At 47.3% G+C, this 72,089-nt stretch overlaps 2 protein-coding genes and 1 pseudogene across 7 annotated transcripts in view; 2 read left to right on the top strand and 1 right to left on the bottom strand.

Annotated features, from left to right (window-relative positions):
* Positions 1-19,435: 19,435 nt before the first annotated feature.
* Positions 19,436-20,725, top strand: LOC119524828 (annotated as a pseudogene).
* A 6,562-nt stretch (positions 20,726-27,287) lies between these two features.
* UPB1 (beta-ureidopropionase 1) lies at positions 27,288-55,908 on the top strand. The gene is made up of 12 exons (XM_037823461.1): positions 27,288-27,298; positions 28,849-29,092; positions 29,271-29,377; positions 35,229-35,400; positions 37,042-37,129; positions 45,300-45,394; positions 46,833-46,994; positions 48,827-48,996; positions 52,028-52,109; positions 52,914-52,956; positions 53,983-54,137; positions 55,489-55,908. The coding sequence occupies exons 1-12, from the start codon at positions 27,288-27,290 to the stop codon at positions 55,570-55,572; spliced, it is 1,413 nt and encodes a 470-aa protein (XP_037679389.1). The 3' UTR covers positions 55,573-55,908.
* Positions 55,909-70,886: 14,978 nt separating this feature from the next.
* Positions 70,887-72,089, bottom strand: part of GUCD1 (guanylyl cyclase domain containing 1) — a 10,129-nt gene continuing 8,926 nt past the window's right edge. For all 6 annotated transcript variants that reach the window (XM_037823525.1, XM_037823530.1, XM_037823526.1 and 3 more), the window contains one exon: positions 70,887-71,883. In XM_037823525.1, coding sequence (XP_037679453.1) covers positions 71,792-71,883 — 92 coding nt within the window. In that variant the 3' untranslated portion in view covers positions 70,887-71,791. The remainder of the gene's footprint in view (positions 71,884-72,089) is intronic.

A 72,089-nucleotide genomic window follows, 5' to 3' on the forward strand; every position in this document is an offset into this window, starting at 1 on the left:
TGTAAATTTTACGTTTCTCCCTCTGTTATTGATTTCTAGCTTTATTCCATTGTGGTTGGAAAGGATACATTGTATGACTTCAGTATTTTTTTAATTTATTTAGATTTGATTTTTTTTACCTAAGTTATGGTCTATCCTGGAGAATGATGCATGTGTACTCAAGAAGAATATATTCTGTTGTTGTTGGGTGTAGTGTTCTATGTCTGTTAGATCTAGTTGGTTTAGAGTATCGTTCAAGCCTTGTATTTCCTTATGGATCTTCTGACCAGATGTTCTATCCATTGTTGAAAGTGGTATATTAAAGTCTCCTACTATTAATGAAGAACCATCAACGTCTCCCTTCAAATCTGTCAGTCTTTGCTTCACATATTTTGTGGCTTTGCTGTTAGGTGCATATATATTTACTACTGTTATGTCTTCCTGTTGAATTACCCCTTTATCAGTATACAATGACTTTCTTTGTTCATCATAACAGTTTTTGCCTTGAAGCCTATTTAATCTGATACTAGTATAGTTAACCCAGCTTTCTTTTGGTTACTATTTGCATGGTATATATATATTTTTCCATCTGTTCACTTTCTACTACTTATGTCTTTGAATTTAAGGTGAGTCTCTTGTAGATGACGTATGGTTGGGGAACTGGCGGTTTGGTATGCTGAGTTCTCTATCACGGAACTTGCCCCTATGAAGCTTGTTACTGCAAAGAAGAGGCTAAACCTGCTTATAATTGTGCCTAAGAGTCTCCCCCTGAGTGCCTCTTTGTTGCTCAGATGTGGCCTCTCTCTCTCTCTCTCTCTCTCTCTAGCTTAGCCAACTTGGCAGGTGAACTCACTGCCCTCCCCTTAAGTGGGACCTGACACCCAGGGGAGTAAATCTCCCTGGCAACACAGGATATGACTCCCAGGGATGAATCTGGACCCAGCATCATGGGACTGAGAACATCTTCTTGACCAAAAGGGGGATGTGAAATGAAACGAAATAAAGCTTCAGTGGCTGAGAGATTTCAAGTGGAGTCGAGAGGTCACTCTGGTGGGCATTCTTACGCACTGTATAGATAACACCTTTTAGGTTTTAATGTATTGGCATAGTTAGAAGTAAATACCTGAAACTACCAAACTCCTACCCAGTAGCCTTGACTCTTGAAGACGATTGTATAACCATGTAGCTTACAAGGGGTGACAGTGTGATTGTGAAAACCTTGTGGATTGGACTCCTTTTATCCAGTGTATGGATGGATGAGCAGAAAAATAGGGACAAAAACTAAATGAAAAATAGGGTGGAATAGGGGATGATTTGGGTGTCCTTTTTTACTTTTATTTTTTATTGTTATTCTGATTCTTTCTGATATAAGGAATATGTTCAAAAATATATTGGGGTGATGAATGCACAACTATATGATGGTACTGTGAACAGTTGATTGTACACCACGGACAATTGTATGGCGTGTGAATATATCTCAATAAAACTGAATTTAATTAAAAAAAGAAAAGTTGGGGAGAAAGGAGGCTGCCTAGAATAGGAGTGTGATAAATGTTCAAGTGCTGGAAAAATACAAACACTATCACAAGCCTTGGGATACATACACATCCATACTCTTTTTTTTTTAATTGTAGAATATAACATATATACATAGACATGATAACTTTCCGAGTGCAATTTAACAAGTAGTTAGAGAGCAAATTTCAAAGAATATTATGGGTTACAGTTCCACAGTTTCAGTTATTTCCTTATTATGAAAGACAACATATTTACAAAAAGGTAATATCTTTCAAAATATGATTTGACAAGTAGATATATAGGAAATTTCCAAAGTTGTTATGAGTTACAGTGCCATAGTTTCAATTATTCCCTTACTGTGAAATATAACATATATACAAAAAAGTGATAGCTTTCCAATAACAATTTAACAAGTAGCCATAGAACAAATTTCAAAGGATGCTAAGTGGATCAAAGACCTCAATAAAACTCCTAGAAGATAATATAGGGAAACATCTTCAAGTCCTAGTAAAAGGAGGTAACTTCTTAGAACTTACATCCAAAGCATAAGCAGTGAAAGAAAAAATAGATAAATGAGAACTCCTCAAAATCAAAAACTTATGTGCCTCAAAAAAAATTTGTCCAAAAGGTAAAGAGGCAGCCAACTCAATGGGAGAAAATATTTGGACCCCATATATCAGATAAGAGACTGCTATCCTGCATATATAAAGAAATCCTACAACTCAACAACAATAGTACAAACAGCCCAATTATAAAATGGGCAAAAGATATGAAAAGGTATTTTTCTGAAGAGGAAATACAAATGGCTAAAAAACACATGAAAAAATGTTCATCCATACTTTTTTAATACAGCAGTCCTTTGAGATAATTATTATCCCCATTTTCCAGAAGAGGAAATCAAGGCACAGAGTCATTAAATTACGTGCTCAGTTCTCGTTGCTATGTGTGAGCCCCTGTACTAAGCATTTAGATAGTTCATGATTTCAAAGATCTCAAAATCCAGCCAAAGAGATGGGGACACAAATGTCTGCCTCATAAACAATGATCTGTTCATCAATGGGTTAAGTAGTGTAACAAATATACACACAAGATGGGAGTGTCATTTGCAGACAATCAGTCCCAAAGTATTAATATGCAAAGTCTCGATCAGAAGACAAAAATACTGAAATTTGGAGGAAAAGTGCTGGCAAGAGGTAATAAGGGTGTCGAAGGGGCAGCCAGGAAGTTTGGATTGGAGGCAGAGTAGAGGGCGTTTCTCAAGTTGGAATGACAATAATGGGTTTAACATAAGAAAAAATAATTAGAGGACATTACATTTTTAAGTCTGGGAAATTCAAAGAAGGATATTTGTAAGAGGAAGGTGAGTTCATTTTTTTTAATGAAATTCAGTTTTATTGAAATATATTCACATACCATATGCAATCATCCATGGTGTACAGTCAGCTGTTCACCGTATCATCATATAATTTGCATTCATCACCCTAATCTATTTTGAACGTTTTCCTTACACCAGAAAGAATCAGAATAACAATAAAAAATAAACGTAAAACGGGACACCCAAATCATCCTCCCCATCCCACCCTATTTTTCATTTAGTTTTTGTCCCCATTTTTCTACTCATCCGTCCATACACTGGATAAAGGGAGTGCGATCCACAAGGTTTTCACAATCACACTGGATGAGTTTTTTAACGTATATTGAGTTCCTGGCAAACTACAACAACTCTGCTCGGGAGAAAATAATAAGCCATAATAGAGTACTATGAGATACTTGAAATAATTAGCAACCAGGCTTCGGTTGTATATAACGAAAGAATTTTAAAATATTTCAATTAGGCTCCGTGCCAGTAGGACAGCTTCTGTGCATTTGCTGTGATTTTATTTTCTCCTCCCTCCCTGCCAGCCCCAGGTTATCGATTCCGTCTGGCATCGTTATTTCCACGGAAATGAGGTGTGGTTATAAAGCCACCAAGCTGATGCTTCAACATACCAGGATTTATCTATCCAAAACAGATTTTTTTAAAAGGCTGTTTCTACTCAATAAGTGCCTGGAACTTCTTTGGTGAAGGTGTGTCCGTGGACAATCTATAATCCAAACAAGAAAACCAGTTTCTTTGCAATGACACTTTCTCCGTAAACATCTCCGTCTGATCACCCACCCATCCAGGTAGCTCTGAGTTAACTTTTCTTGTTGTTTTTTCATAAGTCGAATATACTCTTGAAAAATTTTTTTTCCCAAGTAAGAACACTAAGAGTGTCCCAGAGGATGTGCCACAGACTGTGGGAGACTTGGAGAGAGGCTTTCCAAGATTCCGAGGCGTGGCAACATCACTTTGGGAAGGGGTGGATGGGAGTTAAAGTTACTGAGCCCCAACTCAGCAAATAAATTCATTAACCTCCCCCCCATGAGGGACATGACTGAAATATATATATATACACATATTTTTGGATGCTGGGGTGTTGGAAGGGCTGGAAGGAGGAAAATGACATGGTGGATCTGCAGCCTATAACAGCCCTTGGGATTTGCTCTAAGCTGCTCGTTGAATTGTGCTTTGAAAGTCTTCAGCTTTCTGTATATACCATATGTTGCATTACAAGGAAAGATCTGAAACTGTGGACCTGCAACCCATAACAATTTTTGAAATTACCTATATAACTGCTTGTTGAGCTTTACATCGAGAGTTGACACCTTTCTGTACGTATGCCATATTTTACAAAAATGGAAATGAAATTGTGGAACTCTGACCCATGATATTCTTTGAAATTTGCTCTCTAACTACTTGTTGAATCATACTTTGAAAGTTGTCACTGTTACGTATACATGTTAAAGTTCACAATTTAAAAATGCATTAAAAAAACAAGTTACTGGGGAGGCGGGGCAAGATGGCAGACTGGTGAGCTGTATGTTTTAGTTACTCCTCCAGGAAAGTAGGTAAAAAGCCAGGAACTGCGTGGACTGGACACCACAGAGCAATCTGTCTTTGGGCATACTTCATACAACACTCATGAAAACGTGGAACTGCTGAGATCAGCGAAATCTGTAAGTTTTTGCGGCCAGGGGACCCGCGCCCCTCCCTGCCAGGCTCAGTCTCGGGGGAGGAGGGGCTGTCAGCTCCAGGAAGGAGAAGGGAGAATTGCAGTGGCTGCCCTCATCGGAAACTCATTCTACTGATTCAAACTCCAACCATAGATAGACTGAGGCCAGACACCAGAGACTATGAGAGCAGCCAGCCCAGCAGAGAGGAGACGGGCATAGAAGGAAAACAACACGAGAAGCTCCAAAGTAAAAGCAGAGGATTTTTGGAGTTCTGGTGAACACAGAAAGGGGAAGGGCGGAGATCAGGCCTTGAGGCGCATATGCAAATCCCGAAGCAAGGCTGATCTCTCTGCCCAGGGCACCTTTCCTTAATGGCCCTGGTTGCTTTGTCTATTAGCATTTCAATAACCCATTAGATCTCTGAGGAGGGCCGTTTTTTTTTGTTTGTTTGTTTGTTTTTTTTTTTTTTTTAAATCCTTTTTGCTTTTTCTAAAACAATTACTCTAAGAAGCTCAATACAGAAAGCTTCAAAGAATTGAAATTTGGGCACGTCAAGTCAAGAGCAGAACTAAGAGAGCTCTGAGACAAAAGGCAATAATCCAGTGGCTGAGAAAATTCACTAAACAACACAACTTCCCAAGAAAAGGGGGGTGTCCACTCACAGCCACCATCCTGGTGGACAGGAAACACTCCTGCCCATCGCCAGCCCCATAGCCCAGAGCTGCCCCAGACAACCCAGTGTGATGGAAGTGCTTCAAATAACAGGCACACACCACAAAACTGGGCGTGGACATTAGCCTTCCCTGCAACCTCAGCTGAATGTCCCAGAGCTGGGAAGGGGGAACAGTGTGAATTAACAGAGCCCCATTCAGCCATCATTTGAGCAGACTGGGAGCCTCCCAACACAGCCCAGCAGCCCAGAACTGCCCTGGGGGGACGGCACTCACCTGTGACATAGCACAGTCATCCCTCAACAGAGGACCCGGGGTGCACAGCATGGAAGAGGGGCCCACTTGCAAGTCTCAGGAGCCATACGCCAATACCAAAGACTTGTGGGTCAGTGGCAGAGACAAACTGTGGCAGGACTGAACTGAAGGATTAGACTATTGCAGTAGCTTTAAAACTCTAGGATCATCAGGGAGATTTGATTGTTAGGGCCACCCCCCCTCCCCGACTGCCCAGAAACACGCCCCACATACAGGGCAGGCAACACCAACTACACACGCAAGCTTGGGACACCAATTGGGCCCCACAAGACTCACTCCCCCACTCACCAAAAAGGCTAAGCAGGGGAGATCTGGCTTGTGGAGAACAGGTGGCTCGTGGACGCCACCTGCTGGTTAGTTAGAGAAAGTGTACTCCACGAAGCTGTAGATCTGATAAATTAGAGATAAGGACTTCAACTGGTCTACAAACCCTAAAAGAACCCTATCAAGGACAGCAAATGCCACGAGGCCAAAAACAACAGAAAATTATAAAGCATATGAAAAAACCAGACGATATGGATAACCCAAGCCCAAGCACCCAAATCAAAAGACCAGAAGAGACACACCTAGAGCAGCTACTCAAAGAACTAAAGATGAACAATGAGACCCTAGTACGGGATATGAAGGAAATCAAGAAGACCCTAGAAGAGCATAAAGAAGACATTGCAAGACTAAATAAAAAAATGGATGATCTTATGGAAATTAAAGAAACTGTTGACCAAATTAAAAAGATTCTGGACACTCATAGTACAAGACTAGAGGAAGTTGAACAACGAATCAGTGACCTGGAAGATGACAGAATGGAAAATGAAAGCATAAAAGAAAGAATGGGGAAAAAAAATTGAAAAACTCGAAATGGATCTCAGGGATATGATAGATAATATGAAACGTCCGAATATAAGACTCATTGGTGTCCCAGAAGGGGAAGAAAAGGGTAAAGGTCTAGGAAGAGTATTCAAAGAAATTGTTGGGGAAAACTTCCCAAATCTTCTAAACAACATAAATACACAAATCATAAATGCTCAGCGAACTCCAAATAGAATAAATCCAAAAAAACCCACTCCGAGACATATACTGATCACACTGTCAAACATAGAAGAGAAGGAGCAAGTTCTGAAAGCAGCAAGAGAAAAGCAATTCACCACATACAAAGGAAACAGCATAAGACTAAGTAGTGACTACTCAGCAGCCACCATGGAGGCGAGAAGGCAATGGCACGATATATTTAAAATTCTGAGAGAGAGGAATTTCCAGCCAAGAATACTTTATCCAGCAAAGCTCTCCTTCAAATTTGAGGGAGAGCTTAAATTTTTCACAGACAAAGAAATGCTGAGAGAATTTGCTAACAAGAGACCTGCCCTACTGGAGATACTAAAGGGAGCCCTACAGACAGAGAAACAAAGACAGGACAGAGAGACTTGGAGAAAGGTTCAGTACTAAAGAGATTCGGTATGGGTACAATAAAGGATATTAATAGAGAGAGGGAAAAATATGGCAAACATAATCCAAAGGATAAGATGGCCGATTCAAGAAATGCCTTCACGGTTTTAACGTTGAATGTAAATGGATTAAACTCCCCAATTAAAAGATATAGATTCGCAGAATGGATCAAAAAAAATGAACCATCAATATGTTGCATACAAGAGACTCATCTTAGACACAGGGACACAAAGAAATTGAAAGTGAAAGGATGGAAAAAAATATTTCATGCAAGCTACAGCCAAAAGAAAGCAGGTGTAGCAATATTAATCTCAGATAAAATAGACTTCAAATGCAGGGATGTTTTGAGAGACAAAGAAGGCCACTACATACTAATAAAAGGGGCAATTCAGCAAGAAGAAATAACAATCGTAAATGTCTATGCACCCAATCAAGGTGCCACAAAATACATGAGAGAAACATTGGCAAAACTAAAGGAAGCAATTGATGTTTCCACAATAATTGTGGGAGACTTCAACACATCACTCTCTCCTATAGATAGATCAACCAGACAGAAGACCAATAAGGAAATTGAAAACCTAAACAATCTGATAAATGAATTAGATTTAACAGACATCTACAGGACATTACATCCCAAATCACCAGGATACACATACTTTTCTAGTGCTCACGGAACTTTCTCCAGAATAGATCATATGCTGGGACATAAAACAAGCCTCAATAAATTTAAAAAGATTGAAATTATTCAAAGCACATTCTCTGACCACAATGGAATACAATTAGAAGTCAATAACCATCAGAGACTTAGAAAATTCACAAATACCTGGAGGTTAAACAACACACTCCTAAACAATCAGTGGGTTAAAGAAGAAATAGCAAGAGAAATTGCTAAATATATAGAGACGAATGAAAATGAGAACACAACATACCAAAACCTATGGGATGCAGCAAAAGCAGTGCTAAGGGGGAAATTTATAGCACTAAACGCATATATTAAAAAGGAAGAAAGAGCCAAAATCAAAGAACTAATGGATCAACTGAAGAAGCTAGAAAATGAACAGCAAACCAATCCTAAACCAAGTAGAAGAAAAGAAATAACAAGGATTAAAGCAGAAATAAATGACATAGAGAACAAAAAAACAATAGAAAGGATAAATATCACCAAAAGTTGGTTCTTTGAGAAGATCAACAAGATTGACAAGCCCCTAGCTAGACTGACAAAATCAAAAAGAGAGAAGACCCATATAAACAAAATAATGAATGAAAAAGGTGACATAACTGCAGATCCTGAAGAAATTAAAAAAATTATAAGAGGATATTATGAACAACTGTATGGCAACAAACTGGATAATGTAGAAGAAATGGACAATTTCCTGGAAACATATGAACAACCTAGACTGACCAGAGAAGAAATAGAAGACCTCTACCAACCCATCACAAGCAAAGAGATCCAATCAGTCATCAAAAATCTTCCCACAAATAAATGCCCAGGGCCAGATGGCTTCACAGGGGAATTCTACCAAACTTTCCAGAAAGAACTGACACCAATCTTACTCAAACTCTTTCAAAACATTGAAAAAAATGGAACACTACCTAACTCATTTTATGAAGCTAACATCAATCTAATACCAAAACCAGGCAAAGATGCTACAAAAAAGGAAAACTACCGGCCAATCTCCCTAATGAATATAGATGCAAAAATCCTCAACAAAATACTTGCAAATCGAATCCAAAGACACATTAAAAAAATCATACACCATGACCAAGTGGGGTTCATTCCAGGCATGCAAGGATGGTTCAACATCAGAAAAACAATCAATGTATTACAACACATTAAAAACTCGAAAGGGAAAAATCAATTGATCATCTCAATAGATGCTGAAAAAGCATTTGACAAAATCCAACATCCCTTTTTGATAAAAACACTTCAAAAGGTAGGAATTGAAGGAAACTTCCTCAACATGATAAAGAGCATATATGAAAAAACCCACAGCCAGCATAGTACTCAATGGTGAGAGACTGAAAGCCTTCCCTCTAAGATCAGGAACAAGACAAGGATGCCCGCTGTCACCACTGTTATTCAACATTGTGCTGGAAGTGCTAGCCAGGGCAATCCGGCAAGACAAAGAAATAAAAGGCATCCAAATTGGAAAAGAAGAAGTAAAACTGTCATTGTTTGCAGATGATATGATCTTATATCTAGAAAACCCTGAGAAATCAACGATACACCTACTAGAGCTAATAAACAAATTTAGCAAAGTAGCGGGATACAAGATTAATGCACATAAGTCAGTAATGTTTCTATATGCTAGAAATGAACAAACTGAAGAGACACTCAAGAAAAAGATACCATTTTCAATAGCAACTAAAAAAATCAAGTACCTAGGAATCAACTTAACCAAAGATGTAAAAGACCTATACAAAGAAAACTACATAACTCTACTAAAAGAAATAGAAGGGGACCTTAAAAGATGGAAAAATATTCCATGTTCATGGATAGGAAGGCTAAATGTCATTAAGATGTCAATTCTACCCAAACTCATCTACAGATTCAATGCAATCCCAATCAAAATTCCAACAACCTACTTTGCAGACTTGGAAAAGCTAGTTATCAAATTTATTTGGAAAGGGAAGATGTCTCGAATTGCTAAAGACACTCTAAAAAAGAAAAACGAAGTGGGAGGACTTACACTCCCTGACTTTGAAGCTTATTATAAAGCCACAGTTGCCAAGACAGCATGGTACTGGCACAAAGATAGACATATAGATCAATGGAATCAAATTGAGAATTCAGAGATAGACCCTCAGATCTATGGCCGACTGATCTTTGATAAGGCCCCCAAAGTCACCGAACTGAGCCATAATGGTCTTTTCAACAAATGGGGCTGGGAGAGTTGGATATCCATATCCAAAAGAATGAAAGAGGACCCCTACCCACCCCCTACACAAAAATTAACTCAAAATGGACCAAAGATCTCAATATAAAAGAAAGTACCATAAAACTCCTAGAAGATAATGTAGGAAAACATCTTCAAGACCTTGTATTAGGAGGCCACTTCCTAGACTTTACACCCAAAGCACAAGCAACAAAAGAGAAAATAGATAACTGGGAACTCCTCAAGCTTAGAAGTTTCTGCACCTCAAAGGAATTTCTCAAAAAGGTAAAGAGGCAGCCAACTCAATGGGAAAAAATTTTTGGAAACCATGTATCTGACAAAAGACTGATATCTTGCATATACAAAGAAATCCTACAACTCAATGACAATAGTACAGACAGCCCAATTATAAAATGGGCAAAAGATATGAAAAGACAGTTCTCTGAAGAGGAAATACAAATGACCAAGAAACACATGAAAAAATGTTCAGCTTCACTAGCTATTAGAGAGATGCAAATTAAGACCACAATGAGATACCATCTAACACCGGTTAGAATGGCTGCCATTAAACAAACAGGAAACTACAAATGCTGGAGGGGATGTGGAGAAATTGGAACTCTTATTCATTGTTGGTGGGACTGTATAATGGTTCAGCCACTCTGGAAGTCAGTCTGGCAGTTCCTTAGAAAACTAGATATAGAGCTACCATTCGATCCAGCGATTGCACTCCTCGGTATATACCCGGAAGATCGGAAAGCAGTGACACGAACAGATATCTGCACGCCAATGTTCATAGCAGCATTATTCACAATTGCCAAGAGATGGAAACAACCCAAATGTCCTTCAACAGATGAGTGGATAAATAAAATGTGGTATATACACACGATGGAATACTACGCGGCAGTAAGAAGGAACGATCTGGTGAAACATATGACAACATGGATGAACCTTGAAGACATAATGCTGAGCGAAATAAGCCAGGCACAAAAAGAGAAATATTATATGCTACCACTAATGTGAACTTTGAAAAATGTAAAACAAATGGTTTATAATGTAGAATGTAGGGGAACTAGCAGTAGAGAGCAATTAAGGAAGGGGGAACAATAATCCAGGAAGAACAGATAAGCTATTTAATGTTCTGGGGATGCCCAGAAATGACTATGGTCTGTTAATTTCTGATGGTTGTAGTAGGAACAAGTTCACTGAAATGTTGCTATATTATGTAACTTTCTTGGGGTAAAGTAGGAACATGTTGGAAGTTAAGCAGTTATCTTAGGTTAGTTGTCTTTTTCTTACTCCCTTGCTATGGTCTCTTTGAAATGCTCTTTTATTGTATGTTTGTTTTCTTTTTAACTTTTTTTTCATACAGGTGATTTTAAAAAAGAAGGGAAAGTTAAAAAAAAAAAAAAAAAAAAAAAAAAAAGAAAAAAGACAAACAAGGGAAAAAAAAAAAAAAAAGATGTAGTGCCCCCTTGAGGAGCCTGTGGAGAATGCAGGGGTATTCGCCTACCCCACCTCCATGGTTGCTAACATGACCACAGACATAGGGGACTGGTGGTTTGATGGGTTGAGCCCTCTACCATAAGTTTTACCCTTGGGAAGACGGTTGCTGCAAAGGAGAGGCTAGGCCTCCCTGTATTTGTGCCTAAGAGTCTCCTCCTGAATGCCTCTTTGTTGCTCAGATGTGGCCCTCTCTCTCTGGCTAAGCCAACTTGAAAGGTGAAATCACTGCCCTCCCCCCTACGTGGGATCAGACACCCAGGGAAGTGAATCTCCCTGGCAACGTGGAATATGACTCCCAGGGAGGAATGTAGACCTGGCACCGTGGGACGGAGAACATCTTCTTGACCAAAAGGGGGATGTGAAAGGAAATGAAATAAGCTTCAGCGGCAGAGAGATTCCAAAAGGAGCCGAGAGGTCACTCTGGTGGGCACTCTTATGCACACTTTAGACAACCCTTTTTAGGTTCTAAAGAATTGGGGTAGCTGGTGGTGGATACCTGAAACTATCAAACTACAACCCAGAACCCATGAATCTCGAAGACAGTTGTATAAAAATGTAGCTTATGAGGGGTGACAATGGGATTGGGAAAGCCATAAGGACCAAACACCACTTTGTCTAGTTTATGGATGGATGTATAGAAAAGTAGGGGAAGGAAACAAACAGACAAAGGTACCCAGTGTTCTTTTTTACTTCAATTGCTCTTTTTCACTCTAATTATTATTCTTGTTATTTTTGTGTGTGTGCTAATGAAGGTGTCAGGGATTGATTTAGGTGATGAATGTACAACTATGTAATGGTACTGTAAACAATCGAAAGTACAATTTGTTTTGTATGACTGCGTGGTATGTGAATATATCTCAATAAAATGATGATTAAAAAAAAAAAAAAAAAAAAAAAAAAGTTACTGGGCCTTACTAAGAGCCAGGTTTTATACTGCTCGTTATTTCACAGATCTGGTTTGTGTTTAATCCTTGAAGCAAACACATCAGAAAGTACTATCATCTTATGAGACAGAAAAGTAAAATAAGGTCCACAAAGTTGAGGAATTGGTTGGGGTTATAAAACTAATACATAGCAGAGCTGGGCTTTAAAAATGTATGTCATACTTCACAATAAGGAAATAACTGAAACGGTAGAACTGTAACCCATAACATTCTTTGAAATTTGCTCTCTAACTACTTGTTAAATTGTACTTTGAAAATTACCACTTTTCTGTATATATGTTATATTTCATAATAAAAAATGCAGAAGAAAAAACTTATGATGTTTCTCTTTACCAGACTGCTTCTGATAAAATCAGAATATTGCTTCCCAGTGGAGGGAAAATTATTAAACATTATCATTACTACATAATCCTATCTCATACAGCCATAACTTTAATACTCACAGTTTCATTTGTTTCACTACATATGTAATGAATAATTCAGGAAAACATTTGTTAGATGCCTAATCTAAGCAGCCAGCCATGAACATTTGTCATTGATCTTGAATTGTCTACTTATAGAAAAAACAAACTGTTAGAAATAGAAATGTCTTTAGATCATCAGATTTGACTCTGTTTGCAATAGCATAATATGGTTGAAGTATAATAATCCCAGTCCACAAGCAAATAGTATTTCCTTCCCCTTATACAACAGGTTCAACTCAAGGTTCTTGGGCATTTATCCTTCAGTGGACTTGTCCACTTAATCTCAATCGAATGCAGCCAGTAAGGCTTACTTATTTCTCCTTTAAATTCTGCCCATTCTCCGCCATACGCATTTTTATATAGCAGGCTCTTATACTATCTTAAACAGGGTTGGGAGGCTGCAGGCTTGAATTATTCAGAAGAAAAACATCTCCACTTGTCCTGCCAAGCCCCTTGACCAAGGTTCGCTTCAGTGATGTCATAATCATCCCCCCATTTGGTAAGGGCTGAGCCCCCTTTTAGGTGACTAAGCAGTCAGCAACCTTCCTTCCTTTAATTGAATAATATTCAGTCTTCTGCATTGTCCTTCTGCTTTTTACGAATGGCGTGCAATCATTTTCTCTGGCGAATGTGGCGAAGGGCTTTGTGACTCACCTCTCTTGAGCGCACATCTCTAGAAAGGTTCTCACACACCCTTCCAAGGACAATCCTGTGGCTATTCTTAAGATCCAGACAGAATGTCTACTCTGCAGTGATCACCGTTTTCTGCTTTCAGCCTTGGCTTTTCCTCCTTCTTGGACTGAACTTTCTGCACACTCCACACCTCCTTCTGGCTCATTCTTCCACCTCTGGACCTACGTGGCATTTTTGGTAATGTTGTCACCCAATGTCGTAAACACGGCAACTGTTTATTAAGCACTAGCCACGTGCTTTATCTGGAGACTTACATGTGTAATACAGGCCCCCGCAGCTTTCCCTCCACCCACCCCCTCAAATGCACCTCCTGTTCCCCATGAAATACGTTGGTCACGGATCTAGCCTGGTGTCCGGCACACAGTAGATGCTCAAGAAATAGAAGCGATTCTGGTTCCAATTATGATTATGAGGACAAGCACCATATGATCTGTTCACGTTTGACACCAATGCACGGCAATGTCTGGCTTACTCAATGTATGATTACAAATCTAACTAATGAATAGAACAAATGTTGCATGCTGTAAGATCCTTGTGGGGCAAGCTGTGCAGCTTGAGGCAGATTGCTGAAACTAACTCTGCAGAGTGTAGACAGGAAACTCACAAGGAGTTGGAGGCCTTGTGAAGTGAACAGAGGAGCCCAGAAGTCCAGCAGACTGCACAGAGCCAGACTCAGGAAGCTCTTGGTGGCGAGTGGACTGCAGGAATGGATTGCTCCAGGCGCAGGCCAGTACCAGCTTGGCTCACTGGGCCCAGATGACATGGTCAAACCAACCCCCTTGGATCAGGGAGATAAACTTGGACTGGTGAGAAAGGCTCTTGAGCATGGAGGGGTTCCTGATTCTTGGAAAGATCCAAGGCTTCTATTTGCAGCACTCACAGAGCCCCAGAGGTGAGGCTCTGACACCCTGGCATTTAGTGGTGACCATCCGGGAACAGTCTGTGTTGCCAGGGAAGTCTGGCAAGGGGTAGCAGGACTCAGCCTCCAGGGTTGACACTCAAAATCAAGACTCAAGTTTTTGCCAGTGCTAAGATTAAAAGGGGGGTCTGGGCTCTGGGATGCCAGACGCAGACTTCAGTTTAAAGAAACAAAACAGAGATTCAGGTACTGAACTGGGATGCAAGAAGGCATCAGGTCCCAAACGTGGCAGATGAGTTGTGAGATGTGGGGCATGAATTCAGGGCAGAGCTAGCTGCAAGGCTGAGATCTGAGCTCAGACTCAGTTTCTGGGATTGACGGGCTTAGTGTTTAGGGTGGGGCTGAACTTGCCAAGAAAAAAGTTTGTCGGTGGGGCTGAGAATCTGGTAAGTTATTACTCTTCTGAAAGCCCTCCACAATGGATCATTAGCTCCCAGTACAGCATCTCAGAAAGCAAAACTTGCTTTGCTTCAGCGGGAAGGACTTCAACATGCCAGCTATCTACAGTGGTGAAGTACAGATCACGAGTCTGTTTGGCCTGATTTAAACATCTTTCTATACACCTGTGTTTCACCCCCAGGCAGTGTAAGCTACGTACACACTTGGCCTTTTAACCCCCACACGGTTTTCTTGAAGCTACTTGAATCCCAGATACAACCACTTCCAAGTTGAAATTGCTTTCTACAACCAAGAGGTCTAGTTAAATCATCTCTTAATTGTGGAACCAGATCTCCTACGGCCATTCATTCCCAGAATCTAAGATCCACACACTCTTGCAATAAGTGACATCTGTTTCCTTTAAAACCAACCAAACCAAACTAACTAACAAACTACAACAAAAACACCTTCCCATCACCTGTTTCTACGGTAAGATCACAATCCTTGACTTTCGCTTCTTCAGATGCCAAATTGTCTTACGTTGTTTCCTGGACTGCTTATGGGGCTGTGGATTCTACGTTCCTAAGTTGTGCGGTTTGTCATTGTTGTTCATAATAAAGCAAGACACAGGAATCATGAGCTATCTAGTTCAGCTCCTCATCTGATGACTTTTCTGCAATACTCCCACCAAGTGGTCATCTGGAACATACTGGAGCACCTTGGATGAGTGCCTGTTTCTTCTTTTGGCATCACCTGTTGGAAATAACTGAATCGGACCTGGATGTGCCTCCTTTAGTTTCCTTCCATGGAGTATGAAATAAATACAAACCTCTTGTGCACACAGCCCCCCTTCAGAAACCTGAATAAAATGACATCTCTCTGGAATCCGTGTGCTTTGTTTCTTTGGATAAAAGTTCCCAGGGCCTTCGATATCTGTTTGCTGCGTAGATGTTCTCACCAACATCATTTTCTCCTTCTCTTCTAGATGTATTCAAGATGACGGGTTGGTGCCGAGAACCAGAAAAATGGCAATATGTGCTCTGGCCAGCTTAGAACGGAGTGGGGCAGTCCTGGCACCCATGCTCTGGAAATTATACCTCATAATGCAACTCAACCTGTATCAGCATTTCTGGCAGCCGCAGCATTCTGCCAATTCATGTCAATTCTATAGACACCCCTAAATGCCTCACCCCTAAAGCCCGCATGCATTGCTGCTAAGTGCACTAAGGGCTCATGCAATTGATTCGGGGAGAGACGGTGGTAAAGCGGAAGGTGTATTTTTCACCTTGATCCTTCGCAAAATTAGAGGCTCAGAAATTGAGCCTGGGATTTTTGCCTTCGTGATGCTTCACAATCTTAGGCTTATTCTGTTAGCCCAAATGATTAGACAGACTTCGGGTGAGTCATGGTCTAGACCCAGCCTGGGTTAGTCAGCTTTGCTAGTTTTCATGGTTTCAGACCAAAGCTTTCCTCAAAATTAGCCATCTTTCAAATGTATGCTATTTATCGCCAGAAGAACTGGTAGAAAGAGTGTAAATGATTCAGTGCAAAAGCCATTATCACCACCGGAAAAATACCCAAAGATATGTACTCAGGACATGAAGGATGGTATATTTATGATTTCCTGTGGAAGAATTATATCCAAATACTTTTTCCTTGATTAAAAATAATATCTTATAGTTCACCCTAATATCAAAGCCAGGTAAAGATATCACAAGAAAAAAAATTATAGACCAACATGCCTTATGAATATAAATGCAAAAATCCTCAACAAAAAACCAGCGAACTGAATCTAAAAACATAAGAAAAGGATAAGGCACCAGGATCAGGTGGGATTTATCCCAGGAATGCAAGGGTGGTTCAACATAAGAGAATCAATCAATGTAATAGACCACATTAATAGAATGAAAGGGAAAAAACACATGATCATCTCAATTGACACACAAAAGGCATTTGACAAAAGTCAGCAACATTTCTTGATAAAACTCAGAACACCAGGAATAGAAGAGAATTACTCAACGTAATAAAGGGCATATATGCAAAACCCACAGCTAACATCATGCTCAAGGGCAAAAGACTGAAAGCTTTTCCCTAAGATCAGGAACTAGACATGGGTGCCCGCTGTCAACATCACTATTCACCATTGTACTAGAAGTTTTAGCCAGAGCAATTAGGCAAGAAAAAGAAATAAAAGACATCAGACCAGAAAGGAAGAAGTAAAACAATACCTATTCACAGATGACGTGATTCTATATATTCAAAATCCTAAAGAATCTATAAGGAATCTACTAGAGTTAATATATGAATTCAGCAAAGTGGAAAAGTACACGATCAATACAGAAAAATCAGTGGTGTTTCTGTATACCAGCAAGGAAAAATTTGAAAAGGAAATCAAGGAAACAATTCTATTTATGATAGTGGCTAAAAAAGTAAAATATCTAGGAATAAAATTAACCAAAGCTGTGAAGGGCATGTATACAGAGAACTACAAATTATTATTGAAAGAAATTAAAGAAGGCCTAAATAAATGGAAAGATAGTCTGTTCTCTTGGATTGGAAGCCTTAATATTGTTAAGCTGTCAATATTGCCCAAAGTGTTTTACAGATTTAACACGATCCCAATCAAAATTCTAACATCCTTCTCCATAGAAAAGGAAAAGCTAATCATCAAATTCCTATAAAAGAGCAAGGGACATTTGAATAGTCAAAACCATCTTGAAAAAGAACAAAGTTGGAGGATTCACACTTATTACAAAGCTACAGTAATCAAAAGAGTTTGGTACTGATTGACACAAGGACAGACACACAGACAAATGGAAGAGAACTGAGAGTGCAGAAATAAACCCACATATTTATGGTCAAGCGAATTTTTTTTAATTAGAGAAGTTGTGGGTGTACAGAAAAATCATGCAAAAAATACAGAGTTCCCATCTCTCTTTCTCTCTCTCTCAATCACACACACACACACACACACACACACACACACACACACACACACCATTATTAACACCTTGTGTCAAGTGATTTTTGACAAGGGTGCCAAGTTCACTGAATGGGGAAAGAATAGTCTCTTCTACAAATGGTGCTGGGAAAACTAGATAGCCACATGCTAGAGAACAAAAGTAGACCCCTACCTCACACCATATACAAAAATTAACTCAAAATGGATCAGCAACCTATATATAAGACCCAAAACTATAAAACCCTTAGACAAAAACATAGCAAAGTATCTTCAGGACCTTTTATTAGGCAATGGATTCTTAGACTCTACACCAAAAGTACAAGTAAAAAAAAGGAAAAATAAATAAATTGGACTTCATCGAAATTAAAATATTTTGTACATGAAAGGACATTATCAAGAATGTTCAAAGATAACCAATAGAATGGGAGAAAGTATCTGAATAAGGGTTTAATATCCGGAATATAGAGAGAATTTCTGCAAGTCAATAATGACAAAAAAAGACAGCCCAATTTAAAAATTCGGTCTTGGGTAGGCATTTCTCCAAAGAGGATATATAAATAGCCCATAAGTATATGAAAAAGTTCTCAACATCATTAACCATGAGGCAAATGCAAATTAAAACCAACTTACACCCACTAGAATGGCTATTATTCTAAAAATGGAAAATAAGTGCTAGTGAGGCTACAGAGAAATAGGTATCTTTATACATTGTTCATGAGAATGAAAAAGGTTGGCAGTTCCTCAAAATGTTAAACAGAGAACTACCATATGATCCGGCAATCCCACTTCTAGATATATATACCAAAGAATTGACATCAGGGACTCGAACAGATATTTTCACACCAATGTTCATAGCTGCATTATTCATAATAGCCAAAAAGTGGAAGCGATCCAAATGTTCATCAGTAGATGAATAAACAAAATGTTGTATACACACACACACACACACACACACACATACACAAACAGATTATTATTCAGCCACAAAAAGGAATAAAGTTCTGAAACATGCTACAATGTGGATGAACCTTGAAGACATCATGTTGAGTGAAATGTCAGATACAAGGAGACAGACATTATATGATTCCACTTATATGAAATAGCTGGAATATGCAAATTCATAAGAGATAGAAAGTAGAGTACAGGTTATCAGGAGTAGTTTGGGAAACGGGGAGTTAATGCATAATGGGTGCAAGGTTTCTGTTTGGGGAGATGGGAAAGTTCTGGTAAGGGATGCTAATAGCTTGTGAATGTGACTAATCTAACTGAATAACATGCTTGGGAGTGGTTGAGATAGGACGGTTTATGTTGCATATATTTTTCCACGATTTAAAAAAGAGAGAGAGAGACTAAAGAGTTGATGACAATTAAATGTAATGCATGATCCCAGGATGGATCTAATAATACAGGACAAAAGGGCATTATTGGGACATATGTAAAAATTGGAATATAGATTCCAAGCTTTATATCAATGTTAGATTTCTTGAACTTATACTTAGGGTGGTTACTTAAGTGACAATCCTTGTCCTTAGGAAATGTACATGGAACTATTAAGTGTTCGAGGAGCTTGATATACACAACCTACTCCCAAAGGTTTAGAAAATAGATAGACACATAGAAAGATGATAGATAGATGGGTGAATGGAAACATGGAGAGATGGAAAGAAAGAATGACGTGATAGCCAAATTACATCCGCCGAATGTGGCAAAATGTTAAAAGTTGGTGGATCTAAAAAGATGGTGGCACACCTGTCCTACAGGTGAGTGAACCTGAGCGTGCAGCGTGAGCTGCGTGAATTCCTGGACGAGTAAACGGGATGCAAGGCAATAGTTTGGACCCTTTGGGCTGACCACACAGTATCCACTACTGAAGGAACGTGAAGTAGAAAAAATGTTCACACTTAAAGGAAGTCACTTGCCAGCAGCCGATGTCAAGAATATTAGTTTTTTCACCATGCCCAGGCCAGAATTGATGGATATCGTTGCTGAAAAATGTGCTCAGTGAAGAGCATTTCCATATTTTGTGTGTGCCACATCGCAGCTTATAGTGAGAGTAGTGGTTGAAGGATCTGGGTGTTTGGGAGCAATTTATAAGGAGCAATTTATCTCATTCTATCTGATGGAGATCTCTTATCCATGGAATTAGAGAGTGCGTTCAAAGATTGCTACCTGGAGAGCAACTAGATCAGGCCCCCCAGACCTTTGGGAAGGGAGAATGCACATGGCACATGGCCAATATGATGAGGATGAAGAGAGAATTTACTGGAAGCCAACATTCAGTATTTCCGGTTTTTGATAATCTCTTCTTGCTTGATCGCAATGTGGATTTATTAACACCTCTTGCCACTCAGCTCACGTACGAAGGACTCATTGATGAACTCTATGGCATCCAGAACAGCCACAGGAAATTGCCACCCAAGAAATTTGCACCTAAGAAGCAGGGCCATAGCGGGTAAGAATCTGCCCACCGAAGGAAAGAAGTTTCAGCTGAATTCTGCTGAGGAGCTCTATGCTGAGATCCAAGATAAAAACTTCATCACCGTAGGATCCATGCTTAGCAAGAAAGCAAACGTCATCTCTGTGGCCATTGAGGAAAGACACAATGCTAAAACGGTTGGGGAGATTAAGCAGTTCGTTTCCCAGCTGCCCCACATGCAAGACTTCTTTGACAAGTTAACAGTGGAGCAAGAGTTTATGTCTGGAATAGACACTGATAAGGTCAATAACAACATTGAAGATTGTATCGCCCAGAACCATCCCTTGATCAAGGCATAGAAACGGCTCTGCCTCCAGTCTGTGTGCAATAGTGGACTCAAATAAAAAGGTCTAGACTATTACGAAAAAGAAATTCTCCAGACTTATAGCTATGAGCATCCTCCTGGGGCCCCACTTCAAAGACAACCAGGAAAAAACCGAGTGACACTGATATTTTTCCTTGAGGCCGTAGCCCATGCTGAAATTGCTGATGAATGGGAGCAACTGGATAGAGTCTCTAATGGACAAATCTTTCTAGAATGTTCAAAGTAGACTTAAAAAGCGGCTGCAGAATAAACCACCCCTTTGAAGAAATTGCTCACCGGAAGTGAGACTCCGTAGAAGAATAATGCAAGAATACAGAATTTGCTTTGGGGTCATCTTCTTCAATTATAATGATGTTTTCTCCTTTTTGCTCCTTTTTTGTGTTGATTCCTTTCTCTAATTTCTTGGAGAAAGAAGAAGAGAAGGGAATCAACCTGGGTATGAGAAACATCAGTTTTGAATTTTCTAAGTTCAGGATCCTCAAGAGAAGGATTTGGGGGCATAGATAATCCATACAGCTGCACAAATCGGGGCAGTTCTCAAAACAAGAAAGCACAGACTGGGGAAGTAAAAAAGAAAATAAAAGTGAAAATAAATAGAGTAAAAAAAAAAAAAAGTTGGTCGTTCTACAGTAGCCCTGATCTTTGATAATGGTTGTATGGCTATATAGCAAAAACTAACATAATAAATAAATAAAACATTTGTTGCCCATGTTTGTACAGATCTACTTCTGGATGTTTTATTCTATTCCGCTGATCTATATATATCTATCTCTGACAATACTGCACTTAGTCAACCTACCTTTGCTATAAGTCTTAAAAGTGGGTAGAGTACAATACTAGGGGTCAATGGGGGGGAGATAAAAGGGGAATGGGATATATGGGTTTTTTTGTTTCTTTTTATTTCTATTTCTGGAGTAACGCAAATGTTGATAAATATGATCACGATGATGAATGCACAACTATGTGATGATACTGCGAGCCATTGATTGTACACTTTGGATAGATTATTATGGTGTGTGAATACATCTCAATAAAATTACACTTAAAAAATAAAGTTGGTGGATCTAGGTATCTGGGGGGCAAGAGAGGCATATGTTGGAGTTCTCTATAGGGGTTTTGTATTATTTTTGCAACTTCCCTGAAAGTTAAAGTTATCTCAAAATAAAACACTTAAAAATACATCTTATAGGACTGACAGTGTACAGAATTTCAAGGATATTTTCAATTTTGGCTCATTTGATTCTTCCAAATCAAAGACTACAGGTGGGTATTGATATCCTCATTTATTGATGAAGAAACTGCAACCTGAAAAGTTGTGGCTTGTCTATGGTTACATGGATAAAAGGAGTAGAATGAGGGATGATCCTAAAGTCCTTGAATTTCTAGTCCAGAACCCTCCCCACTGTCCCCAAGACGTTCCAACACAAGGGAGACCCAGTCCCCGGCCTTGGGTGTCCCTACCACTTGTGCTAACACCCTTACCATCCAGATAAAAAGAGGGTGTCCCTGGGGTACAAGCTGATTCAACATTTGAGAGATGCCAAACTCCAGCAATCATAAATCAAAGAATTTTAGGAGACTTCATCCAACGCTTTTCTCTTTAGAGATTAGGAAGAGGTAGCAAGAAATCTACCTAACGTTAAATGGTTACCTAACAGCAAAGCCAAGGTTAGAACTTATTTTTACATAGCCGGCCCAATGTTCTTTCTGCTATGTTGTACTGTTTCTCAAAATACAGCAAGTGGGTAGCTGTCTGCGACCTAAACAAGGAAATTTCCCAAAGTAGGCTCTGATATCTGTTCTCCTTAACTACGGCTAAAGATCCCACCAAATTCCTAATCCAAGGGAACATGGACCAGAAAGTCAACCAGAGGGAGATGAACCACGAGCTACTGAGCCAGCAATTTCCCAGGAAACAGAGCTGTGCTTTATAAGGCGGTCCCCAAGGATGGACCCAACCCTCTCCCCCAGTGTCTACTGATGGAGCCGCTCAAGGACACGATCTACTTGTGTCTTCCAAGACCATGATGAAGACTTAGCTGCGCATCTTGCTGAAAGAAGTGGATTAATAATTACCACAGCCAAGAGTGGTTTCTAAATAAGCAACTGTCGAGTTAACATAAATAGGGCCTGATAAGTGACTATATGAATGTTTATAAACACTGATCTGGTGTCCTAATTGATTCAACAATCATGCAGTAAGCATGCTATGTACAAGACACTGTAGATTCATCCGTCTAGTCTCAAGAAACCTAGTGGATCCATTATTATCTTCCCAGAATGCTATGGGAACATGGAAGTAGGAACCCCAGGAGGCTGAGGGAGCCAGGAAGGCTTTATTGAAGAGGAGACAGCTGGATTGAATCTTAAGGATTGAGAAGGAATTATCTAGGGGAAAAAGAAGGCAACTTGAGCAGAAAGAGAGGGACGTGAAATGGCATGGAGAGTTAGTGCAATCACAGGTAGTTTGACAATGCTGGAGCCCAAAGTATGAGGTAGAGAAGAGGCATTTTAGGAGATGAGGTGAGCCCAGAGGACTTTGTGCCGTGCCACTTGGGCTCTGGACTAAATCGATGAGGGGACGCTGAAGGACACATCATCCCGGGGACCAAGGTGGAGGGGGGGTTTGAGGTCAGGAGACAGGAAGAAGAGCTGTGAGTTGGTGGAAGTAATCTAGGAGACGATGAGAGCCTGCATAAGCCCAGTAGCAATAGGAATGAATAAAAAGCAGATGAACCATATTCTAGAACATTAGGCTATTGAATGATTTCATCGAGGAGTGGGGTGTCCTGATGCAAATTTTTCTCAGTGGCTCTCCTCAGGCCTGGGATTTCCTCCATCAGAAGATCTGGGAGATCTTTAACAGCCCCCTGTTGTAAGCTCACTGCCTTCCCCCTACGTGGGACCTGACTCCCATGGGTGTAAATCTCCCTGACAACGCAGGATATGACTCCCGGGGATGAGCCTAAACCCAGCATCAAGGGATTGAGAAAATCTTCTTGACCAAAAAGGGGAAGAGGAATGAAACAAGAAAAAGTTTCAGTGGCTGAGAGATTTCAAATGGACTCGAGAGGTCACTCTGGGGGACATTCTTACGCACTATATAGATAACCCTTTTTAGGTTTTAATGTATTGGAATAGCTAAAAGTAAACACCCAAAACTATCAAACTCCAACCCGATAGCCTTGATTCTTGAAAATGAGTGTATAACTATGTAGCTTACACCATGTGATTGCGAAAACCTTGGGGCCCACACTCCCTTTATCCAGTGTATGGGTGGATGAGTAGAAAAAGGGGGGCAAAAAGTAAATGATAATAGGGGAAGATGGGATATTTTGGGTGTTCTTTTTTATTTTTATTTTAATTCCTTTTTTTTTTTGAGTAATGAAAATGTTCAAAACTTGATTGGGGTGATGAATGCCCGACTATATAATGGTACTGTGAACAGTTGATTGTACACCATGGATGATTGTATGGTATGTGAATATATCTCAATAAAACTTAATTTTAAAAAAACAGTCCCCTACTAACATGCAGTTCATCAGTGCATTGTGGACCCCTAACATTAGGGTGAATTAAGAAAGCTTCCTGGGAATAAAGAAGGGCAAGGCTAGTTGAAGCAAAAAAAGTTCAGGCTTCTAAAAGAGAGGCAGAGAAACTTCCTGTCACTATTTGAACTGGGCTGGCCTTGTTCTCTCCGGTGCAAAATCCATTTTCCGTCAGCTTGGGTGCTCGCTTCCAAAACTCTTTCACGTGAGATACTTAACTCCACGTGAAGACAACTATAATAATAAAAGAAACCCTAGCAAAGAAGGAAGAACTGTGACTTCTGAGCTAAGGAACACCGTGGCGGGAAAACATAACTCAGAAATTGGGCCTTAAAAGAGTTGCAAGGAAATTGGCAACTCAGAACATTTTCCTCTGAACTATATAAGTGAAATATTGACACCCACACTTTCATTTCCAGTTCTGAGTCACGTTTAATTTATAAATTTGACAATACCAAGAACCCCTGTGCCATATCTCACAGTAATAGCAGGAGAATCAAATGGGACAAAAAGATGCAAAAGTCTTTGTATGCTGCCAAAGGCTGAGGGCAGAGACAGGAGAAAAATGGGAATACATGGGTGGGATCTCAGTGCAGTGCTCTTAGAAAGATTGCTCACCAGTGGTGATCATAAAATGTTAGTGCTTCAAATCAATGCCCATAAGCAGAGCCCACAGGTCCTTATACATCTTCTCTAAGGATTAAAATTAATGCACACTGAATTTAAAAGTAATATCTCAGCATAGACACTAACATACTTCTATCAAATGAACTCTTTCTTTAGAACCAGCCTCGACAATGAAACTTTTTCTAATCACAAATAAGCATGTAAATAGAGGAATTTATATTTGACTAGCTTATTAAGATCCCATTTTATTAGAATCAGGAAGACTTGGCTCATTTATATAACACAGTCTTCCCAGCTCCCCATTTTACAAGTGAGGTAATGGTAGAACTCAGATAAAAATGCGGATTTCCTGACTTCTGATCTAAGGCTCTTTTTTTAAATGAATTAATTTTTAATAAAACATTTCAAACATCAAGAAAACATAGGTAATAACAAACACCTAGATCTTAAGATGTTAAATCGTCAATATCATTGTTAATAATGCTTCAGATCTTTTTAAAAAAGAAAACATTATGCATCAGATATCCCTGAAGACTGAGACAGCCATCAAACAAGAGGGGTAGCACCTGACAAGACAGGATTTAACGAAGGATTGTGCATACCAAATCCTTATATAAATAATATTTTTTTTAGTCTCTCGGGTACTCGAATAGCTAGAAGGAAAATAACTGACATGGTGGAACTGTAACCCATAATATTCTTTGCAATTTGCTAACTTCTTAAATCGTACTTTGAAAGTTACCACCTTTCTGTATATATGTTATACTTCACAATAAGGAAATAACTGAAATGGCAGAACTGTCACCCATAACACTCTTTGAAATTTTCTCTCTACTTGTTAAGTTGTACTTTGAAAGTTATCACTGTTCTGTATATATATTTCACAATAAAAATATGTTTAAAAAAACCATTAAGTATCACGGTGATGGTAGCACAAATTTGTGACTGTAATTAAAACCATTGAATAACATATTTCGATGTGGTTAGGAAAATTTTAGGTTATGTTACTAGAATAATTTTTTTTTAATTCATAGCACGGTGCAACACACACTATGAGCTAACGCTATAGTTACAGTATAATCGTAATAATACTGTTTCATTGATTTGTAACAAAGATCCCACACTGATATGAAGTGTTAACAAAAGGGAAAACTGTGTGTGAGGAGGTGTCCATGCATGTTTTTTTTTTTCTGAAAACCTGCGACTTCTCTAATTAAAAAAACAAACAAAAAAAACAAAAACAAAAACAAAAAAACCAGCAGATGTTTCCTATTTCCACACCCCCACCTCCCTACCTCCTTCTTCCAGGGGAAACACTATATTGAGGTTGTCGTATATTTTATCCTCTCTGCCCATGTTTTTATACACAACCAAAATGATTCTCTTATCCTTAAATCATACCATGTAGCCACATAAAGAGCTGGCCTTCAAAATGAGGCAAAGGGTCTAGTATGCTTTCCCAGTTTTAACTTTCAAGGTTTGGCTGGCCACTTCAGAAAGAAACAGGGGCAGTGCTTAAAGACTTTTCTTAGCAATCACCACAGAAGGTTCTAGTGAAGTGTCCTGAGATTTTTTTGGAGTGAAAAAATCAATCTGGCAAATATAAAAATTTGAATACAACTTCCTTCTACCCTTCTCAAGTCAGCATTTCATATTTGTGAAACGCTGGATTTACAGCCACCGGCTATGAATGAGCTGTCACAGAATGACAGGGAAAGATGGATTAAGCAATTTTGCTAGTAATAATAGTTTCGACTCCTGCTTCAAGGTCCAGCTCAAATGCCACCATCTTAATGAATCTGTCCTTGATCCCCATCGGAATAAATTCCTTCACCAATCACTTACTGGGTGCCAAAGCCCTGCGGATACAAAATTAGATGAGACCCAGTTCTTGCCCAGAGCTCAAAAATAATTAATTACACAAGGGGGTCTGATATGTGCTCTAAGAGAGGTATTGGTTAAGGACTGGGGGAGCCTAACTTTTCCTGGGGTAACTGGCAAAGACTTCACAAGGGGTAAGTGATGTTTGTGTTGCATGTTGGAGGTTGAGTAGGATTTCACAAAATGGAGCGCGGAAATCTATTCCAGGTGGGAAGACATTGAATAAGAGGGTACAGCAGAGAATGACAACTAAGGATAGACATCAGAGGTGAAGAGAGAAATTGAAAAGACTGGTGACAATCCAAGCAAAAGATGACACCCTTGCAGGGCCTGAGGTGGGAGGTGGGGAGGATTTGAGCAAAATGCAGGAGATAAATTTAGCACAACTTGATGCCTGATTAAATGGGGGAGAGAAAGAACATGAGAGTTGGGGATGACTTCCAGAAGCTTGGCAGATGAGTGGGCAGCGAGGCCGTTAACCAATATAGGGCAAACTTACAGAAGAGCAGGCCTGAGAAAACGAGGTGGGGGGTGGGGGCTCAGGTTCAGCTTGAGACGGTTTCAGTTTGCACGTGGCCTTGTCCAGGAAGCCTTCCAGGATTTCCCTTTCTAGGCCAGAAATCCCCCCTGGCTCCGGGCTCCCCTAAGCATACTGCTGATACATTTTTCATACCAAATTACTTAAATCTGTTGTATTGTTAGGTATTTATGAGCTTGTCTCTACTTTAAATCATGGAGAACAGGTATGGGGAACCGGATCTTATCTAGATTTCTATTGCCCTATTGCACTGCCTTATCTACAAAAAAGCCCTCAGTTAAAAATTGGCCTGCCTTTTCTCTCTCTAAGCCCAGCTCGGCAAATAAATCCATTAACCTCCCCATAAGGGACGTGACTCCCAGGGGAATGAATCTCCCTAATGATGTGGGACATGACTCTCAGGAATGAGCCTGCCCCTGGCCACAAGGGATTGGAAATGCCTAATTGACCAAAAGGGGAAAAATAGAAAGGTAACAAGCTGACGTCACAGTGGCTGAGAGATCCCAAATAGAGTCGAGAGGCTCTCCCGGAGGTTTCTCTTATGCAAGCTCCAGCTAGACACCCCAGATGGCCACAGTACGCCATGCCCTTACCAAAAGGGGTCCCCAAATACCTAGGTCCCTACCTGAGATTCCATAAAAGATTCTCTCACTAAGTTTCATCTCTCAGAAACTTAAGTCCACTAGAGTGTTCCTATGCCAGACAAGTCCTAAAACTCAGAGGCAACAGCCTCTTTAAGGAAAACTATCAGATGCAGCCCCCTCCCCATAATGTTGACACCCCCTTTCAATATGAACAAGTTAGGGTGCTACAGCCTAGACACCCCCAAAGATGGAGAAAGAGATTAAGTGAGAGGAAGGGGTAGGAACAAACAAGATACGATTGAACAAAGGTCTATGAATATTGAAACTTTATATAAATATATGTATATATTTTAGATGCTGGGGTGTTGGAATAGCTTGAAAATCGTAAATGACATGGTGGCACTGTAGCCTGTAACACCCTTTGAATTTTGCTCTACAGCTACTTGTTGAATTGGGCTTTGAAAGTCTTCACCTTTCTGTATATACCATGTATTGCATAATAAGGAAAGAGCTGAAACTGGAACTGCAACCCATAATAATTTTTGAAATTACCTATAATAATAGTTTGTCGAGCTGTACATCGAAAGTTAACACCTTCCTGTATGTACGTTATATTTTACAGTAATGGAAATAGCTGAAGTGGAAATGTGACCCATGACATGCTTTGAAATTTGCTAACTACTTGTTAAATTGTACTGTGAAAGTCAGACTGTTATGTACATATGTTAAAGTTCACAAATTTAAAAATGCATTAAAAAAAACTTGGCTCAATAACAAGGCAGCGCCATCCGGGAACCATCATCAAAACTTGAGAAAAGAGAGGACTATATACAATATCTCAGAAACCGACCCTACAGCCCCTACTGTCACCCGGGAGTCGTCGGTTGCCATAATCGAGCTCCCTCTGTGCTCATCTCATGGAACTTTCAAGCAAACGGCTTGCAGAGGCCACCTGAGTTCTGCAATTTGCAAGCACCCCCCCAAGCCTGTCAAATCTAGGGACCCCATGGTCCCTGGCCCCCCAAACTCGGGGCCTCATCACCACCCCCTCCAAGCTCCTGGACCCTGAAAGCTGTCCCCTTGGTCCCCCAGACTCACAATAGGTGACATCTGTCCTAATTCTCAGTGAGGCTGAACGGGGGACCCTCCCCTCCCCGCTTTGGGTCCCCAGGGGGTTGACAGCAAAAGGGGCTCTGAACCTGTCACCCCAGCGACAGTCTCATGATCCACCCCCACCCCGGAAAGTGCGCCCCGCGGCCTCCCACGCCGAGGCGGCCGCGGGGAGGGACCCGGGACCCCGCGCAGGGATCCCCGACGGCCGCGCCTGGGAACCGCCTCGCGAGCGGCTGAGGCTGGATGGAGCGGAGGGGGCGTGGCCCTGCGAGTGCCGGAGGCGGGGCGAAGAGCGAAGGGGCGTGCCCGCCCGCTAGGCTCGGAGCGCTGATTGGCCCCGCGCCGCGGAGGCGGGAGGAGGGGGGCGTGGCCACAAGCCTCGCGGGCCCGCCCGGAGGCCGAGCGCGCGTGCGCAGTTCTGGCCTCCTCTGCTCCTTTACCCCGGAGGGCAGAGGGTGATCCGGGGACGGACGGCTTCAGGCATGGCGGGGCCCTGAGTGGAGGTCGCTGGAGCAGTGCTTGGAGCAGCACCTGCCACCCGCAGACTTGCGGGAGGTGAAACGCATTCTCTATGGCAAGGAGACCAGGTCTGGGGTCCCCAGGCTGCCTTTGGGGGGCTGGGGGGGATGCAGTCCTGGAGCCCCCCATTGTGATCTGGGGGGCCAGGGGCAAAAGCTTCAGGGTCTGAGGGGCTCTGAGGGGTCGGTGATGAGCTCCTGAGTTGGGGGGGGCAGACACCTAGATTTGATGGACTTGGGGGGCACTTGGAAGTTGCAAAACCCTGGTGACCTCCACAAGCCATTGCTTCCCGACGTTGCCCAGATCCGGAAGAGAAAGGTTTTTTACTTTCTAGAGCTTTCTCTGTGGCCACCCTCCTCCCCATGAGCCAGCAGTATGGGGCTGTCCAGGCCCAGCCCCCTGCTGCCCCCAGTGACCTGGGACTCTTGGAAATGGGACACCCCCCCAACCAGGCATCCCTTACCACACTCAACCTTCCCAGTGGGGCTTTGAGGACTGAATAGGAGTTCAAGAGGGTGAAAGAGATTTCAAACGAGTGATAACTTTCTAACATCAGTTTGCAAGCTTGTTCATAGCCAAATGTCACCCAGCCACAAGGACTGAGCAAATACAGAGGTTTCTATCCTCTAAAGGTAAAACCCAGAAGGCAGAATGTTGAGTGGGACAGAACCAAGAAAAGGGACGAGTCAAAAAGAGAGGAAACGGGGAGCCACGTACTTAGTTCTTGAGTCAAATTCTAGAAAGAGGTCTGGTTCAGTGGATATAAACCCTTTCCACTGTGGACAGTGGGCCACCAGGCATACAAAGTCACAAAAAGACATTTGTCCTTCCACGCTTGTTGCTCTCCATTCTTCACGCTTCCTCCACAGCCGGAAGGATCTTCTAAAACCACAAATCGTGTCTTATCTCCTCTGCTTGACACTCTAAGATGGCTTCCTGTGGCTCTTGGAGGGGAATCCACACTCCCCAGCCCTCCTTCGACTCCCCGTGGTTTGGCTTCTGACCTGGTCTGCTTTCCACTCCCGCCGTGCCCATTGGTGGGCTCCCCGCCTCCACCAACCGGGCCACACCGTGTTCCCCCATGACCCTGTGGCAATGACCTTCCAGGCCACCCCTAACTAGAGGCTGCAGATTGGGTCAGGGGTACCCAGCCACCAGCTGCTCTGGAGTTACTGCAGGGGAGGTGGAAGCTGAAGATGGAACTTCTGCCTGCCTTGGGGGATGGTGGTGGGGGTGGTACAGAACTTTCTAGAAAAGGACTTTGCGCATCCAAAGAGGGGATGCCCACGATGGGGTGACTTTCAAGCCCCCTCCCAACACCGTCTCACTGGAGTTGTCTTGTACCTCCCACTGCACCTTTAAAGGCTGTGCACCTGGGAAATCCCATAGAACTGGGGCTCCCAAACCCGGGTCCCGTTTCCAGGGATGAGAATAGGTTTCATTTTAGGGTGCAATAGGCATGTTCTCCTGTGGGGAAAAGAAGTGACCATCCATGACCCACAGGTGTCAGGGAGAGAGAAAGCAAAAGACATTTTTCTTTGAATCAGAGTCTTTGGGAGAGAGAAATATGTTTTCCCATCCGGGTACATTCTAGATTAGGGCCAAGGACTCCATTGCAAGAGGGATTTTTTGCTGAGCATTTGCTGGCTCCAGGGTGGAGAGGTTTATATCCACTGTGCCAGACCTCTTCCTAGAATTTGACTCAAGAACTGAGTATGTGGCTTCCCATTTCCTTTTTTTTCCTTGTCGCTTTTCTTGGTTCTGTCCCACTTATCATTCTTCCTTTTGGGTTTTACCTTTAGAGGATAGAAAACTCTATTTGCTCAGTCCTTGTGGCTGGGTGAGATTTGGCTATGAACAAGCTTGCGAACTGATGTTAGAAAGTTATCACTCGTTTGAAATCTGTTTCTCCCTCTTAAACTCCTATTTAGTCCTCAAAGCCCCACTGGGAAGTCCCAGTGGCCCAAGTCCTCAGTCCCTCCTCCGGACTCCTGCTGAGCTCCACTCAAAACCACCTTCTCTCCCCATCACTTACTGCGCCCAACACACAAAAAAATGATGCTTAGCAAATGTTTGCTAAATGATTGAATGAAAGTCCTATGCTTCTGCCACACGGTTGAATCCCCAGAGGCCATCGGTTCTCAATTTTAAGACAGTCCGAAGCAGAAACATTCATTCACTCAACAAACATGTACTGAGTGCTTATTTTTGTCCAGGGCACTGTGGGTACAAAGATGAGTAAACCCTGGTTCCTGCCCTCGAGGAGCCTCCCATCTTCAGGGGAGACAAGCTGGTGACGGCCCTGCATGTGAGAGAGGACGTGGGGAGAGCTAGAGAAAAGTTGCAGATATGGGGTTGGGGGAGCCCAGGATGACTTCCCCATGCTTGAGCTGCAGCCCAAAGGAGATGAGAAGGGCTTGGATACTACAGGCCAGGCCCCAGATGCCAGGAGACAGAGGGCCTGGGGGAGAGGAGGAAAGGTTCTAGAAGTTTCTGGGAGGTCACCGGACAGGTGTGGATACAGGGTGGGGTGGGGCAGAGAAAGCAAGCATCCTAGCTGGGTTTCTGGCGGGACCATTTGAGGAGGAGCAGTCTGTAGGAAGGATGGTGAGTCCAGCTTTGGATGAGTTGCTTTTGGGGTGCCCATGGGGTGCCCATGGGATCTCCAAGTGGGGGTGCCCAGTGGCTGCACGGAGGTGGCCTAGGGAGGGAGGCTGAGTTGGGGGTGCCCGTGGGTAGCCTCGGGAGAGACATTGGGCTCAGGAGTTGGGTGGAGAAGGTGCCGAGTGGGAGAGAGGCCCAGATGGGATTCTGGAGAACTGGGATGTTAACGGGAAGTGGAGCCTTTGTGGGAAACTTGGAAGGTGAGGCGAGTGGCAAGGACGCTGCGCAGGGGAGGGAAACAGGTGTCAGAGGGCGCAGAGATGGCTGGTAGCTTTAGGGCAGCAGGGAGGCTGCTGGGTTTAGCAGCCAAGCAGCTGGGAGGAGCTCCCGAGGTGGGGAGTGGGAGCCGGGACGTAGGGGGCTAGAGGGGGTGGGAAGTGAGGCCGAGGGGAGTGTGTCCAGAAGTTCCCTGCAGAGGGAGGGAGAACAGGTGAGGCAAGAAGAAAGACAGGTGAAGGACTCTCTGCCCTCCCCTCCCCTCCTGTTTCTAGTGGGAAACCCTCAGATGGTTTTAAGGGTAGGTGTGGTGGGGCTGCGTGTACTTCCCGGGAGAGATGTCCAAACTGTATATGTTGGTAAGTGAAAAAAACAAAGTCATGCAGAACGGTGCATAATTTCTAATATAGAATTATATAGAGAAAAACAGCGGAAGGATCCATAAGTCACCAAGAGGGCTTGTCTAGGTGCAAATGTTCTGGAAACAGATAGCGGTGATAGTTGCACGGGATTGTCAAAGCACTGAAGTGTCACAGAATTGTCCACTTAAAAATGGTTAAAATGTTTTTTATGTTAGGCGGATTATTTTTCCACCATAAAAAACAAAGGGGGGAAAGAAACGGGGGTTGTCACCAGGGGCCTGATGTGTGGAAGTGGACCAGGGGAGAGGCTCTTTTTTTCCAGTTTGTACCCTTCTCTGTTGTTTGACGTGTTTTGCGCCCCCACCACGAGCGCGTATCACCTGTGTAACCCAGCCCTAGATTAATTATTGAAAACACTGGTGGTCAAGGCCGTTGGAAGGGGCAGGTGAAGGTCCAGCAGCGAGAAGTTGCTGAGCAGGCAGGGGTTTGGCTCCCTCGTGAGTCCTGGGGCCCAGGACCCTCGACACCGAGGGGCTTGTCGGGGCTGGGACGGGAAGGGATGGGCTTTCCCGGGGCCCGTGGGAGGTGTCCTGTCCCCAAGCCGAGCCTTCGATGGACACGCCGGCAGGTGCTCTGAACGAGTGCCCGGGACACAGCCGGAGGGTCAGTTAGGCTCTGTGGGTCACAGTCTTGCCCCCCAGGAGGACAGGCAGGTGCAAGGAGAGCTAGAGCCCCAAAGGGGGGCTCTGCAAGGGTGGAGGACACCCCACAAGAGACCAAGGGTGAGCAGAGAGAGGAGCTGACTGTGTAGGGTGGGCTAAGGGCACCAACAGGGAGGAAGGATGGGGAAATACACCAGGGTCTGGGGGACGCCAGCCGAGTGCGGCCACAGCCAGGCCTGGCAACCCCAGGCAAGCGCCCCTCCGCCCGACACCTTCCTGGGGTGATATCTGTCCCCCATTCTTCATCCTGGGGACCGTGAAGCTGAGGACGTGTGGTCTGTCCCCCTGCTGGGAGCCCTGGAGACGAACCGGGGTGCAGGAAGGGCCTCTGGGGCACGGGGGAGGCCCCATTTCTCCTGATCTCCCAACGTGAACGGAATCTTGGCTCGTGGCAAAGCAGCTGATTGTCAGGGGCGTCACCGAACCCCGAGCTGTCACTGGGAAAGCGCCTGGCAGGGGGTGGCACCAGGAGGGCTGGGGCTGACAGGCCTGTGATTTTGAAAAGAACGTTTTTTAAGAAAGTGCTTTAAAGTGGGAGAGAAATAGTATTATTAGATCCCGGCTGTCAGGTTACATGTATTTTTTTTGATGCGCTAGCTGGGTATTTTGTAACCACCTGAGCCTTAGATGGCAAGCCCTTCCTGGCCAGGGGATGTGCCCTGGGCTGCTGGGGCGTCTCGGGCCAAGGGTCGCTTTGGTGGGGGGTTTTAGATGCTGGCAGGTGGCATCTGGCTTGGCATGACGGAATCCAGAGCAAAGGCCCGAGGGCTCACCCTGGTCGATGATTTGTGGCTTGTTAGCAGATCTCTCCTGAGGGGATCGGTTGAGGGCTCCCCATCCCACACTCTCCTAACCAGACGTCCCACATCCTCACCAGCCCCTCTCTGATATCACAGCCTGCCCCCCACGTCCCCCAGGGCAGCATAGCCTCCCAGTTCTCGTTCATCCATTGGGCATGCATTCCCTCCTTTCTGCTCTGGCTGCTGGCACTTTCCATCCTGCCCACGTGCCGGCAGCTCCAAACGCCAACCTCTTGACTGGCTGCACCGTCTCCCGCTGCCCCCCACCTCTTGGCCCATCCTCAACACATCACCCCCTTGCCGAGCCACCCAGGCGACTATCAGGTAAAGCCCAGACTTTACCTGGTAATCAGTGTAGTGTCCATTCCCGGCTCGTCCCCTTCCTCTGCACCCCAGCTTCCCCCACATGCACCCCCAGCCATGGCCTTCCCCGTGTGCTGTTTTGTTAGAAAGTCCCTGTTCCAGTTTGCTGATGCTGCTGTTATGCAAAATACCAGCAATGGATTGGCTTGTATAAAGGGGGTTTATTTGGTTACAAAGTTACAGTCGGAAGGCCATGAAAATGTCCAAATCAAGGCATCAACACAAGTATACCTTCACCAAAGGAAAGCCAATGGCATCCGGAAAACCTCTGTTAGCTGGGAAGGCCCGTGGCTGGCGTCTACTGATCCCAGGTTGTGTTCCAGCTCCTCTCTCAGCTCCTGCGCGTTTTTCAAAGTGTCTCTCTTGGCTGCAGCTCAAAAATGTCTCTCAGCTGCTCTCCAAAATGTCACTCTTAGCTGCCCTGAGGTCCTTCTGTGAGCTTTTTTATAGGACTCCAGTGATTCAATTAAGACCCACCCTGAATGGGTGGGGTAACACCTCCATGGAAATTATCCAATCAAAGGTCTCGCCCACGGTTGATTGAGTCATGTCTCCATGGAAACACTCAATCAGTAGGTTCCAACCAAATCAACACTAATATGTCTGCCCCCACAAGATTGCATCAAAGAACTTGGTGTTTTGGGCAACATAATATATCCAAACCGGCACAGCCCCCCACCCATATCTCTTTTCATCCCAACGAACGGCTGCAGAGTTGGGGAGGGGGGTGGAGATTTAAAATTCAGCGGACCCCATCAAATCCTCTCCCCTCTTCTTTCCCGCCCATTTTAGGAAGCTCGAGCTGCCCAGCAGGGCCCTGGAAGCTGCCTCCGAAGGGGACTTTGAACTGCAGGGCCACATCTTCGAGGCGGCCAAGGAGCAGCTGCGGCCACCCCGCGTTGTGCGAGTGGGGCTCGTGCAGAACAGAATCCCCCTCCCCGCGGGGGCCCCCGTGGCCAAACAGGTGCCACCTCTTTTGTCCAGAAATGCAAACACGTGGCCGTGCCCTGCTCTTTGCTTGGAACGCGTCCACGTCCCCAGCTCACGGTCCCCAGCTGCTTCTGCCAACTGGCCGTCCCCTTTCCCTCCAACCCATGCTGGGTCCCTTTGTCCTTGTCTGCTTCTTGCCCTCTCACTCCTTGTGAGCTTCTTCCCCCCTGCCTCTCCGCTTTCTCGCCCACTGTTGATCTGAAGTTCACGGTTCGGCTAGGAAGGTGCCCTGTGCCCACTGGTGCTCTCTCCGTGACACTCCACCTCTCCGTCCTCTCTGTGGGCCAGTCCCTGAGTTCCTGTTCCTTGACTTGCTCTTGAGGTTGGGGACTCCCTATCTCCCAAATTCTGCCAGCCTTTGGCACCCACAGGGTCATGGAAATAAGCCAGGCTTTCTCTCCCGTCCTGTGTTAGAACACAAATGTGACGGCATCTTGCATTTTCCTAAAGAAAGCACATGGTGCTTGGCGATCCATTTTACGCACCTCTTCACAGCTGTCTTCTGGCCACCTAATCTTTCAAGGCTTTGTCTTCTGAGGCTTTCTCGGGGTACGGAGAATTATTAGGGGTGCTTGACGGACGGAAGGCTGGGTGGGACCCAGCTTAGTTTCTGCATCACCGTTCGCTTTGCTCCATCCTTTTCTTTTACGGAATGCAAAGATTTCTAGTTCTCAGGTGGCCTTTTGTATCAGGATTAGCTCTGTGCAGATATGTCATTTCTGCCATCTGGGAGGCCCACAGATGTTCTCGACCCCCACGGCGTGCTCTGCACCCGCCAGCTCTGAGCAGGTGTGTGTTCTCGTGGCTGACTCAGCCGGGAGAAGAGATAAAGAGAGTTTCAAACAGTCGGAGTGCTCTGGTTTTCCAGCCTGGGGTTCCTCAGGTCCTTCTTGGAACAGACACTTCCAGAATGTCTTCTGGTAGGCGGGAAGCTTTCTTCCCGCCCCCAGAGAGCTGGTGGGAAGTGACATATGGCCGAGGGATGGTGACAGTACGGTGGGGGATGCACAAAAGCCTGGGAGGACCGAGTTAAATCCCAGGAACCTTGGATTCTGCAGAAGGCTCACGGAGGGGTGATGTGGTTGCATTATCCAGGGAAATTAGGTGGCAGGCCTGGAAGCCCATTTTGGGAAGAGAGCTCTAAACACACCAAAGGATGGAGATTTAGAAGAACCGGGAAAGGTAGGGCATTCGGCGATGGGGCACACGGGGAAACAGAAGTGGCAGAACGAGGCATTCCCAAAGCCGCAGCTGCAGGGCGGTGGGAAGTGGGCACTGTCCCAGGGGCAGAGGGGGCAGCTGGCCACGGCGACACTTGGGGCATCCAATGGCTCCCCGCTGTGTGGGCCCCACTTGTGGTAAGCTGGCAGCCTCATGCAGCAGTGGGGCAGGGTTCTCTCTTCCCAGGGGGGAAACTGAGGTGCCAAAAGGCCACCAGGCAGTGCCCCCCAGAACCTCCACCTGTTGCTGCAGATTTGTGACCCGATGCAAGTGTCACCTCACCTTCCTGCTTGTCTCACCTGCTCAGGTGGCTCCATGCACAGGGACATGCTCCTAAAAGTGGTCTCACCAGTAGAACTCGAGTGGGTTGTAACCCTCACTCCTTGGTTGGCAGGTGGCTGCGCTTCACCGCCGCATAGAAGTCATCGTGGATGTGGCTGCTATGTGTGGAGTCAACATCATCTGCTTCCAGGAAGCCTGGAGTAAGTCCCTTGGGGTGCTTTCTCTGCCACCTTCGTGTCCCTGATTTTTTTTTTTTTTTAATGTCCTTTCTCTTTTCATCCATAGAAAGGTTCTTGGTCAAGGACACCAGAACCGGGAACCCAGGCATCTTTCTGATCCATTGGTTCTACCCCCTATATCCATTCCCTCCTCCCCATCTCCACGGCCACTGCCCTGGTTGGCGCCTTCCCCCTTTCATCGCCAGCTGTTCTCCATGCACCCTGCAATCTGGCTCTTTCTAAATTGCTCTCCACGCCTTAGAGGAATGAGCTCTTCAAAGGGCATCTCTGCTTTCCATCTTCTGTTTCTTCTCCCAGCTTCTGTAGGCTCCAAGCACCCTCTCCCTTCCCTGCTCCAAGCCATGGCACCGCCGTCCCCTGCTTTCCTCTGTCCTCACCCGTTACCCTGCTCAACCTCCCATTGCAGCTAAGAGCTGGCCTCCCAACCTACAATCGAGCCCCCTCTGTGTACCTTTTATTGTTATTTTTATCAAAGTTTTATCTGCATGTGGTTCAGAGTCAAATGGGTCTACAGGGTTTGTTACCAAAAAAACAGCCATCCTCCTCTCTGAAGGGAGCCGCTTTCGGCTCTTAGCTGGTTCTGTTGGAATTTATCTTGGCTTGTGTCGCGCCTTCCTGGGTTTTCGGTTTTGCCCCCTCTGCACGCATGTACCCTTCCCAGTCTCTTCCCCTCCATCCAGTCTCTGCCGCCATTTTGGAAAACTTGGATACCTTTTCTGGAACGACTTTCTGATCTCCCTGGCGTTTGCTTGGTTTCCTACAACTTTACCATAGGGTCAACCCCAAATTCTCTGCCAGTTCCCTGAGCCCCCTTCAAATGTTTAGCCACATCAGGCAGTCTGTCCGTTCCATCTTCCAGAAGGAATCTGTCCCAGAACCCTTTGACCATCCTGGTCTGAACTAATTGCAGCCCGCACCCCTTCTGGTAGCCGCATAGATGTCGTCCTGGCATTTTCCTTCACTGTCACCCTGGAAAGTCATTGTCTTGTATCTTGTGTTTCTTCTACCCAATTTCTTCCTCTTTCTTGGCTTCCTCCCTCATTTTGGTGGAAGTGTTTCCTGAGAAAGAACACGTGGGTGGTGCTTTTTGGAGACTTCGCATTTCTGAAACTGTGTTGCTTCTACTCAGACATTTGCTTGATAGTTTGGTTGGGTATAGAATCCTTGGTTAGAAATCACTTTCCTTTGTAAGTTTGAACACATTGCTCCATGCTTTTCAAACTGCCAGTGGTGTTGGGCAGTCCAAAGCCACTTTGGTTTCTGATCCATCGTGATGACCTGTTTATTTCTCTGCGATTGTGGGTCTTTTTTTTTTTTTTTTTTTGAAACTCTGAAATTTCATAATGAGGTGCCATTGTGTGTATCTATTTAAATCCATCTGCTAAGCACTCAGTGGATTTTTTCAGTCTAGAAACTTGAGTCCTTCTGATTTAGGAAATCTTGGCATTACTTCATTGGTGACTTTCTCTCCCATTTTCTGTCCTCTTCCTGATATTCCTTTTATTAGAATGTTGGAATCCCTGGACTAGTTCCCTAACTTTTTTTATGTGTTTTCTCCAGTTTTTCATATCTTTGTGTTTTTGCTCAATTTTCAGGTTGACTGCATTTAATTTGTCATTCAACCCCTCTGTTGAATCTTTCGTTTCTGCTGTTATATTAATTTCTTAGAATTCCTTTTGGTGGCCCAAAAGTTCCTGTTTTATCACATCTTGTCCTTATAACACAGTTGCATTATCTTCTCTTCTCTGTGAGGACATTTATTTTAAGTAATGGTTTTTCTCCCTGTGTGGTCCCTGCTTACTCCAGATTAGCTCCCAGCCCCACCCCCGGTTGTCTGTTTCTATTTGTAGATTTTGAGTTTGTGAAGAACTCATCCACTAAGCTTCATTATAGGATGATCTGCCTTAGCTGTTTATTAGATAATGCCTCAAGTTAATATTTCTGGATCATTCTTTTCAGGCTGGTTAGATTCCCCAGAGAAGATCTTTCTAATCTCCTGCTGAGAAGGGGAAGAGAACAGGGTGGGGTCAAATGAGCTGATGTTTCTTAATCCCTCTGTCTTTGACCCCTTCTGTCCTGGCTTCCCCAAGGCTGGAGACACTCTGTGCAACCATCTCTAGAGAATGAACCTCTGACCTACCACTGGGATGGAAGAGGCAGCCCCTTAGCCTCTCGGAGTAGGGAAGGGATCCAAGCATCTAACTGCTTCCGAAGCAGACTTCTCACCAATCCTTCTGGTTGAGCACCTGTCCCCACCTCCCCCACTTTTAGAAGTGCACAGTGGCCTCTGGTTCTGGAGCTTTCCAGGGGGTTCAGTGTTGGAAAGGGGCTTGCTTCTACTGCTGGTGGGAATCAGTTTTCTAAGACCCTTTCAGACATTCATCACGCTCTCCTCTGCCATGGTGCTGGGATTCTGGAAAGAGCGAAGGCCTGTGTGCAAGCTGCCATCTTTACCCTGGATGGGTGCGGTTTTTCCTATTTCTTGTTACTGTTGAACTTGCACTCTCGTTTGTGTGGCTCCATGTCCTCCTGCTGCCTTGCCCCAATCCTTAGGGTGCCCTTGGCTTTCCCCCCACATGGCGATATCCCCTCCTTTCTCTTTTGGGTTCCCTTGACTCCCAGCTTCTAGCTCCTGCCCATGACTTTCTCTTCCTGTGCCTGAATTCCTTCTTGCTTATAAACGACTCAGTGATTTAGATTAAGACCCACCCTCAGTCAGGCAATGCCTTAACCAAACATAACATCTTCAGGAAATCCTATTTACCATGGTCCACACCCACGGGAATGCTGAACAAGGCCAAGAGCTCGTGCAAATCGGGCTACACACTTCAGTCCACCACAGATCCCACATACTGGGAAGCCAGTGCCCACGTTTGGCTTCCTTGCTTGCTTTTCTTATCCCTGTTTTTATCTCTCATGGTTAAAACAACCCTTGGTCTTTGACAGGCACTAAAAAATATTCATTGGGTGGTTCAACCAATCTGTTGCCTCTCCTGGGCCTGGAAAACTCCTGCTCATCCCTCAGTGCCCTAGTGCAGATGCCCCCTATCTGTGGGGCCTTTCTCAGCTTCTGTGCCCAGAGCTGAGCTTTCCACACCCTCTTCTGGGTCATCAGGCTAAAGGGCAGGGGCAGGCCTGAGTCCAGAGAGCCCCGGGTCAAACGAATGCCTGAACCCCCTTCTCCCTTTGGTTCAAAAACCTGAATCGTTGTCGTCAGGGCTCTGCAGCCAGCCTGGCGCAACCTCCACTTCACCTCCTTCCTCAGAAAATCTGTTTACATCAGGGTGGTAGTGTAAACAGGAAAGAGAGCCATTAAAATGGAAATGGAGAAATTTGGAGAAATCAAATCCGAATGGGAGGGTTCTATCCTCCGGGGGCCACTGAGTCGTTCCTGATGCCCTGAGAGCTGAGAATTAATGGTCATTAAGAATCTTCGTTGTTATCAACAGCTTTCCCGTTAGCTTCCTTAAAACAGTTAATCCGTTGTCACCGAAGGCGGGCCTGGGGACTCTCAAGTCCAGGTCAGGCCCCCCAGGACTGGCAACTTACCAGCTGCCCCAGCCGCCCTGGGCGACTGACATAGTGGGGTGCAGCTCGTGGGGTCTTGTTTAGGGCCCGAGTTTAGGGCCGGGTCCCCCAAGGCTGAAAGGAATTAGAAGCTGCAGTTTCTCTTCCTTCTCTGTGAAAGAAAGAGGAGGGGATGGTCACCCCCTTCACAGATTGCTGGGGGCTCGTGGGGACAATCTGCTGTCCCCTGGCTGGGCACGTGCCCACTCGGCAAGGAGGCCATCGCCCTGGCCACAGCTGTGGAAAGCAGTGCCCGTTCCGTCTCGCGGCTTCCAGCAAAGCCCTCCCGCTGTGGAAGGGGGCCCTGCCCCCCGAGCTGCCAGCCAGCATCCGGAGACTGTTCTGCTAGACCAGTCCCCCCAAAAGAAGTGGACATGGGTTGTGGCAAGAGGGAAGTTCCTAATGCATACACCAAATTCAGTGCCCCGAGTCCAGAAGGAAAAAGAGACACAACCGAGCAGAAGATGGGCAAAGGGCATGTGGCAAGCGTGCCCCCAGAATGGCCAGTGACCACAGGGCGTGCCCGATGCCCGATCTCACCAGGGATGAGAAAAAGCAGGATTAATCACGACGAGGCACTGGCTCACACCGTCAGCCCGGCAGATGTCAAAGAATCTGTGTGTGGTGGATATTCCAAGTGTGGCGGAGGCTCTGGGGCAACATGTACACACATAGACACACACACAGACACACAGACATGCACTCACATGTAGGCAGACACGCAGACACGTACATGCACATTTGTACATATACACATCTGTAAACACATCAGTGCACACACAAGTGCATATACACAGACACGGACATAGACACGTGTGCATGTAAATATACATAGACATACATGCATAGAGATATACATGCATATACACACCCATGCACAAAAACACGTAGACTGACATATACACTGCATATACACACGCATAGACACACAGACAGAAATATGCACATATAAGCACATACATATACTTAGATACATAGACATGCACACACAAATGCATATACACAGACACGCACACATAGACACGTGCATGTAGATATACATAGACATACATGCATACACATGTTCTGCACAAAAACATGTAGACTGACATATACACTGCATACACACACATAGACACACAGACATGCACACACATGTAGGCAGACACACAGACACGTACATGCGCATGTGTACATATACACATCTGCAAACACATGGACATGCACACACAAGTGCATATACACAGACGCACACGTAGACACGTGCATGGAGACATACATGCATACACACGTTCTGCACAAAAACACGTAGACCGACATATACGCTGCACACACACGCATAGACACACAGACACAAACATGCACATATAAGCACATACATATACTTAGATACATAGACACGCACACACAAATGCATATACACAGACACGCACACATAGACAACATGCATATAGACATACATGCATACACACGTTCTGCACAAAAGCATGTAGACTGACATGTACACTGCATATACACACGTAGGCACACAGACCCAAATGCACACGTAAGCACACTTAAGATATGTAGACACACGCACACACACATACGTACACAGGCATGTACACATATAAACATGTACACACACATAAGCACATACACATGCAGACAGACATACACTTAGGAACATATACACACATAGACACACAAATAGACACACAGACATGCACACACATGTAGGCAGACACACAGACACGTACATGCACGTGTACATATACACATCTGTAAACACATCGACATGCACACACAAGCGCATATACACAGACACATGGATGTAGACACACGTGCATGTAGATATACATGCATATACACACACACAAACACATAGACTGACATATACACTGCATACACACGTATAGACACACAGACAGAAACATCCACATATAAGCACATACATATACTTAGATACATAGACACGCACACACAAGTGCATATACACAGACGCACACGTAGACACACGTGCATGTAGACATACATGCATACACATGTTCTGCACAAAAACACGTAGACCAACATGTACACTGCATACACATGCATAGACACACAGACACAAACATGCACATACAAGTATATACATATACTTAGATACATAGACACGCACACACAAATGCATATACACAGACATGCACACATTGACACATGCATATAGACATACATGCATACACACATTCTGCACAAAAACACGTAGACTGACATGTACACTGCATATACACACGTAGGCACACAGACACAAATGCCCATGTAAGCATACTTCAGATATGTAGACACACACACACATGCATACATACACAGGCATGTACACACATAAACATGTACACACCCATAAGCACATACACATGCAGACAGATGTACACTTAGGGACATGTACACACATTGACACACACATACACATACACGCTGTTCCGGTTTGCTAAAGCTGCCGGAATGCAATATACCAGAAATGGGTTGGCTTTTACAATGGGGATTTATTAAGTTACAAATGTACAGCTCTAAGGCTGTGAACGTGTCCCAATTAAAGCGTCTTTCTCTGAAGAAAGGCCAGTGGCATCTGGGGTTCCTCTGTCATGTGGGAAGGCACGTGGCTGGCGTCTGTTGGTCCTTCTCTCTCAGATTTCGTTGCTTTCAGCTCCTGGTTCCATGGCTTCCTCTCTTAGCTTCTCTGGGGCTTTTCTCTCTCAGCCTTCTTGGCTTTTTCTGACCTTTCTCCTCTCATAAAGGACTCTAGTAAAGGACTAAGACCCACGGTGAATGGGCTGGATCACATCTCAGTTGAAACAACCTGAGCAAAAGGTCCCACCCACAGTAGATCTGCACCCACAGGAATGGATCAAAAGAACACGGCCTTTTCTAGGGTACAAAACAGCTGCAAACCAGCACACGTGCACACACACACGCATACACACGCAGCTCACCACACACCGCCACACCCTTCCCCCAGAGGAAGCTGCCATTTTGAGCCAGATGTGCGTGGGGATGGCAAACATCCTTGTCCTGTCACTATGTGTGTGTGTGTGTGTGTGTGTGCACATGCACGCCCACTGTTTGGGAAAAAGAAAGCATGCACAAATCAGCGAGTTTAATGAAATCTCTTATTGCATTAGCCCCCAGGTGGAATGTAGCCAGAGTGCTGGGGATAATGCACGTTTGCTTGGGGTTCTCAACCCACCCTGTGGGGTCCTTAAGTGAGCGGCTTTCCCTCTTCCCGAAGAGCCCCACCGCCACCCCCACCCCTGTCCCTGCTAGCAGGAGGTTCCCAAGGGGATGTCCCCAAGGTTTCTCAGCCACGCTCTCACCACCCTACAGCTGGTCCAGCAGCTTGGGACCTGCTAGCTGGGAATAGTTTTTTTGCCATAACTTTTGCAATTGTCTTGTTAGGTTTTTAATAGAATTCATATCTTTTTTTTTTTTTAGAGCTGTTTTAGATTTACAGAAAAACTGTGCAGAAAGTACAGCGTTCCCACCTGTATCCAAGTCCCTGTTATTAACATCTCACATTAGCGTGGTGCGGTGTTGATACATTTTTATGTGGATTTTGACAAATGCTGAATATCACAGATCCACCATTAGAGGGTCATAGAGAATAGTTTCACAGTCTTCAAAATGCCCCGGGACCTGACTCCCAGGGGTGTAAATCTCCCTGGCAACGCAGGATATGACTCCTGAGGATGAATCTGGACCCTGCATCGTGGGATTGAGAACATCTTCTTGACCAAAAGGGGGATGCAAAGTGAAATGAAATAAAGCTTCAGTGGCTGAGAGATTTCAAATGGAGTCGAGAGATCACTCTGGTGGTCATTCTTACGCTCTATATAGATATCCATTTTTAGGTTTTAATGTACTGGAATAGGTAGAAGTAAATACCCAAAACTATCAAACTCCAACCCAGTAGCCTTGACTCTTGAAGATGATTGTATAACAATGTAGCTTACAAGGGGTGACAGTGTGATTGTGAAAACCTTGTGGCTCACACTCCCTTTATCCAGTGTATGGATGGATGAGTAGAAAAAACTAAATGAAAAATAGTGTGCAATGGGGGATGACTTGGGTGTTCTTTTTTATTTTTTATTCATTTTCTGATTCTTCCTGGTATAAGGAAAATGTTCAAAAATAGACCGGTGTGATGAATGTACAACCATATGATAGTGCTGTGAACAGTTGATTGTACACCACGGATGATTGTATGGAGTGTGGATATATCTCAATAAAACTGAATTTTTTTAAAAATGCCCCTGGCTTTCCCCTATTATTCACACGTCCCCCACATCAACAATTGTGTTTTTTTGTTCTATTTTGTTTTAGATTTCACAAAGCTGGTGTCCTTCACTTTCCCCCGGTGGCTTTTCAGACTGCGGGAAAGACTTTTGTCCCAGGCCATCGTTCTGCCACAAAGCCCGGAAGAGGGGGTGTCTGCCCAGCACCCCAGCCCAGGGCGGGTCCTGGAAGCCACACCACGTGCCCTCTGGGGCCGTGGTCTTCTGAGGGGGACCCCCTGCCCTGAGCCCACGCACCTTAGATCTGAGTCTGCCTTTTTCCCCTCCGTTCACAGCAATGCCCTTTGCCTTCTGCACGAGAGAGAAGCTTCCGTGGACAGAGTTTGCCGAGTCGGCAGAGGATGGACCTACCACCAGGTTCTGCCAGAAGGTAAGACACAAACCGTCCCTCCGGAAGCTGCCAAACCGTGCAGGTCACGGAGCTGACCACCGCTGTCCGGAGTGGCTGCCCCTGTCCGGCGCTCTCTGTACCAGATGAGCTTAGACAAGACTATTTGCGCCCCCTTTTTCTAGTGTGCTTTCACTTAAAATCCTAGAGCTTTGGAGCTGGACGGGCCTTGGTGGCTTTTTGGGTGAGGGCACCAAAGCCAAGTGGACTGGCCCGGGGGTGACCTCCCTGTAGGTTCTGCAGCAGCGAGAGGCAAATGGACTTGGGTGCTTGGCTTGGAGCAACCCTCTCCGTTCACTCTTCACTTGAGTTACGTGAGTGTCACCGCACGGCCAGTCTCATCGGCATCGAAATTGGTTTTGATCTTTCTTTGCAAAAACCTCATAACACATGTTGCACGATCCCATCTATATGAAACGTCCAGAAAAGACAAATCCACAAAGATGGAAAGTAGATTATTGGCTGCCAGGGGCTAGGGGAGCTGGGAGTGGGGAGTGAACACTGGCGCTTAGTTTCTTTTTGGGGGTGATGAAAATGTTCTGGAATTGGAGAGCGGTGATAGCAAGACAACCCTGTGAATATACTAGAAAAATCATGCATGCACATAAAAAGGTAAATTTTATCGTATGTGCATTGTATCTCAGGAATGCTGCTGTTTAAAAGCAGCTCAACACTCAACGAGGTTGCAGATGGTAATTTATCCTTATTCTCAACTGTAGCAAAAGAACTTTTTATTTCTCTGTGCCCCTTTTCAGACTCCACGTGCATGCTTAGGGGATTTTTAAGCAGAGCCGGCTATCAAACCTGAGTTGTTCTTCCAAATGCCAAAGTTTTTAGGATATAGGGGGAAAAATCTCTCCTTCACCAGCTTGTCGATTCCGTGCTAGAGAAAAAGAGCAGAGGGCCTGGGTAGCAGATTGCAGATGGAAAGCTTGATCCTGTGGAAATGAGAAGTAGGGCCAAGGGGACACCTGTCCAAACTTGGAGCTTGGAGGGGCCTGGGAACCTGCAAACAGCTCGTAGCATCATCTTGTGCCCCAGTGTGGCCAATTCCTTCTCTCCTGTCATTAAGGCCAAAGGTTGGGAGAAGCCATTGAGGGTTGAGGACAAATGATTGACTGGGTTTGCCCACCTGACAGTCACCACGTCCTCTGATGTTCTTATTTAAGAGAAAAAGAATTCGTGCCAAAGAGAAGTTTTTTTCCTTCTTTTTCTTGCACGGATGAAGCGTGCAATTCTGATTTAGCTGAGCACACATGAGCATCCGATGACCCCGGCATTCGGAATTCCAAACCAGAAGGTCAAACGATAGCCCCACACTGAGCTCAGTTGTTCAGTAGGATCGTTGAATTCCTCTCCGATAAAAACCACAGCCGTCGATTTCAAAAATGAGACCGGGCCACATGCCCCACTCTTCCAGCTGGCGAAGAAACACAACATGGTGATCGTATCGCCCATCTTGGAGCGGGACGGGGAGCACGGAGACGTCCTGTGGAACACGGCCGTGGTGGTCTCCGACTCCGGAGCCGTCCTGGGAAAGACCCGGAAGAACCACATCCCCAGAGTGGGCGACTTCAACGAGGTGAGCGGCCCGACTCGGTTTACCCTCCCGTGCACGGGCCCCGGAGGGCCTCTCCGGGAGGGAAGTCACAGGTTGAGTCGTGTCCTGCCGCACCAGGCTGTGACTCACGGGGGGCCGCGGTGGTGACAGGGTCCCCGGATGTTTCCCTGCGTCACACGGGCAGGCGGGAACCCCTCGGCCTCTCCTGGGAATCTCAACCCCCTTCAGAACATGGGGCTCCCTTTTATAAAAAAAAAAAAAAAAAAGTATATCTATAACCTGATTTGGTTTCCTAAAATTCTTTGAAGTAAGTGGCCTATAAATTGTGCACAAATGTGAAATGACCTCTGCAGTCTGAACCCAATCTGCAGTAAATAACTTGTCACGTCCCCAGGCCTTTGCTATCCTCCCTGGTTGTCTGTAGGGGTCCCAGCCCTCTCCGGCCGGTCAGATGGGAGAGGAACGATCCGCAGAGCCTGCGGGGTGCCCTGGGGACAACAAAGAACCCCATGCCTCTCCGTGACAGCTGGAGGTGGGGGTGGAAAGATGTGGCCCTTGACCTGTTTACCTGGTGGTTAATCTTTAGCTCTCAGATTGCACAGGGCTTGTCTCATCATAGGCAATGTCCTGGGTGCCACCCCCTCTGGCAAGTTTTGAAATGAACCAGAGGAGGCAAAACGCTCCGGGAGCAGATCAAGTTTGGGACCCCCACTTGCCCTCTCGTTCCTCTCAGTGCTGCCCGTGAGAACTGCTTTCGTCTCCTTGGCTGCTCAAGCAAACTCCATGCAATGGATCAGCTTAAACGAGGGCAATGTGTTGGCTCACGGTTTTGAGGCTAAAAGAGAGTCCAAATCAAGGCATCATGAAGGCGATGCTTTCTTCCTAAAAACTGGGGCTGGCTGCCGGTGATCGTTGGTCCTGGGCTCCTCTGTCACACAGAAATGCATATGGCGGCTCCTCTTGACTTCTCTCTTCTCTTCTGGGTTCCACTGACATACAGTTTCCAGATGCTTCTTCTGTGGCTTTCTCTCTCTCTCTGTCTGTCTCTCTCCAAATTCCATTCCACTCATAAAGGACTCCAGTAATAGGATTAAGACCCATCTCGATTGAATTGGGCCACACCTTCATTGAAGTCACTTCATCAGAAGGTCCTACTTACAATGGGTTCACACCCATGAGAATGGATCAAGCTTAAGGACATGTTTTTCTGGGGTACATATGGCTCCAAACTACCAAAAGAACAGCCCAGGGCCACCTCCTGGAGGGAGCAAGCAGGAATGGAGGTCCACGTCCATCTGTCTAGCCTGCAGATGGCTCCTTAACCCTGGACAGTGACCTGAGTTGCTTTCAGGACATGAATTCTGGTCTCAGATTTGGCCTCGATTAGCTGGGACGGCCGTGTGCCCACTCAGGCCACACAGGGATAAGGTTGCTCTGGTCCCGTGGGCGGCACCGGATTCTGGATAGGGACATGTGGTTGGAGAAGATGTTGACCACCTCGGATCCACATTGGCCATGCCCAGCCTGCCCTTGGACCACAGTCAAAACCCAACCGCAGTTATCCTTGAAATATTGCAAAATGTTCATTGCTTCAGGGATTCTTTTTTTCTTTTGACATGTCAAAAAGGGGATCCGGGTAAATGCTGAAGCCACGGGGATTTCCCCTTGTGTCTGGTTTTTTAGTTAGTTAGTTAGTTTGTTTAATGTATTGAAATTCTAGAACGCAAAGCCCAGCTCCCAGAGTGCTTTCTTTTGGAGCACTGGTGAAACGCTTTAATATTTCTTCTCTCTGGTCTTGGGAAAGGGAACCCCGAAAGCACAGAGCATCAAACCGGCAGCTCTTTGTTTTGCAGTCAACCTACTACATGGAGGGAAACCTGGGCCACCCCGTGTTCCAGACGCGGTTTGGAAGGATCGCGGTGAACATCTGCTACGGGCGACATCACCCCCTCAACTGGCTCATGTACAGCATCAACGGGGCCGAGGTCATCTTCAACCCCTCAGCCACCATCGGCACCCTCAGGTCACTCAGCAGGCTGGAGTGCCCCTTGGGGGGCTGGGGAGGTGGGGCCAGTTCTGGGGGTGCAGCTTTGAGTGCTCCATCAACCCACACCCCGTCACTCCTGTCCTCACTCTCGAAGACATCGCATTGGGATCCGAAACGTCAGAACATGGCAGGGTTGAGCCTTCCGTTCTCTGTCTTTCCCAGCAGCAGAGTGAGGTCCCCTCTGAGCCCCGAGTTTGCACAGCAGGCCCTGGGGTCATGTCCATGTCCAGGGAGAAAGGGATGATCACATCCTGGATCTCCCTGGGCTCTCTGCTGCTTGGTTGCCGGGGACAGTGTCTGCTGACATTTGCGAGGCACGGCGGTCACCGGCCATCCCACCTCCAGGCCTGGGTAGAACCTTGGGGGCCCACTCCTTCCAGCCACGGGTGAGACATTCATTGAGCCCCATCCCCTCGCGGGGTCCCTGGAGGAGCATGAAGTCCACGTCCTGGGCATCTGGACATGGCTTTTGGGCCAGGGCAGTCAAGCTGCAGCCCCGGACGCTGGTGGTGTGCAGACACCATCCCCAACCCAGCTCCCTCGGGCTTTTATCAGCTCCGATTACGCAAACTGAAGCCCCCTGATGCAGTATGTTCATAACCATACGTCCTCAGGAGCTTATCAAGCTTATTAAAAATGATCAATTTGCCATCCTCAGCCAGGGATTCCCCAAACTTGAGGCTTTTGGGGACCTGGTGAAGACAGCAGTTTAAACTGTAACCAGCCCTTTGGAAAAGCAGGATGTTCTACAAACTCCAAAAACATCCATGCCCTTTCGTCAGATAATTACACCCGTAGAGCTTTAGCCTAAGGAGGGCATCAAAAAGGGGATGTGTGAAGATGTTTATGGCAGCATTATTTATACGAAAAATGGAGCCAGCAAAATGTCAGGGTTAAGTAAATTTCAGCCCACCTCTTTCATGGGTTCCTGCAGAGCCACTATCATCACCATCATGAAGATAATGCAGCATCGAGTTAAAAAGCCTCGACCATAAAAAAAGGTATCCGTGCTGTAGTCAGAACTCTGACCATTTTTAATTTTTTTGCCCGTGATCAGAGCTGGTCACAAAGCCTGGGAATATTGAAACAATGGGATTCTGGGCAGTTGTCTTAAAATGATCAACGATTATTTGTAGAGTCAACGGGGAACACTTTTTGCTTTCAATTTTTAAGAAAGTTTTTATTGTGGTAACATATGTCACCCCAGGTTTCCTGTTTTAAGCATTTTAAGTGTGCATTTCGGTGGTTTAAATTACATTCATAATGCTGTGCTGTCATCGCCACCATCCATTACCAGAGGTTTTTCCAATCCCTCCCCACCCCCCACAAACAGCTAGACAGCTCCCCTCCAGCTGCATGTAAGTGTCAGATCATAGTTTCCAGAACCTTCCATTGCATCCTCTGGCACCTCTTGTGCTGTGTCGGAGTCCATACACACACACACACGTACATGCACAAACATGCACCATGCAGTGACAGGTGTATCATTCATTTTGGGGTCCCTTGGTTCAAGGCACACAAGAAAATCTCAGCGTTTTTTGATTTATCGGGTTATCTGACAAACCATGGCCGTGGCCATGCAGCCCGAGTGGTGGCGGATTTTTGCCACACGTGCACATTAACTAGAAAGTTGCCATCCCACACCCTCACCACGTTCTGCATTTCCACTGTGTTTATTTTTAGTGAGTTGTATACGCTACACTGGGAAGATGGCAAATGTCACCACACCACCACCCCACTATGCTCGTCCCCAATTCCCGCACACGCCGGGCTCGCACGAATCTCTAGCTTCCTTTCTCCGGATTGTTTAGAGAGCAGAAATTTTATTGCCAGCTGTGGGATTGAGTCCTACACAGAGCAGCCTTCCCGGAGAATTGCAAGGAAGATGTTTTATGGCAAGCACCCCACCACCATTGAATCCCTGAAAATGTCACTTACGGGTGTGTTTCTGTAAAAATCCTTTCTTGAAAGTTTTGTCAGCTCCGCTTAGCAGCCGGGGGTAGAAAAAAAGAGCAAAATGACTCCCCTCAATCAAGCCTGTGATTTCATTTTATTTTTTTTTTCCCCAGACTTGTGAATCCTCTCGAGAATTAGGCTGGTGACAGCCACCCACCCCTCCTCCTACTCCCTGGTTTAAACCAGGTACATGTTGGCAGGAAGGAAGATTCCGGGGCATTTTGCTCCCCATCGCTCATTGCTTCTAGATGGGCATTACGCCTGTCAGTCGGAATCTTAATGACACTGTTCCAAAAACGAGGCATAATTAGCGACGAGGAAGGCCCACTGAGTCCTTTGGCTCTCCCCAGCTGGTGGGTGGGCAGGGGGTGTCCGTGCTCTCCCCTCTGCCGGAGCTGAGCCTGTGGACCCTCCTTTCCAAGCTGCCTCCTCCCCTGGCCAGAAAGGAGTCCTGATCTAGAGATCCAGGATTCAGGAGAGAATGGGAAGGCCCTGGGAAAGGGGGACTGGCTTAGGGGAGATGCCCCCTGTGCAGAATCTCCCATCCCTTTCTGGTTTGTTCTGTATCCGCTACCTGAAACCTACCTCTTTGGAGATCGCTTTGCAGGGGTAGGAAAGCGATAGGCCGTGTCCAAGTTCCCCAGGCCTCCAAGCTTCTCTCTTGGTTATTTAACAGGTGAAATTCTGCCCAACTGGGAAGGGGGTCCCCAACCCCAAAAGGAGGAGAGGAAGTGGGAAGTGGCAGTTAGAGAGCTCCCACCACATGCCAGCCCCCAGTTGGAAGATTTATCTTCACGTCTCCCTTTGGGGAAGTTTCAGAAAAAGGAAACTGAGGCTGGGGATCAGGGTTTGACTCTCCTTCTAGCGGACCCCGGCCACGTGGGCATGAATGGGGACTGAGACAAGCTGGCCTGCCCGCGATCTGGGCTCGCCCGGTTTGGGGGGGGTACGTCGCGTCTCCCCGATGTCCCTGTCGCCAGCCCGGGAACGCCAGTGGGCTCCGGCTCGGGGCTGGGAAGTTGGCAACCCGGGGCCTCTTGTCCTCCTGCAGTGAGAGCCTGTGGCCCATCGAGGCCCGGAACGCGGCCATCGCCAACCACTGCTTCACCTGTGCCATCAATCGTGTCGGCGAGGTGAGCCCCCGCGGCCCCGGGCGGCGATCCCGGAGGTTTAGACCAGAGAAGGGCACCCAGAAAGGAGCTGGGCTCCGGGGTGGGGCAACATCACCCCTTTTGTCCCCTATGCCCACCTCCACATGCATGCCCGAGAAGCCAGGGTCCTGGAGATACGTCCACACCCATTTCTTTGGTTTGGTTTGGTTTTACCCGAAACCATTTTGAGAGACTCTGCAGAGTATTGGGTTCTCACCCTCTGACCACCAGTATCCAGTTTCTTATTTTTCCCCTGTTGACCCCATGCAGGGAACCATCTTGAACGCCAAACTACAATTCCTTTAGGACATCTTCCCCCTTTCGCTCGTTCTTATTGATTGGGAGTAAAACCCTAAGTAGAGCATCTGCTCAGTCCAAGAGAACCAAGACTCACTTCCACATAAGTTAACCTCATTCCTGGCAATGTAAAGAAAACTCGGTAACCCCGCCACAGCTTGAGGGAAATATTGAAGACGGTGTGTGGACACCCCCAAAGAGGTCGGGGACCCCCGCCTGGGATTTTCTCACCCAAGACGAAGCCTTCGATTCTGCCTTCCCAACTCTGAGATTCGCTTCGCCCAATATCTTTATTTTCTCCCAGATCTTCACCATGCCCGTCAAATCCCCCGCCTCGCCAGGACGTTTAATAAATATTTGTTGACTGCCCAGTGAGGACAGACCATTGCCATCCCGTTTGAGCTGTTTCCTAATAAAATCCCCTTACCCAGCTGTTCTAGCTCTCTGTGGTCACCTCTAAATCCGTCTCACCTGGTGTTTATTCCGCAGGAGCATTTTCCAAACGAATTTACCTCTGGAGACGGAAAGAAAGGTACAGTGCATGAGGCCCCATGGCGGCCACGGTGGGGAAGTGGGGGGCTTCCGGGACCCCGTGCCCGCTCCCCTCCACCGTCCGCCTGAGCTGGGCAGTGCCCACCGCACCGGCCGTGCCTGCCCCTGGTACCCAGTCTCCCTGGCAGCTTTGCACCACAGGCTTTAATACAGGGGGCTGGTAGTGGCCGCGTCCCTCCCTCCCCAGGTGTGACGATGGACCCAGTTGGCGTAGGGGGCCAAAGTTCTGGGACCCCCCCCCCCCTTTCCTTTGTCCTTTCCCGTCCCCCTGGTTGTGCCAAGCCCCAGGGTGTTGGTGTGGACTTCCTTGGGTTTCTGGAAGCCCTGTCCCCTTGTCCATATTTTTCTGGCCTGGAGGTGCTTGAATTAGCTCAGTGGGGCCCCCTGAGGAGTCTGAGGGGTGGCGGTGCTAAGCAAGTCTGTTCCCCAGAAAAGCATGTCCCCAAAGCCCCCCCCCCCCAGTCCTTCCACTCAAGGTCCCAGGCTGCACCCCAGACCTCCAGTCTCCAACCCGTTAGCTTCCTGCAGACGGACACGGGGGCGAGAAAAGAAGTGCCGTGCCAGGGTTGGGGGGCTGTGCTAGGGCCCACGGTCCTGGGGAAGGGACCCCAGCGTGGAGGGTTAGGGTTAGGGTCGGCCAGGGGACAAACAGGCAGGGGAAGGCACAGCCACCCACTCGCCGCCTGGGCCCCCACGGGAAGCAGGTGACAGGAAGCCCAGCAGAGCCTGTGGGTAACTGATTTTGGGTGTAAAGAGCCAACACCCCTACAAGGGTGACATTTAGAAACTCCCGAGGGCCACAGGGAGAGGGTCAGATGTGTGGGTGACACTCAGAGCAACTTGCTGGGCCTTGGGGCTCCCCCGGCGTGGGAGGTGGCACTTTTTGGAACCCAGCACCTGCAGGTGCTGGGAAGTGTGGTGTGGGCGCTCGTTCTGGGTGCCCCTCAAAGAGCCTGGGGGTGTCCACACAAGCTCACGGGGTGCCCCCCACCTTGCATCTTTAAAGCCCACCAGGATTTCGGCTACTTCTACGGCTCGAGCTACGTGGCAGCCCCAGACGGCAGCCGGACCCCCGGGCTCTCCCGTAACCGGGACGGGCTTCTGGTTGCCGAGCTTGACCTCAACCTGTGCCGGCAGACGAGCGACATCTGGAGCTTTAAGGTGGGTTCCGGAGCCCCCCACCACCGCGGCCCTGCTGCCCTGCCTCTCTGCCCCCCTTCCTGCCCTCCCTGGGCCACTATGGGGGTCACCTTCAGAGCTGGCCACGGCAGAGCACCGACTGCTCACCCCAGAGCTCGGGGGTGAGCCGGACACCCTCTGGCCAGGCCAGGGCTGGGGTCCGATGATGCCCAGATGGCAGGCCTTGATAAATCCTCCCGCCGTCCGATTTCGATTCTGGAAGCCTTGAAACAAATTAATCTCAAGTTCATTTGCCCAGAAAAGAAAGTGGGCTGGCTGCTTGCCAGGCATTGCACTTATCACCAGATGAATAAATGCCCACCTATGGTTCTGCCTCAATGGTGGCGGGAAGTGGTTCCGGCAGACGGAATTGGGGGTCTGGCTCTGCCCCCCCCAGGCCTTAATTTCCCCTTTGTGAAAGGAGGGGCTTGAACTCAAAGTTCCCCAAGTTGTCCCAGCCAACTGTGCCCACCTCTTGGAACGGGGACAGCGGCTGCCAAACGCTTTCCGCAAGCAGGTAAGGCCGTATCTCTGCCAACCCAGCACCCATTTATCTGCCAATCAACGTGCAAGGGGACGTCTCGCTGTCTTGGACTTCGTTGGGACATCTGTCCTAAGTGGCCTCGCCTGGCTGCCTGCAGGGAACCAGGACTTTGGATCCAGCCAGACATGGGCTCCAGGTCCTGCTCCCCTATTTACCTGAGCATGGGGGTCCTTGGGCCCGGCTCCCCATGGGCACCCCCCAACCCGTCTCTTCCCTACTCGGGCGGCTCAGATGGAAGCAGGATTCCATAAGAAGCAGAAACCAGAGCCAAGAACGCTGGCCAGTTCTTTTAACACAACAGGATTACCCGAAGCAACAAACAGAATGTTCTCTCGATGAAAATCTTTTCAAAGCCACAGTTGCGCAGTGATGCCAGCAGATGGACGTCGGAAAGAGCCCGGCTTGAGAAGAACGTTCCTTTCCATCCCAACCCACCTTCTCCCACCCTCAGTCCGTGTCCACGACGAGAGGCCACATGGAGTGGACGGAGCCCAGACTTGGCCTCGTGGCCGGCTCTGCTCCAGGCTGGTGACCTGGAACTGAGTCTGCTCTTTGGGGATCCCACAAGACACCCCTTCTCCCTCCTGCTTTGGGTTTGGCCGGCTCGTAGCGGCCTTCCAGTCATGCAGTGACACGGGGCTGGTGTGTCCACTTGATGGTCTGGGAAACCGGCCCTCCTGATGCATCTCTTTCCCACAGCTGCCCTCCAGTGGCAGGAGGTGACGATGAGGAAAGGAGAGGCGTTTCTGGAACAGAGACCCCCAAAGCCTGTCTGTGTTTTACTTGCAGATGACGGGCCGGTACGAGATGTACGCCCAGGAGCTGGCCAAAGCTGTCAAACCCGACTACAGGCCCAATGTCGTGCAGGAGTAGCCGGCCTGGGGCCCTGCCTGCCCAGGGATGGCACCCCCTCTTTGTCCAGCTGGGGAGCAAGCGACACAGCCTTATCCTGTCCACATCCTCCGGGAAGTTGCTTGGATAATCTTGCTCTCCAGGCTGGTGGCAAAATGCCACGTGGTTGGGGAGCACTGGGGAGTGGCTGCTTAATGGGTACGGGGTCTCCTTAGGGGTGACAAGGCGGTGGTGGGAGAAGATGGAGATGGTTGCACAACACAATGAAGGCACTAAATGCCACTGACTTGTAGGCTTTAAAATGTTTGCTTTTTGGTTATAGGACTTTTTCTTCAATAAACCAAAGAGTTCCCAGGCTCCGAATCTCCAGGTTGATTTGCAGTTGGACAGATGCACACCCAGCCCGAGGTCACTCACTTCTCTGTTTACGGGGTCGGGTCCTCCGGGGAAAGGAGGGGAGGTTGATCCAGGGTTACTGAACCTGCTGGGTGGGCCATGGGCAGGTGGGATGGCCAAGGGCAGGTGGGCTGCCTTCAGACGCGTCCACTTGCCTGGCTACAGCCCCCAGTTACACAATCAGACACTAACCCAGGTGTGGATCTGGAGGTGTTTGGTAGGTGTTTGAAGTCCACAACCAGATGACCAAGTTAGGGAGCTTAGCCTAGCTCTCTGGTGGGCCTTCATCACTCAGCTTAAAGGCCTTCAGGTAGAGCCAAGCCTTCCCCCAAATTCTGCCTGTGCTCAAGAAATCCAGCCGCACCCTTTCTGACGGGCTGCCCTATGGATTTTGGACTTGTCCCAACCCAATCTCTGTCTAAGTGTCCTGGAAGCTTCGCTATCTGCCCGGACAGAAACCCTTATCTCTTGTAGCCACAGAGATTTCTAAACACCAAACCCAGCATCTCATCTTGTGAGTTGCTGAGTGATGGCACAAATTGAATTCCCAACCCCTTAGGGCGGCTTTTTTAAAGTAAGGGCATTGATTGGGAAGGAATGGGATCCCAAAAATTAGAACAGGGACAAAAGGGCAAATCCTGTTGAAGCTGGGCACGTTGAACCCCCCGATTCTGCTGCTCCGTCTTTGAGTTGCTGGTAGATGCAACTCTTCCCCGCTCCCTGAGGCCCCTGCTTTGCCTTAAGAGCTTGGCATGGCTTCCCCTGGGGTGGTGACTTCACAAGGCACTGTGGTCTCTCTCAGGACCCTCTTTGTCCCCACTCTTTGCTTCTAGACCTATAACTAGACTCAAGTCCCAGCAGGCCCCAAAAGGTGAGGTACAACACGTGATCCACAAGGAGCTGCACTACACATTCAAAAAACTGCACAGTATTTCCAATTTGACAGCCAAAGCTGGGAAATATGTGTGGGAATGGATATTCAGAATGTTCAATAATGGTGGTGGAATATAAAGTTGGGTCAGGCCAACTTTATTGATGTGGGCTCAGTAAGCAGAGATTCTGGATTCAGTGTCGTAGCTCGATGGGTAAGAAAGGGCTCTAACCGTGCAGCTGGTTGGCTGGGACCCAAAGGTGGCCCACACCAGATGAAGTTAAAATGTGCCAGAACTATCTCGGGCCACCGTAGAGGAAGGTATCAAAAGTCTTAGAGAGATCTGAGTGTGTTAGAGTGTATTTATCATATAAGACTTCTTCACCCACCCTGGGAGGCTCCAGAGGACACCCCTGTCACCATGACCATGAGAAAGACATTTTTGAGGGGAGCCCCAGCATCCTAGAAGAGCTCTGTGGTGGTTCTCTTCTCTGTAGGTCAGGAATTCCACGGAGAACTTCGGTCATTCCACTGGGATCCCAATATGTCATGGGGATAATGGGATCACAGAGGGATGGGGGTCAAGTGGTAGCGCTTGATTTCCATAATGGATGGTGCATCAAAGCAGTAATCAGAATGGGCTCTGGCTGGGTGACATGGGGCACGGAGAAGCTAAGTAGAAGGACCAACTACGCAATTCTCCCTTGATCTGTGTGAGCGGAAGAGCTCTAGGTCAAGTGGACAGAAGTCAAACTTGAGTCACCAAAACAGAGTCACAGCCCTCAGTTCCCAGACTTGAGCCACTTAACAGACCCACAGTCCCTCGTATGTGGGGGAGGAAAGATCCCAAGACATGCCAAAAATGCGTGCTCTTCATCTTTCTCCCAGCCTTCTCTAAGGGGACCTATGGCCTTTTACCAGGGTGACTGTGCATTTGAGAAAAGGAAATAATCGTATGTTCGGAGATTCCTGGACACCAGCTCTGAAAGGACAGTAATTCCAGGAGATCCGAAATGTCATCGTGGTCTATCGGGCAGAGCTGGGGCTTATGGAGGGCAGGTGATTGATGGAGTTTTAGCTCACGTCCATCTCCCAGTGGGTCCAGTGGGTCCCCGGACCCATTCTGTGGCTGTTTCCCCTGTTCCGGAATGCGTAGTTGGAATAGACATACTCAGTAACCAGCAGAATCCTCACATTGGTTCCCTGACTCGTGGAGTGAGGGCTATTATGGTGGGAAAGGCCAAGTGGAAGCTACTAGAACTGCCCCTGGCTAGCAAAATAGTAAATCAGAAGCAATACTGGATTCCTGGAGGGATTGCAGAGATTAATGCCTCTCTTAAGGACTTGGATGCTGGGGTGGTGATTCCCACCACATCCCCACCCAACTCATGTATTTGGCCTGTGCAGAAGGCAGATGGGTCTTGGAGGATAACCATGGATCACCGTGAGCTTAACCAGGTGGTGACTCCAATTGTACCTGCTGTTTGGAAGTGGTTTTGTGGCTTGAGCCAATGAACACATCCCGTGGTGCTTGGTATCAGCTACTGATCCGGGAGATGTTTTTACCTCAATGTCTGTTAGTAAAGACCATTTGGACAAACCACCTGGGATGAGAAAGCCTGGTAGAGCTGCCCGGCCATAAGTCTGTGCCAACCCCTTAACCTCTCTGAGCTGCAGGCTTTGCACTGGAAGGAAACAGTTCCTACTAGCTCTCTCTGTACCTTATTTTTCTCATGTAGCTTCCAGCCCCACAGACGTGGTAAGCCTTTCCATCTGGCCCTTCAGCATCACAAACCCTTGTGCTTGTGTTTTCTAGAAGGTGTGTGTGGTCAGCCAAAAACAGGCTTTCTTAGATGGCCTCCTGGTCACAATTTAAGGCACCAGGAACGATCTGATTCTCCACCTCTCTCATTGTTCTTAGAACAAGCAGGCCCTGCACAGATGGATCACTGGAGGGTTTAACTCATGCCTGGAATGTGGAGATGCCCAGAAAATGTTTGTTGGATGCGCCTGGGGTGGGATTTTTTGTTTCCTGATGATCGTTGATCCCAGAAGTCCAGGTGGACTTTCAGATGAGAACTTGCACTGGTCATTGTAAGTGGTCTACAGATCTATGACCCCCTAAGACTCAGTTCTCACATCTAACATGTGAGAGGCTGGGTGGGGGTCTCCAGGGGCTCTCCAGCTCCGGCAGGCAGCTTTCCTGCTGGCCCACAGCTTTATTGCTGGCATCTGGGTTGGAAATGGCCAAACTCCAGGATGCCCAATGGGAGAAAAGGGGCCCAGGGCACTGGGTGGCCCTGGCTTCTCACCACTGTGGGTGCCAGCCCTGAAGTCACCAAGGCAGATGGCTGGGCCTTGGAAGGACTGATTCTGTGTCCCCTTGCCTAGAGGTACAGGGAGGGTGGTAAGTTCCTTCCTTCCTCTGTCCTCACTCCAGGAGCTGCACCCCCTGCTCCCCACATAGAGGAGGAGGGTGAGCTAGCTCAGACCTGTCACTCCCATCTCAGGGCACCCACTTCATCTCATGGAGCTCCCCATGGTAGCTACCATTGCCCAGCTCGGAAGGCCTCCGGGGCACCCCTCTCAGGTCCATGGTGAGCCGTGGGCCCTGGAAGGCAGGTGTCTGCAAGGGGCAGGCTGAGGGCTGGGCCTCTGCTCTGGTTCTCTGCATTTCTTTGCATCTCTCTGCCTTTTTGCTCTCCCCCACGCCTGGTGCACAGCCGGGAAATGTCTGTCATGCAAACGAAAATACCGTGGCACGAGCTGGGATTGTGGGCAGAGGATCCCCTGCTGGGAACTGGTGCAGTCAGCAGAGAACTCAGATATGATTTTAAAAACTGGTCTTTAAATAAATAAAAATAACTTTTAAAAAAATTTTAAAAAGAGAAATCCACATTTTTCCCCCGAAGATCATGAGCAAGTATTTTATGGAGAATTTGGAAAATAAAGAAAAATATGGAGAAGGAAAAGAAAATCAGCTCTGTTATTCCAACCCAGAGATAAGCTGTGGTTAACATTTTGGCGTATTTCTTTCCACAGTCATTTTTTAATGCCTATTTTAACATAATTGGGATCATAATGTATGTGTAATTTTGTGGTGTTCCCCTTTGTTTCGCCATATAACGTGAGCATTTTCCAATATCATAGAAAATTATTTCAAAACTATTTTACCAGCTGTATAATATTGCACATGTGGACAGACCATTCTTTATTTAATCATCCCCCTATGTTGGACATTAAGTTATTTATTCATTCATTCATTCATTCATCTATGGCTATAAAAATAATGCTGGTGCAAACATTCTTATGGCTAACTTAGTCTTAATTCTGTTGTTTTCTTTAGGATAGTTCCCAAGAAATGAAATTCACTGTGTTAAAAAGCATGAACAAGCTAGGAACTGTGAAGAGGTTGCGATGTTATCCTATTTGCATGCTAACAAGTTAGGTCACTGTAGTTTCAGGGATGCCGGCAGAAGACATGACACTCCTGGGTCAGAGACAAAAGATATCAAGACCAGTAGCTGGAGTATCTCTAGAGTATCTGGAATATTCTATTGCACTGGTTCCACAAGTCCCAGTTTCCACAGGGCAACACAGAGAGGGCCACATGACTCCCACACATGCATTGGGTTGCATTAAGGAGAGGAACCCCAAGCTTAGAGAATCCCAATCTTTTATGCTGGACAGTAAGTGTGCCCACTGAGATGGTTAAGTTCATGTGTCAACTTGGCCAGTTATGGCTTCCAGATGTCTGGTCGAGCAAGCACTGGCCTGATTGTTACTGCGAGGATATTTCATGGATTTAAATAATCAGTAAGTTGATTGCATCTATGGCTGATTGCATCTACTGCCAACTGAGGGGATTGCCTTCAGCAATGAGAGAAGTCTCACCCAATCAGTTGAAGGGCTTAAAAGGAGAAGTGATGATTTCAGCTCTCAGAAAGTAGAATCTCCATCTCTACTTCAGCCAGCCGACTTCTCCTGGGGGGAGTCATCCAAACCTTCATCGGTGTTGCCAGCTTACAGCCTGCCCTATGGAATTTGGATTTGTCCATCCCCACAGTCACGTGAGCCAATTCCTATTTTAAAAAACTCATAATATTTACATTATATAGATCTCCTGTTGGTTCAGTTTTCCTAGAGAACCCTGACTAATACACCTGCCCTTTTCTCCAGAGGAAGACACCATCTCTATCTGCTCAGGCTGTTTGCTATACAAAAATCTTTGAAAAGATAGTCTGAAACAAAGGAAGTCATAGTTTCAACTCACAAGGCATGCAGAAATGCAAGAGCCCAATGGAGAATTCTCTCTCATCAACATCTCACCCCTCGTTTCTACACCATCTTGCCTTCTGGCTATGTCCCCATGGTTATACCACTGCACCTCTGCCCAGAGGAAGGAAGTCTAGAAATGTTCATAACCCTGGATGACCAGGGTCAAAGTGGTATCACTGGTCACTTCAGCAAAGTCAGGAACAGATTGTGAATTACCTTTTCTAATTGGGTGGCTCCCATCATAGGGACAACTGCCCACAGGTGTACATAAATAGTCATTTATCTCTTCAGGGAGCTCCTCTGGGGTCACTGAGGGAAGCCTCATTTTAGAAAGATCTTCATAGCTGCCTGGTATTTGCTAACCAGGACCTTCCCTAATTGCCTGGCTTCCACACTGGAAATACAGTTCTGAAGACACACGTGTGTGTGTCCTTAGAAAGAAAGCATTTACAATTGTTGGGGAACCCCAAGTTGGACCTACATCATTCCAGAAACACAGACAGAAAGAACCACTGCTGTGGCCTTTGGGCCAGCTGGTAGACCTCAAGGTTCCCAGTTCGGTTGAAATAACTGAATCTAGTCCTGGCCATTGGAAGGCCTTCCAGAGGGCAGTAAGTCCAATCTATCCTCTTTGTCCATGCTGCCAGCTGGGTGCCATGTGTCTGCCCCACAGAATGAGTGTGGTTACGTGGAATGGGGGTAGGGAAGACAGCTGGTGGTAGTGACAGGTGTTTCTCACGGGATGCTTTGCTGGTTCCAATAGGCTTATGGCAAGGCTAAGGCAAATGGCGGTTGTGTTGTAGTCACAGCTATCTGGTGGAGGAAGACAGACCCTGCAGTCCAGTTAAATTTCAGATGCTTGCCAAAGTTTGGAACAGCTGCACCAGGTCATTTTCTTTCACAAGGAAGTTCTCCAAGGGCAATTCTGAAAGATATCAATGCCCTTTGTGCTTTGAATCTATATATCCCCCAGAAAAGCCATGTTCTTTCATGCAATCTTGTGGGGGCAGATGTATTGTGGGTGGGATCTTTTGATTAGGTTGTTTCCATGGAGATGTGAACTACCCAACTGTGGGTGATACCTCTGATTAGATTATTTCCATGGGACTTGGAACCCCACCCATTCAAGGTGGGTCTTGATTAGTTTACTGGAGTCCTTAAGAGAGCTCAGGGGCCAACACAGACACAGACACTTGGAGATGCAGACAGAGGATGTTTGGAGATGCTAAGCTAAGAGAGGAAGCCCAGAGTTTGCCCTGGAGAACCTAAGAGAGGACCCTCAGAAGCTCAGAGACAGGCCATGGGAACTAGAAGCTGAAAGCAATGAACCCAGGAGAGAAGGACCAGCAGAGGCCGGCCATGTGCCTTCCCATGTGACAGAGGTGTCCCGGAAGCCAGCAGTCTGTCTTCAGAGTCCAGGGATTGTCCTGTTGATGCCTTGAATGGGACATTTTCATGGCCTAAGAACTGCAAATTCTAAGTTAATAAATCCCCATTGTAAAACTCAACCCATTTCTAGTATATTGCATTTCATCAAGTTTAGCAAACCAAAACATCCCCCTTTTGGCCGGGCTGTCCCTGGAGGATGTGTCAATCCAACTGGACTGGCCTTGCTGTTAGGGGAAAGAAAGCAGCAACAGGCCCAGGAATAGTCAGGGTGCAATCCCAAATTTTCAAAATGTGCCTTTATAACCACCCTTCACCATTTTCCTTCAGTTCATTACCCAGGATGTGGCCTTTCTAAAGACAGCTCTATTGGTGACCAAATTGTTTTAATAAAAAGTGTGTGGATCAGAAGGGTGTGAGGGAGGTGGAGTCAGAAAGCTTTTTGAGTTTATTTTTGAGGAGGCCATTCCAGTGCTCAACAAACCATGTGCCCATGGGTGGCAGGGAGTGTGGAAGGTTGAGCCAGTATCTGACCATGAGCCCATTGCTGGGTGGCCTGTGTGATGAAAGATGCACCACTGTCAGACAGCAAAGGGTCTAGAAAGCCAAAAGTATGACCCAGGTTGGTTTTGAGGGCCATGATGTCGTAGCCAGAGTCGGCTGACTTAACTGCAACAGCAAGGCCCTAAACTGAGAAAGTGTCCACGGTGGTCAGGCACCACCAAGAGCCCCGAGAGGGGGTTCGAAGGTCTGATGTAGACAAGCAGCCATGAGCTGGCAGAAGCCACGCCCTGTGCAAGGTCACCTCCTTCTCTGCAAGGCAGATGGGCCAATTATTCCAGTTTGCTAAAGCTGCCACTATGCAAAATACCAGAAATGGACTGGCTTCTATAAAGGGGATTTATTAGGCTACAAATGCACTGTTCCAAGGCCACAAAAGTGTCCAAACTAAGGCATCAACAAGAGGATACCTTCACTGAAGAAAGGCCGATGGCGTCTGGGACACCTCTATCAGCTGGGAAGGCACGTGGCTGGTGTGTGCTGGTCCTTTGCTCCTGGGTTCTGGTTTCAAAATGGTTTTCTCCAAAATGTCTCTGGGCTTCTGTCTCTCTTAGCTTTTCTCTCTCTTAGCTCCTGTGCATCTCTGCTTATTGAGTGTTTCTCTCTAAGCATCTGGGAGACCTTTCTTAGCTTCTCCAGGGCAAATTCTGGGCCTCATCTCTTAGCTCAGCATCTCCAAATGTCCTTCTGTCTGCATCTCCAAGCATCTGGGACTGTGTTGGCTCTTAGCTCTCTTAAGGATTCCAGTAAACTAATAAAGATCCACCTTGAATGGGCAGGATCACACCTCCAAGGAAATAATCTAATCAAAAGGTCCCACCCTCAATTGGGTGTGTCACATCTCCATGGAAACCACCCAATCAAAAGGCCACACCCACAATAAGTCTTCCCCCACAAGATTACTTTAAAGAACATAGTCTTTCCCAGGGTACAAAACAGTTTCAAACTGGCACACCAACTTTTGGTGGAATTCCAAATCTGGCATGCAGCGGTAGCCTCTGCACCAGAAACAGAGCCTTCTACTGTGTGCCGAGTCCACGATGGCGGACGCATTGCCCTGTCCAACACAACGATGGATCCAGGTGGCATTTGGGGTGGTGCAGGTTCAATCGACAATCAACTTGATTCCGGTAACTTGGTCTCAGTAGAGAACAGACTCTTACCTTGGGCATCTCCATGAGTGACCCAGATGATTCAATCACAGCCACGAATTTGCTTCCACAGCTCATGGTTCCAAACAAGAGTGTCTTTAATCTGCTAGGCTGGGGTTTTCAAAATGGCAGACCAAACCACTGACCTCTTGGCAATAGCCCAAGGGTCAGTAAAAATGTAACAAGGTTCATCAGGGGAAGTGCTGGCCAGAACTTTAAGAATGGTCTTGGGTTCTGTCTATGAGCAGAGGGACGGACTCACATCCCTTTTTAGTTCTGCATTGCTGGCGCTGGGGTCAAATAGCTAGGGCAGCCCAACAGATGCCATTGGGTTTCAGCTTCGTCAAACCATCAGTGAACCAGGCTCAGCCAATTAAGAAAAACTCTGAGGATCAAGGACCCCACTGAACCAGGGGCTTTGCTTCGGGTAATGGAGTCGGGGATGCCGATGGAGTCCGGCTAGCTGCGCTCTTGAAGAGATACCATTTCTGTTTTACAAGCAAAGCTTCTTGGGTCCTTCCCACTTTGGTAATTGCTGTTGTCCAAGATGACCCACACCAGAATGAGAACATCAGGTTGGAGAGTCGTAAGGCTTTCATGGAGCAGGTTTTCAGTTTCAACAAGAGCCCAGGAGCAAACCAATAGCAGCTTTTCATGCAGGACAGCTTCCATAGTGGCCAGTTGGGTTGGACCCTACCCAAAGGATGCTGCTTGTTGGGTTAGCCAATATTGAGGACGAGGCGGGATGTCCAAGGGAAGTGATGTTGTCTCCACAGCCAAATTGTCCAACAAGGCTCGAGGCTTTCTCTCTGTTGCTGGTGGAGAGGTGGAGGGACCAAGAAGAGACAGCAGTTTTCCCTTGGATTAAGAAGGGGTTAAGCATTTTGAATCTACCTACATGGTCACAAGAAACTGAATTTTGTTTTGTTTTTAACTTATCATAGCAACATCCATACAACTCAAAATTTCCCATTTTCACCACTCTCAAGGGTACAGTTCAGTAATACAAATTACATTCACTACCACCAATATCTACTCCCCCAACTTTTTCATCACCCCCAACAGGAACTCTGCACCCATCAAGCAATACCCCCTCCCCATCCCTCTCCCACCCCCTAGTAACCTCTAATCCACTATCTGTCTCCATGAAACTTGCTTCTTCTAGGTAGTATATGCAAGCGAGATCATACAATATTTGTCCTTTTGTGTCTGGCTTATTCACCCAACATAGTTTTTAAGGCTCACCCATTTTGTAGATGCTTCAGAGTGTCATTCCTCTTTATGGCTGAATACTATTCCATTATATATATATATATATATATATATATATATATATATATATATATATTTTTTTTTTTTTCAGACCACATTTTCATTATCTATTCATCTGTTGATGCATGCTTGGGTTGCTTCCACCTTTTAGATTTTGTGAAGGAAACTGAATTTTCTTCTTATCGGGCACCCCTGTTGATGGAGGGTGGTAACACTCGGGACCAAGGCTGTTGACTTGTCAACCAACCAGACGCCATCTATGTAGGGAAAGTTTGGGACGTCAGAGGATAGAAGCACTCATGCTAAATCCTGACCCAGCCCTTGGTGGTAAATGGCAGGGGACTTTATCCCACTACACTTGTCTCCTTGCAGCTCTTCCTGATTGGAGAACCCCCTCTGGCACCCACGGAATGGGAAGGACAAGTGTAGAACACATCAATTCCTGTTATACATTCATATACACTGAAGTGGCCCAAAGGCCCCCACCTATAAGGTCACGTGAGCCCTTTCTCCCTCCCCCACTGTGAAAACTGCCCAAACCCCATCGGTTGAATTTTGGCCCCTCATGGGACCAAGTAGGATGGTGAAATTGGCCACCTAGATCCAACAGAGCCATAAAAATTTGATCTTCCCATCCCAGATGTTATCCTAGCAAACTTGGACAGGTATACGTGGTCTTTGGCTCCTTTAGATCCCTAATAATTTTTCCCCTTAGAGCAACTGAGTCAGAGGGTAGAGATGGAGTAAGGGATAAGGGATTGTGGAGGGAGAGAGTGGCTCTAGCCATTGAAAAAAAGGCTGTGCATTCATTTTTTTTTAAAAAAATTCAGTTTTATTGAGATATATTCACATACCCTACAATCATCCATAGTGTATAATCAGTTGTTCACAGTACTGTCATATAGTTATATGTTCGTTTTCATTCACTTTTGTTTTCAGGTGGCATGGCAGCTGCAAATGGCTAAACCAAATGAACTTCCAATGCTCTCAGCTCACCCAAAGCTCCATATCAGGTGGCAATGGAGCCATCCTTGTGGACTCCATCTGTTTCAGCTTTGGGGACCCCTTGCTTTCTGCCTGGGATCCCAGGATTTTTGCTTTTTGGCAGACTCAGACTAGATGTGAGCAGTAGCATCTTTTTTACATAGTCCACCTTCATTGGAGACATTTGCTGCCCCATTGTCATATCACCATCTTTTGCTCCAAAGGGATGCCATCTCTGTCTTCTAGGGTCATTAGCAAACCTTCCCTTGGCTCCAGCAGAAGACATGGCCTCTGTCTTCTAAAGCCTGTTTGCTGTGCAAATATCCTTGAAAACATAGTTCAAAACAAAATAGTTCTGCTCATGAGAATTGCTTAACTGCCAAGTCCCATTGCATATTGTCTCCCATTAGTACACAGCCAAATCACCCATTAAAAAAACATTCCCAGTTTACCCTCCCACCGGTCCTTGTGGGAGAGAGTTTCTGCTGAGTTCTGCATGATATCAAAAGTTCAAGTGCTGCCTCCCGTTTAATGTTGCCCTCTGGTTCTGGAAAGTGTGGGAAAGCCACCGAAAGAGGAGTTGGTAGAGATCTGCTCCTTGAGCTCACCCCCAGAATGCTGTGAGCTTAGAGTCCAAGGCCCTGGGTTCAAGTCCCAGCTCTGCCTCTTAGCCTCACTTCCTCCACCTTCACTCACAAACATCTATTGAGCACCAAGTGGGGCCACTACAGTGGAGACAGGTAGACAGGATGATGTGGTTGAGCTGGGATGGGGGTGGGTGGCTGGGAGAAGATGGAGGGGCTCCTTCAGAAAGGGGAGGCATAGGAGCAGAGCCCGGAGAAGGGGAGAAGGGGAAGGAAAACATCAGGTTCAACAGCAGGACAGGACTTTGACCGGTGGAATGTACCAAGAAGACGCCACCTTGGCCGCCTTGTGGGTCCATGGTGAGGATGGCACGTGACGTGGACGTCAAGCAAGGGGCTCCAAAAGGCATGGCATGGCCGGCTCACCAGATCCCCCAGGACTGTGGGAAGAACCTCCACTCATCCACCACCCATGGATTACACCGGGTACTTGGAGCAGATCCTCAGGAAGCAGTTTTCAGGCTACACATCAGGGCAAGTGGCAAGCGAGAAGCAGGGAGGAGGGAGGTCAGGGGAAAGATGGAAGATCGTAGCGAAGCCACCGGAAGGGCCAGTGGTCTGGAGCCCTGGGGGTCTCGGCTTTCTCATTTCCTGGCATTGAGATTTTTCCATGGGCACTCCCGTCCACGCTGTCCCCGTCACTCGGCCCTTGGGGACCAGCAGCTCTGCAGAATGACATCTCGGGACTTTCCTGGTTTCCTCACTTCCATTGGGAAGCCCTAGGGTGGTGGCAAGTCTATGATGGACATCCCTGGAGGCTGTGGCCGAGGCCAGGTCAGGTAGAGGCCACGTGCCAGCCCTTCCACCTGGAGGCAGGTTCCCCAAGGCCCGGCGGGGCAGCCCGGGCTCCGGCTGCAGAGCTCAAAGTCCCATGACCTGGCTCTCCCGAGGGTTGGGAAGGCAGCAGGGACAGGTTTGGCCAGTTGCCACCCCTCTCTGGGCTCACCCAAGTGCCAGCATATATTTCACAGAATCCCAGAGTTGCACAAACGGAGTTGGGACACGTTGGTGAACCCTGGGGTGACTGGGGCACCCCCCTTTGCCGCAGGTTTATGCGGTGCCTTTCCTGTATGTCCTAAATCCACAGCGTAGTGGGCACCATTTGGCAAGTGGACCTGCCCGGGCACCCTGTTCGTACAGAATCTTTCTCTTGGTCTCCTAAGGGGCAAGTTTCCGGAAGTGCCAGACAGGGTGGCCTCGGCTCTGTCACTCTGAAATTTAAGATGGCCAACAGCCCCAGGAGGGGGTTTGGAAGCGGATTCTTCAGCCCCCCCATCTGTACCTCAAGGGGACAGTGGCCCCCGGTCAATGGCTTAACTTTTAGGAGATGCTGAGCCACAGGCTTGCAGATTCCAACCCACAGAAACTGGGGGATAATAGACGTTCGTTGTTTTTAGCTGCTAAGTTCTGGGCAAATTTGTTACGCGGCAATAGATCAATAGGTTGTACGCTGACTTCTCTTGTCCCCGTGCACCTGGTCCCATTGGCGCAAGCACTGGTTGCGTGTGTAATGGCGGACGCTCCCCTTCCGTCTTGTGACAACGCCCCGTGGATGTCCAGTTCCTCGGGGGTGGGGGGACCCCCAGGAGTCCAGGGGTGGGAGGCGGGCACACAGGTGACCACGCCCCACCCAGGAGCTGTCTAGACAACAGGCCGGCAAGGTGGAGGGACAAGTGTGGCCTCTTCTTCCTGGGCAGCTGACCCAGGCGTGTCGTCCGGGCTCAGAGATCTCTGCTCCAGTCGGACCCCAAGGTTCCCACTGGAGCCCCCCACCCAGGAGTCCAACTCAGCTTGCCCACCCCAGCTCCTTCACCACCCTGTGAGCTCTGGGTGGCCAACCGCACCCAAGGGTCCCCAGTCCACCACCCGTGTCTCCTGCTGCGACACCTCCCTCATTCTTTCATCTTCCTCCCATTATCAGATCTGGGGTCCACTTGGGGGTCCCAACCCAAGCTGTGCCCACTGGGATGGGGCTCCCTTCTGCAAGGGTGGGCAGAGGCTCAAGCGGAAGGCAGCCAGTGCCCGCCGGCTGTTGGCGACCAATGCAGATGCCCCGGATGCTGCTGGAACATTCCAGCCGGGCACCCCAAGATGGGGGCTGGTGCTACCCCCCCCAGCCCGGTCAACTCCCTAACTGATGTGCCTTCAGTTTGAGGTGTCAGAGCCCGAGACCTTGGTGAGAACTACTAACGTATGTCCACAACGCATGTGTGGGCCTGGGGGGGCATGCAGCAGACAGCCCGGGATGGCAGCACCAGGCTGCAGAGTGGGGCGCCCCCAAGATGTCAGACGGGGCTCTGTCAGCTCCCAGAAGGCCCTTGGGTGGCTCCGACACCCAGGATTTCCAGACACTTCTTTTCCCCAGGTGGAATTCCTATTAGATGAAATAGTAGAAGAGCTGCTATCGAGGTGGGGAGACGGGGTGCTGCTGGCGGGGGGGCATAGGGTGCAGGGGAAGGCTGGAGCCCTGCCCATTGGGCTCCCCACTCCACTCTCTCCTGCAGGCCCCACTGCTCCGAGGCCTTCCACCCCCAGCACTGCCCGCCCCGGCCTTGCACAAGCTCCCAGGCCCGAGTCGGGGGGCACACCGGCCTGGGTCCCCCCGTGATGAGCCCTCGAGGACAATCCCCGCCAAGAACCCGGGGCGGAGGTGGGCATTCTGCAAACTGGTGCCACTTCCCAAAGGCGGGCCAGGGGCCTTTTTGCAGTGATAATGTTTATTGCAAATGGCTCATTGCAAACGAAATATATTTGTGTATAAAACCTCGGCAATGCAAAACATCCCTGGTGTCCCTCGGTGGCAAGCGGACAAAACCATGTGTCTCGGGTGACTTCGGAGGTGGTGCTGGATCCCGGCTGGGGACGTGGGGGGCAGTCGGGTGCCACACGCGACGGGCAGAAGCTCCCATCGGCCGCCGCCTTCTCTGGCCCTGTTTTCATGATTTGTGCAAGAACACGGCACAGCACGGGCCACGGCCTGCCTCCTTAGCCCCCCAGATGACACCAGGACACTTTCTCATTAAAGGGCCGTCCCTTCATGGAGAGGGGAGCTGGGACCACACTTCTGGAGGCCCTGAAGGCCCAGCCCCCTGGCGGGGGTTCATGTTGGCCTCTCCACTATGTCTTGCTCACCTCAGCCTTCCGGAAGCTTCATTTCCTCTAATTATTTTCCTTAATTCAGCTAAGCTCACCAGTTTCCCTGGAACCACTCCTGAAGAGGCCCAAGTGGCACAGTTCCCTGCGGGGGACTCCTGAGCATGGAAACCACGAGCCCCCCGGGGTCTCAGGCCCCCCGGTTTAAGGCAGTGGAGACGGGACCTGGGCTGCAGCCACGGGGAGGCCGGGCAGCTGACAGAGTGGCCGCTGGGGACACAGCTCTCACTGGGCCAACAGCTAACTGCCCTCGGAAGAGAAAGCCCTGCTGCCCTGCAGGGTGCCCACAGCGGCGGCGGAGGGGCCGCTGGCAGGGGCCGGGTGGGGGGTGATTGGCAGACCAGGGTGGGGGGTGGCAGCTGTCACCTTCAAACCTCGGACCCTGAAAACTAAGACCCAGGAGAGCACGACAGCAAGCTGCCCCTGGGGGGTGGGTGTCCCAAGCCTTTGGAGAATGACCAAGTTCCCTGATGTTTTTAGGTGTAAACCTGGAGCCAAGGCCCAGCCCACGCTGGCCTGGGCAGACGCCCCCAGATGGAAGGGCCTGGCCTTCTCTTTGAAAGGACAGGGGCTGACTGCACCCTCTCCCAGCACGGAAAAAGAGAAGTCGGCAGTTCCAAAGTACCTGTGACCGCACTATTACTGTCTTAGTCGAAGGCGATTCTCATTCCCCAAAAGTGAAAACTTAAAATCTCAAAAACGCAAACCAAAGAGAGAGCGAGCAAGAGAGGAAAACAGCTCCAGTCTATGCTATTTGCCATGCTCTGTTCAAGATGTCAGAGACCCAACGTTCGGTGCCAAAGGGTCGTGCCGTGAAGCCGGGCCCCTGCACCCCGCTTCAGAAGCACAAGCTTCCAGCCCCCCCACCTCGGGGGTCCGAGGCCTGGCCCGGCTGGGGGTGCTTAAGCTGACACCAGGCAGCCCACCCCTTGGGGACCCAGGCAGCGGTTCCTGACTCCCCTGTGCTGTGCTGGTGGCAGTCATGCCCGTCCTGTGGAGCTGGAGGACCTGGAGGGTTGGGAGTTCTAGTCTTTTTGGCCCTGAGCCTGGGCTCACTGGGGCACGGGGCTGTGAGGCGTCTCCACCGGTGCCAGGTCCACTGGAACGTGGTCTCCTGGGAGCTGGGCGGTGGTGGCAGTGGCATGCCACAAGGGGGTGTGGGGGCTTCTACAGCCCATCCAGGGGAGAGGCCCAGAGCGGTCACAGCCCCAGGGGCCTGGGGTAGGCCACGCCACCTCTGGCTCCCCAGATGCCATCCTGATGAGCAGGGTCAGCTCCGGCAACTTCCCCCTCCAGGGCTCAGGGCCCGAGGTCTGGTGGGGAAGCCGGCTCGGGCCGTGCCCCGCGCCCTGGCATCGGCTCTCAGACACCCCCGGCACCCAGCAGGCATTCCGGGTAAACAGCACCGCGACACTGGACGTTGGTGCCACTTCCCGGAGTGTCCCGGAGCCGATGGAGAAGCATCCGCCAGTCCCCACAGCCCAGACCTGGGTCCGGGGATCCTGCATGGCGTCTGAGGGCCGGGACACCGCGGGCTCCCGCTGTCAGCTGTCCAAGTAGACAAAGAGGATGTCCTCGTCCGTGCCGTAGCTGGTCCTGGCCTCCTCGAAGTTGCTAATGCTGGTGGTGCACATTCCTGCGGGGACGGGGAGGGCCGGGCAGTCAGCAGGCGGGGTGAGCGCAAGTCCTCCACCTCCAGGAAGCCCTCCTTGCCTGCTCCCCCGGGATCTCCTCCTCCCACCCCTCCCCAACCTAACAGATGGAGAAAGCAAGGCTCCGAGTCTCTGGGAAGGAACTTGCTGAGGCCGCACGGGGCGAGCTTGGGTACGTCTGTGGGAGTTG

Source organism: Choloepus didactylus, assembly GCF_015220235.1.
Source record: "Choloepus didactylus isolate mChoDid1 chromosome 23 unlocalized genomic scaffold, mChoDid1.pri SUPER_23_unloc1, whole genome shotgun sequence".
Taxonomy (NCBI): domain Eukaryota; kingdom Metazoa; phylum Chordata; class Mammalia; order Pilosa; family Megalonychidae; genus Choloepus; species Choloepus didactylus.

Coding starts and splice junctions, on each gene's coding strand:
- UPB1 (XM_037823461.1), top strand. Junction 48,997..52,027: donor GCCACCATCGGCACCCTCAG/GTCACTCAGCAG, acceptor GTCCTCCTGCAG/TGAGAGCCTGTGGCCCATCG. Junction 52,957..53,982: donor CTCTGGAGACGGAAAGAAAG/GTACAGTGCATG, acceptor GCATCTTTAAAG/CCCACCAGGATTTCGGCTAC.